Source organism: Rhinolophus hipposideros, assembly GCF_964194185.1.
Source record: "Rhinolophus hipposideros genome assembly, chromosome: 21".
In the NCBI taxonomy this organism is placed as follows: domain Eukaryota; kingdom Metazoa; phylum Chordata; class Mammalia; order Chiroptera; family Rhinolophidae; genus Rhinolophus; species Rhinolophus hipposideros.
Genome location: NC_138067.1, coordinates 45966770 through 46038858, shown reverse-complemented (window position 1 = coordinate 46038858; position 72089 = coordinate 45966770). Strand labels below are relative to the sequence as shown.

At 46.6% G+C, this 72089-nt stretch overlaps 1 protein-coding gene and 1 pseudogene across 2 annotated transcripts; both read right to left on the bottom strand.

Annotated features, from left to right (window-relative positions):
• Positions 1–23549: 23549 nt before the first annotated feature.
• PPP2R1A (protein phosphatase 2 scaffold subunit Aalpha) lies at positions 23550–56395 on the bottom strand. Its single transcript, XM_081033001.1, has 15 exons — positions 56160–56395; positions 46257–46347; positions 41153–41253; positions 36824–37056; positions 35669–35816; positions 35406–35561; positions 31926–32040; positions 31749–31819; positions 31169–31303; positions 28927–29100; positions 28571–28631; positions 27725–27879; positions 26586–26728; positions 24143–24234; positions 23550–23991 (listed from the first exon to the last, which is right to left on the bottom strand). The coding sequence occupies exons 1-15, from the start codon at positions 56235–56237 to the stop codon at positions 23975–23977; spliced, it is 1770 nt and encodes a 589-aa protein (XP_080889127.1). The 5' UTR covers positions 56238–56395; the 3' UTR covers positions 23550–23974.
• Positions 52319–52702, bottom strand: LOC308490568 (large ribosomal subunit protein eL31-like; annotated as a pseudogene). The gene has a single exon. The product of its transcript is annotated as a large ribosomal subunit protein eL31-like (transcript).
• Positions 56396–72089: the final 15694 nt, after the last annotated feature.

The following is a 72089-nucleotide window of genomic DNA, read 5'->3' as shown; positions in this document are numbered from 1 at the left end:
GCGACCCCGGAGCCAATCACCAGACGACACCTACCAACTCAAGGAAGTCCCCAACCCATAAAAACCTGCTCAAAACCTTGCTAGGGGCTCAGTCTTTTGGGAAGGATCCCACTGAGCCCACCGGTATAATAAAGCTGACTCTCCTAACTCTCTGAGTGCTGCTTGGGTTCTTTCCGGTTCTCGCATCCGTAACACAAGACATTTTAGAAGAAAACCACAAATCCTTGGGAGGACTTCTTTAACTCTTGCTGTTTTTCAGGATTACAAGGCTCAGATAAACTTCAGTATGGTCACTGCTGATTATGACACTAAGCAGTTCAAAAAGAGGTAATAAAAGGGGTGGCCAGATGGCTCAGTTGATTAGTGCACCAGCTCTTAACAAGATTTCGGGTTGGATTCCCACATGGGCCAGTGAGCTGCGCCCTCTACAGCTAAGATTGTGAACAACAGCTCTCCCTGGAGCTGGGCAGCAGTGAGCAGCCAGAGGTTGGCGTGGGCTGCCGTCGGCTGCTGTGTCGGCTGCTGTGTGCTGTGTGCTGCTGTGGGCTACTGTGTGCCTCCATGAGTGGCCGGCAGCCAGCGTGAGCAGCCGGCAGCCAGCGAGAGCTGCCGTGAGCTGCTGTGAGCGGCTGACCGACGACTGAGTGCCTCAGCCGGGGAGAGCGCAAGGCTCATAATACCAGCTAGACTGAGAAACAATGGCTTGAACTGGCGTGTGGGGGGATGCGGAAGAAAGGGGGAGGAAAAAAACAAAACAAATGTCATGCTAGAAAAAAAGGAATATTAACATCTTAGACTAATAATAGTCCACATGAACTTGCTCAGGGATTCTGGTTATACGCCTTTGAATGGCATTAAAGGGCATGTTCATTATGGCTATGCGGTGTCTGTTTCTGTCATGTACAAGAGCCACCATTAAATTTTGAAAGGTGTTCCTAAAAACTAATATTTCTTTTTTTAAAAAAAATTTTTATTGGGCAATATTGGGGAACAGTGTGTTTTTCCAGGACCCATCAGCTCCAAGTCAAGCCGTTGTTTTCACTCTAGTTGTGGAGGGCGCAGCTCACTGGCCCATGTGGGGAATCAAACTGGCGACATTGGTGTTACGAGCATTGCGCTCTAACCAACTGAGCCAACAAGCCCGCCCCAAAAAAACTATAATATTTCTGAAGGGGACCGAATGGGAGTTGGAGAACGTTGAATTTCGGTCGACAGATTAAATGGGTCTCGTGCATCGTATTCCCACACAGGATCCTCTGGACCTGCAGACAAGGGTCAGTTAGTGTACGCTGGCAGAATGGCCTCCAGGGATCTGGCCATAGGACTGATCTTATCAGACAACATTTGGAATCCTTGGAAATTTCTCTCTTCTTTACACTACCTCTTCCTTTATTTCACTGGGTGCAGATTAAAGTCCACTGATTTGATTCTCAAGCACTTGACTGTAGCCAATTCTTTTAGTCCTTCCTTGTAACGGAGTTCCCCAGACCATGGTAGCTTTTGGTTTGAAAAATTTCTTCAATGATATGGGATACAAACTTGTTTTCCATCTTTACAGAGTGAGGCTCCTATGGGTGCAGCTTGTCATATAATGGGTGTGGCCACATCCTTGAGAAGTGAGGAGGCGGAGCAAAGGTGGGAATCACATGGTGACAACAGAATTGTGTAAGGGACCTGCCCTCAACTTTTCCCCCAAACTACTTTGAGCTCCTAGGTCTCTGCACTCCCTCCCCTCCCATGGACCCAGTGGGGTAACAGGACAAACTGTGGTGTGACCACCTGTGCACATGTGAGGGAAGCTTCTGCTCCCAAGAGACCTGGAGCATGAAGGTATTTACATTACAGCTTTGTTTGCAAATGAACCAAGGGTAACAATGGAGGACAGATTAGCAATCTGCAGTGGAAATGAACAGAAGTCTTTGAAACTGATACCACAAATGCATAGTTGATGATATACATGGAAGTCATGATATATGTTCATTGATAAAACAGATTATAACTGAAAGCACATATCAGAATTTGACTCTTTGTTGTTTGCATGTGATTTTGTGTGACGACGAATGTGTGCGTTTGTATGAGTGTCTGCAGGGCGGTCGTGTCCAGCACGACAAGAGTTGTGGGAAGCGAGGAGGGCAGCACAAGGTTAAGAAAGATAGTAGACAAGAATAGAGTGCAAGCAGGGCTAAGGGACTGCAGCCTCAAGGACTGAGCCCCGAATCAGGCCAACGCATGGCTTTTACTAGTTAGGTGTGGAGGTAAAATGTTGCATCCAGCGCAACAAGGGCAATGAGGGTGCGAGAAGGGGCGGCTTGGGTTAAGTTTTTAAGAAAGAAACAAACAGAGACTTAATGCAGTTAAACTCTCCGAAGGCCAGGGGTCTCTCAGTCTCAGAGGACTGGAGCCCAGAATAAGGCCTGACTGAAGATTTTTATTGATAGGTCTACAACTACAAGAAAGTAACATTGTTTCTTACACGGTCTGTGAGACTCATACATCATAGCAGAAAAATGTTTATTCCAATCACCCTTTGTCTGTAAACAGCCGAAAAGCAAGGACCCATGATGTCTTACCTAAGGTATGTACCTTTTCAGGGTCAAGTCTCTCCTATTGTAACAGCTCCATTGAGATAAGTGGAAAGGACTGATCTTTGTTGTCCTCATGACTTCTCTCACAAACAGGTGACAGCGAAAAGCCAGAGCCGGCAACAGACTTTCCCAGGCAGGGGGAAAGAGAGGCAAGGCCCCTTCCCATATTTTTCTAAGGCAGCTCATTGGGGGTCCCCACTCGGTTCCGCCTGGCTTAGGTTGTATCTCCCGTGAGATATCTTACCCGTCTTTGGCTGCAAACCATCTTTTGGGGACCAGACAGAGAGACACAAGGATGGTACAGAGTCCCAGAAAGGCACAGTCTTACAGACTCTTCTTTCCCTAAGGAAAGACATGGAGGGACAGTTGGCTAGGCTGTTGTGTGAGTACAGTAAAAGAAGTAAAGCTTGTCAATCTCAAGATCTGTGAATCCCATATATTACAATAGGAAACTGATTTAAGCCAATCACCCTTGCCTGTAGGCAGCCAAACCATAAGTCTCAGGACAAGTACCTCCCCAAGGGACAAAACCTTTGTGCATATGAATAGATGGAGAGGACATCATTGAGTCACTTCCCCTGCAGGTTTGTGGGAAGGAATGCAGCCACAGAGGCAGAGGCTCTCCTTAGCAGGGGGAAGGTGGGAGGCCCACCTCTATCGACCCTGTGAATTCCTCTGATGGCTGTGTCTGGCTTGGGTTGCTCCCCACCATGGGGAGTTGTACCCATCTTTGACTAGCCAGCCATATTTTGGGGCCAAACAGGGAGACATAAGGTGTAAGCACAAAGGTGAAGCAAAGTCCCTGAAAGGATCCGTCTCACAGACTCTCCTTTCTTTAGGGGTAGGTACGAGGAGACAGAAGGGTAGGCTGCTGCGTGGCAACACCCGGGTTTTGTGAATTGTGGTGTCACAGATTGTTGTCCCCACCCCCACTTTAAATACTTGTATTTTCTCACATCTTGAAAGTGCACTGATTAAGGTACACTTTAAAAAAGCCTATCTATATTCAAATATTTTTTGAGGGCTTTGAATCTTTTACAATGCTATCTCAAATAAGTGTTTCATACTCCACATATCAATGTAGTTTACTTTTTAAAAGACTTTTTTAGAGCATTTTTAGGTTCACAGGAAAATTGAGAATAAAATATTTCCAAGTAAATGTTTTCAAAATAAAACATGGCAGAATCTTTTATAACAGAGTTTTTACATGTCCTAATTTACTAGAAGGACAGTTGGGAGGAGATCCATTCCTGGAGCACAGCAGCCAGGGCCATCATTTGAGCAAAGACACAGCCCTGATTTAGATGCCACCTGAGGCAAAGTAGGAGAGGGACAAAGTCCCTGGCCTCTTCTACTCTCTCCAGTCTCTGCCAGGAACTCCCAGTGACTGTACTTGCCCAATGTAGCATAAGCTGGGGAGTAGCCCTGTGTTCACTACAGAGCAGGTGACGTGGACAATGGGTCAGAGAAATTACAAGCAAAAAACAACTGCCAGCTGTACCTTCCAGGTGGACAACTTGGATAGAAGACCAACCCACAAGAGCTCTCTCCAATACCATAAACCTCTGTCCAACGGGAAAGAGTCACACATTCTCTGTCCTGGTCAATCCTGGGACTAAGTTACTTCACATTACTCTGAAGTCACGGTCTGCTTCAGGTGGCCTCTTGTCCTACAGATTTCTCAAGAAAGTGAAGAAACCACTGCCATATTCCTTTAATATATCCAGGGGTCCCTTTCTTCCTCCACCATGAAGTGAGAAGGACTCCTTGTTCATCACACAAGTACACCTGAGAGACCTGTACAGTGAATCACTTGAAAGTGGGCAAATCAGGTGAGCAGGGAGGAGGAAAGGGTGAAATATAAAGACTGCAAGACACAGAGCGGAGCTCCCTGCAGCCTTGGGAGAGGGGAGAATCCAGGATGCAGGGGCACTTCCTCTGGCCCACAGTCCTGCCTAAGGGATCAGCATATAAGAGGGCTGAATCCAGCATTGGGCAGAGACCTCAGGTGAGAACTGTGGTTTAAGCCCTCACTGCCAGGCAGAAAACAGAAAACAAAGACACGGAGCCTGGCCACCTTCCCCCTGCTCCCCCAGAACTTACCCAACCCCCACCTTCCCAGTGTTAGAAGCAGGCTCCAGAAGAAACGGTAGCTATGTTGGATTAAAGAACAAAATATCTACAACCCTGAGAACTTCACCAACAGTCCCATTCACTCCAGCAATAGGGAAAGAGCTGTGGGGGGCAGACAGCTCTCAGCTGGTCAGAACCACAAACACACCAGCCACGTCTCACAGGCCACACTGCCCTCACCTTTCTGGGCGGACCCCTGCAGGGCAACCAGAGCAGCTGAGACACACAGGCTGAGGAGTGCAGGGACAGCATTGGGATTTCAGAAGCTCTAGCTGTGGTGTTCTCAGCGAATTTTTGCAGGCCAGAGCAGAAACTGCACTGACTTTGTAGACCACACCCCATAGCACCCTGGAAGGCTGCCTGGCCCACCTAGAACTGCATTGCCAGGGGCACTCTGGTCGCCTGGTGGCTGGCCCGGCCTCTGCAAGCCACAGAGGAGGTTTTTTATTTCACAGCAGAAGACAACCCACAACACCCTAGGGAAAGTGCTAGAGGGCGTTAAGTCAAGACCTGCGCTGCAACACAGACAAGTAGTACTGTGTTTCTCCAAAAATAAGACCTAGACAGACCATCAGCTCCAATATGTTGTTTAGAGCAAAAATTAATGTAAGACCCGGCCTTATTTTAATATAATGTAAGACTGGGTCTTACATAATATAATATAAGGCCGGGTCTTATATTAATTTTTGCTTCAAAAGATGCATTAGACCTGATGGTCTAGCTAGGTCTTATTTTCGGGGAAACACGGTATCTGGACTTAGGGTATTATTTTTTTCATTTTGTTTTCTTTGTTTTTTTCTTCTCTTTTACTTCTTTTTGATTTTTGTTTTGTTTTTCTTATGTTTGTTTTCTTTTTGTTTTTTGGTGTTTTTGTTTTTTTCTGGGTTTTGTTTGTTTTGTCTTATTGTATTTTTGTTTCGATTCTTTGCTGTTTGTGGGGGTGTTTTGTGCATATTTTTCATTTTGTTGTTGTTGGTCGTTTATTTTGTTTTGTTTTGTGGGGTGGTCACAAGCCTAGCACTGGTCCAGGAGCCAAGACTACACTGAATTTTTAGAAACCACTGACCACACCTGGTTGTCCCCTGTAAACCACCCCCCCACCTACCTAGAGCTGCATTGCCAGGGGTACCGTGGAGGAGATTTTATACAGCAGCAGACAATCTGCAATGGCCTGGGGAGATTTTGATGGTGAACCGTGACCCAAAAACTGCACTGCAGCCACTTCGGAGCAGGTCTCGAGAATTTGTGAGCCTGAGATGGAGGCTGGATGCAATATCCATGGGGCACTGTACAAGAAGGGGTCACAGTCCAGGTACAGGTGTAAGATATGAATCTGCATTAATGTTGTAAAAACCACTGGTCACATCTCTTGACTCACTTGAACACCACCCCACCCAGTTAGTGCTACATCGCCGAGGGCACCCTCAACACTGGGTCAACCAGTCAGACACACACCCCTACGGAGCCTCTTTCAACAGCTGGGCCTTACAGGGAGCTGACAGGTGGCAACAGGCATAGGGAGCTCTGGTCTTTTGTTAAACTTCCTCAGGCCCAATGTTGGTGGTAGACAGCCTCAGTTCACAGAGAGGCCACCCCACATTCCTCCAGGCAGAAGCTGCACAGGCAGAAGCCAAACACATACAGCTTGGAGGCACCTACCAGCTGGTAACAGGCAGGGCTGAAATGGCCCTGCATGAGGGCCACACCCAAGAGGCACCAGAAACAAAACACCCAGCAGCCAGCTTCAGACCACACCAGAGCACTACCTGATTAGCCCCCCAAGCAGCACAGCCAAAAGCGATTTCCACCAGGCACAAGCGCCCACAGGGGTGAAGCCTCCTCTGAGGCGTCAGCCCCCACGCAGCAGCTCATTTGCTGTGGGTGTAGCCAATCCTCACAGTCAGTCAGCCTGGGAGCCAATCCCACCCACTGACAAGCCAAAAGTAATCAAAGCTCAACCACAACAGGAGAACACACACAACACAAGGGATGCCTCTAGAACACATGCACAAGAGATTAGGGAGACTGAGCAATTTGACTACAAAGGACATATACGACATAAGTTCACCCAGCAAAGACGGAGACAGATAGGTGATTTACCTAATAGATAGAAGCAAGCAAAGAGTGGCAGCTAGAATGAGGAAACAAAAAAAAATGTTCCAAAGAAAAGAATAGAAGAAATCTCCAGAAATGGAACTAAATGAAACGGAGGTAACCAACATACCAGAGACAAAATTTAAAACACTGATTATAAGAATGCTTAAGAAACTTAGTGAGAATTTCAACAAAGAGATAGCAAGCATACAGAAGGATATAGAAACCATGAAAAATAACCAGTCAGAAAACAAAGAATACAAAACTGAAATTAAGAATACACTAGAAGGAATCACCAGCAGATTAGATGAAGCAGAGGATCGAATCAGCAATTTGGAAGACAAGGTAGCAGAAAACACCGTCAGAATAATAACAATAAAAAAGAATAAAAAAAACAATGAAAATAGTTTAAGAGACCTATGGGACAACATTAAGAGCAATAACATTTGCATCTTAGGAATACCAGAAGGAGAAGAGAAGGAGCAAGGGATCAAGAACCTATTTGAAGAAATAATGACCAAAAACTTACCTAACCTAGTGAAAAATAGACATGGAAGCCCAGGAAGTGCAGAGAGTCCCAAACAAGATGAACCCAAACAGGCCCACACCAAGACACATCATAGTTAAAATGGCAAACATTAAAGACAAAGAGAGAATCTTAAAAGCAGAAAGGGAAAGACAGCTAGTTACTTACAAGGGAGCTACCATAAGACTATCAGCTGACTTTTCTACAGAAACTTTGCAGGCCAGAAGAGCGTGGCAGAAAATAGTCAAAGTGATGAGAAACAATGGCCTACAACCAAGATTTCTCTACCCAGTAAGGCTATCATCTAAAATTAAAGGAGAGATAGTTTTCCAGAAAAGAATAAGCTAAAGGAATTCATTAACACCAAGCCAGTCTTGCAGGAAACGTTGAAAGGGCTTCTTTAATTGTGGGGAGCCATGATTTATTGTTGTTCTGAAGCCTAGTGAACTGGCTCAGGCATTATCTCTGCAAAGAACCTTGAGAGTATTTGCAAGTTGCTGAGGAATGAGGTGGGAGTGGCCAGTTTCCCGGACACAGATAACTGGTGACTATCAGGATAATTGGTAGTCTCTTTCATGTGATAATTACTTTGGAGAGTTTTGTAGTGATTTGTAGTTTCTTTGTAGAAGTTAGAAAATTTACTCTCTGTAAGATAACACAAGCCAGTGAATGTTAAACTGCACGTACCTAAAGGATATAAATTGGTGAAGGAAAATAAACGAGGCGCTTCAGGGATCACTGAAGACCGGCCACATCATCATTTGTGTGAGTGTCTCTTTTTCATTCCCACTCCCCCCTTCGGGAACTGTTCGACTCGTGGCGGCTGGCCCGCCACATTTAATCAAAAGAAAGATGAAAACAAACTAACTAACGAAGACCAGAAATACAAATAATAAAATGGTGATAACTATGTACCTATCAAGAATCACTTTAAATGTAAATAGATTAAATACTCCAATTAAAAGACATAGGGTAGTAGGGCTGGCCTGGTGGCTCAGGCGGTTGGAGCTCCGTGCTCCTAACTCTGAAGGTTGTCGGTTCGATTCCCACATGGGCCAGTGGGCTCTCAACCACAGGGTTGCCGGTTCAATTCCTGGAGTCCTGCAGGGGATGGTGGGCAGTGCCCCCTGCAACTAAGATTGAACACGGCACCTTGAGCTGAGCTGCTGCTGAGCTCCTGGATGGCTCAGTTGGTTGGAGCGGGTCCCCTCAACCACAAGTTGCCAGTTCAATTCCTTGAGTCCCGCAAGGGATGGTGGGCAGCACCCCCTGCAACTAAGATTGAAAACAGCACCTTGAGCTGAGCTGCCACTGAGCTCCCGGATGGCTCAGTTGGTTGGAGCGCGTCCTCTCAACCACAAGATTGCCAGTTCGACTCCGGTAGGGGATGGTGGGCAGCACCACCTGCAACTAGCAACAGCAACTGGACCTGGAGCTGAGCTGCGCCCTCCACAATTAAGACTGAGAGGACAACAACTTGAAGCTGAACAGCACCATCCACGACTAGGATTGAAAGGACAACAACTTGACTTGGAAAAAAGTCCTGGAAGTACACACTGTTCCCCAATAAAGTCCTGTTCCCATCCCCCAATAAAAAAATCTTTAAAAAAACAAACAAACAAGAAAAAAGACATAGGGTAGCTGAGTAGTTAAGAAAACAAGACCCATGCATATGCTATTTGGAAGAGACCCACCTCAGATCAAAAGACACACACAGATTGAAAGTAAAGAGATGGAATAAGATATTACACGCAAATGGAAACAAGAAAAAATCTGGAGTAGCAATACTTATATCAGATAAAATAGACTTAAAAACGAAGACTATAGTAAAAGACAAAGAAGGGCACTACATAATAATAAAGGGATCAATCCAACAAGAGGACACACAGTGGTAAACATCTATGCACCCAACATAGGAGCACCTAAATATGTAAAACAGATATTAACAACATAAAGACAGAGCTCAACAGTAACATAATCATAGTAGGGGACTTCAACACCCCACTGACACCTCGGATAGATCCTCCAAATAGAAAATCAATACAGGGGGCTCGCCTGGTGGCCCAGGTGGTTGGAGTGCCGAGCTCCTAACACCAACATCGTCGGTTTGATTTCCACATGGGCCAGTGAGCTGCGTCCTCTACAGCTAATATCGTGAATAACAGCTCTCCCTGGAGCTGGCTGCTGTGAGCAGCAGGAGGTTGGTGTGAGGTGCCCTGGGCTGCTGTGTGCTGCCATGGGCTACCATGTGCTGCCATGAGTGGCTGATGGCCAGCGTGTGAGTGGCCAGCAGCCAGCATGAGTAGTTGGCAGCCATTGTGAGTGGCCAGCAGCTGGCGAGAGCTGCTGTGAGCTGCTGTGAACAGCAGACCGATGACTGGCAACTGAGTGCCTCAGCTGGGGGAGCACAAGGTTCATAATACCAGCATGGGCCAGGGAGGTGTGTCCTACACAGCTAGACTGAGAAACAATGGCTTGAACCGGAGTGGGGTGGGGGGAGGCGGAAGAAAAAGGGGGGGAAGTCAATACAGAAACAATGGCCTTAAATGACACATTAGACGAGTTGGATTTAATTGATACTTTTAGAGCATTTCACCTCAAAGCAGGAGACTACACATTTTTTTCAGGTGCACATGAAATATTTTCCAAGGTAGGCCACAAAACAAATCTCAATAAATTTAAAAAGACTGAAATCATATCAAGTGTCTTCTCTAACCAGAGTGCTACGAAACTAGAAATCAATTACAAGAAGAAAACTGGAAAACTCACAAACACATGGAGACTGAAAAACATACTACTAAATAATGAATGGGTCAACAATGACATAAAGGAAGAAATCAAAAGATATCTTGAGACAAATGGAAACAAAAACACAACGACCCAAAATCTGTGGGATGCAGTGAAAGCAGTCTTAAAAGGTAAATTCATAGCGATGAAAGTCTACCTAAAGAAACAAGAAAAATCTCAAATCAACAGTCTGTCTTTATACCTAAGGGAAATGGAAAAAGAAGAGCAAAATAAGCCCAGAGTGAGTACAAGGAAGGCAATAATCACGTTCAGAGTGGAAATAAATGAAATAGAGACCTAAAAAACAATACAAAAGATCAGTGAAACCAAGAGCTGGTTTTGTGAGAGATAAACAAAATTGACAAACCTCTAGCCAGACTCATCAAGCAAAAGAGAGAACCCAAATTAGTAAAATCAGAAATGAAAGAGAAGTGACAGCAGACACCACAGAAATACAAAAAGTTAAATAAAATAAGTACGAACAACTATATGACAACAAATTAGACAATCTGGAAGAAATGGATAAATTTCTGGAAGCATACAATCTTCCAAGGCTGAATCAAGAAGAAACAGAAAATCTGGACAGACTGATTACTACCAACAATATTGAATCAGTAATCAACAAGCACCAAACAAAAGTCCTGGACCAGATGGCTTCACAGGTGAATTTTACCAACCATTCAAAAAAGAATGATCACTTATTCTCCTCAAACTATCCCAAAAAATTCAGGAGGGAAGTCTCCTAAGCTCAATTCATGAGGCCACTATTACCCTGATCCCAAAACCAGACAAAAACATTACAAAAAAAAAAGGAAACTATAGGCCAATATCCCTAATAAACATAGATGCAAAATTCCTCAATAAAATATTAGCAAACAGGATTCAGCAATACATTAAAAAGATATACACCATGATCAAGTGAGACTCATTCCTGGTAAGCAAGGTTGGTTCAATATCCATAAATCAATTAATATGATACACCATATTAACAAAATGAAAAATAAAAATCATATGATCGAGGCCGGCCCGGTGGCTCAGGCGCTTAGAGCTCCATGCTCCTAACTCCAAAGGCTGCTGGTTTGATTCCCACATGGGCCAGTGGGCTCTCAACCACAAGGTTGCCAGTTCAACTCCTCGAGTCCCACAAGGGATGGTGGGCTCCGCCCCTTGCAACTAAGATTGAACACAGCATCTTGAGCTGAGCTGTTGCTGAGCTCCCAGATGGCTCAGTTGGTTGGAGCGCATCCTCTCAACCATAAGGTTGCTGGTTTGACTCCCACAGGAGATGGTGGGCTGTACCCCCTGCAACTAGAAACGGCAACTGGACCTGGAGCTGAGCTGCGTCTTCCACAATTAAGACTGAAAGGACAACAACTTGAAGCTGAACGGCACCCTCCACAACTCCACAACTAAGATTGAAAGGACAACAACTTGATCTGGAAAAAAAAGGCCTGGAAATACACACTGTTCCCCAATAAAGTCCTGTTCCCCTTCCCCAATTTAAAAAAAAAAAATCTTAAAAAAAAAAGGGTGGTGGCAGTTGCCCTCCTACTGCTCTGTCCATGATTTAAAAAAAGAAAAAATCATATGATCATAGCAATAGATGCGGAATAAGCATCTGACAAAATCCAGCTTTTATGATAAGAATTCTGAGCACAGTGGGAATAGAGAGATCATATCTCAACATAATAAAGGCCATATATGATAAACCCACAGCTAACATCATACTCAATAGGGAAAGCTAAAAGCATCCCCCTTAAGATCAGGAAAAAGACAAGGTTGCCCACTTTCACCACTTTTATTCAACATACTTCTGGAAGCTGTAGCCACAGTAATCAGGTAAGAAAAATAAATAAAAGGAATCCAAATTGGAAAGGAGGAAGTAAAATTGTCATTATTTGAAGATGACATGATACTATACAGGGTCTGACACTAAAGTTTACAAACTTTTTTTTTGCGCCAGCTCTCTCTCTGGCACTTGAAACTCACTTGCCCGCGCTCTCTCCTCCTTTCTCTATCCCCCTTTCTCTTTCTCTCTCCCCATCCCCCACCTCAGCCAGGACCATTCTCTTCCCTGAGCATTTATCACTAACACTGGAGTCTCAGGCCTCTCTCTCCAACCTTGACTAGGCCAGTTCTCTTCTCCGAGAATGTATCACTAATAAACCCTGCTTGCACATTAATCAGCTTGCTGACCTTTGATTTTTCAAAGCATCAGCAAGAAGAACCGAAACTCCCCTAATATTTGGACAAGAGTCCACCATCTTCTCAGAATGCTGGCAATCTGAATAAACCTGCTTTTCTTTCCATGAAAATAATAATAAATAAAGTTCACAAATTTGCCACTTTGTACTTACATTGGCAGCACTGTAAAAATAGCTCAGTACGGTTTCATAAGCTTGGTATATCTGTGTCTCACAGCTGTGTTCGTATTGATGTGTGGCAGTGTCTTGCTGAGTGGTGTTCATTATTGTTGCGTGTTTTTGTGTGCCATCGTGAGAAAATCTGAGCTTGAATTAGAGCAATGAACAAACATTAAATTTCTTGTTACACTTGGCAAGAGTGGAAGTGAAATCATGGACATGCTAGTCCAAGTTTATGAGGATAATGCCATGGAGAAAATAGCGGTGTACACATGGATTAAATGTTTTTCTGATGGGAGAGAATATGTCACTGATGAAGAGAGGTCAGGGCAGCCAGTAAGAAGCAGAATTGACTAAAACATTGGAAAAATTCATCGAATTGTATGTCAAAATCGTAGGCTGACTGATTTTTCAGAATGCTCGTAATATAAAATAAGCCCTAATGCGTCTTTTGGAGCAAAAATTAATATAAGACCCAGACTTATTTTTGGGGAAATAAAGTAGGACTTATTTTATATTACGTGCATCCTTAAAAGTCATGCCAGAGCTTATTTTCTGGTTAGGTCTTATTTTCTGGGAAACATGGTATCTATAAATAATCACTTTACAGGTAAATGGAGTAAGTGCTCCAATTAGAAGAAATAGGGTGGCTAAATGGACAAAAAAACAAGACCCACATTTGCTGCCTACAAGAGATCCACATCAGATTGAAAGACACAAAGACTAAAAGGAAAGGGATGGAAAAAAAATATTTCATGCAAATTGAAACAAACAAAAAGTTGGGGTAGCAATACTTACATCAGATATAATAGAATTTAAAACAAAGGCTAGAACAAGATACAAGAAAGGACATTTTATGATAATAAAAGGATCAATGCAACAAGAGAATATAACCCTTGTAACATTTATGCACCCAATGTAGGAGCAACTAAATATATAAAGCAACTATGTATGAACATAAACGGAGAGATCAACAGTAATATGGTCATAGTAGGGGACTTTAACACCCCATTGACATCAATGAATAGATCATCTAGACAGAAAATCAACAAGCAAATAGCAGCCTTAAATGATACATTACACCAAATGGATTTAATTGATACTTTTAGAACATTTCACAACAAAACAGCAGAATACACATTTTTTTTCAAGCTCACAAGAAACATTTTCCAGGATAGACCACATGTTAGGTCACAAAACAAGTCTCAATAAATTTAAGAAGTCTGAAATCATATCAAGCATGTTCTCTGATTACATGGTATGAAACTAGAAATTGATTACAAGAATAAAAGTGAAAAACACACAAACACATGGAGGCTAAATAACATGCGATTACTATAAACAATGAATGGGTTAACAAGGATAATAAAGAATAAATCAAAAGATACCTTGAGACAAATGAGAATACAACCATCCCCAAAATATATGGGAAACAGCCAAAGCAGTTCTGAGAGAGAAATTCATAGCAATTCAGGCCTACCTCAAGAAACCAGAAAAATCTCAAATAAACAATCTAGTATTACATCTAAAGTAACTAGAAAAATAAGAACAAGCAAAGCCCAAAGTGAGTAGAAGGAGGAAAATAATAAAGATCAGAGCAGAAAAAACAAAATAGAGACTAAAAAAATAAAAACAGATCAGTGAAATGAAGAGCTGGCTCTTTAAAATGATTAAACAAAATTGATAAAACTTTAACCAGACACATCAAGAAAAAAAAGACAAAGGATTCAAATAAATAAAATCAGGAATGAAAGAGAAGTGACAACAGACACCATTGAAATACAAAGGATTATAAAAAAAATACTACAAACAATTATATACTAACAAATTTGACAACCTGAAAGAAATGGATAAATTCCTAGAAACATACAATCTTCCAAGACTGAATCAAGAAGAAACAGAAAATCTGTAGAGACTAATAACTACTAACAAAATGGAATCAGTAATCAAAAAACTCCCAACAAACAAAAAATCCTGGACCAGATGGCTTCAAAGGTGAATTTTACCAAACATTCAAGGAATTAACACCAATCCTTCTCAAAATATTCCAAAAAAATTAAGAGGAGGAAAGGCTCCAACTCATTTTACAAAGCCAGCTTTATCCTGATTCCAAAACCAGACAAAGGAAGGAAAAAAGGGAGAGAGGGAGGAAAGAAGAAAGAAGGAAAGAAGGAAGGCAGGACGGACACAGATGCAAAAATCCTTAAGAAAATATTAGCAAACCGAATTCAGCAATACATTAAAAAGATCATACATCATGATCAAGTGGGATATATTTCTGGGATGCAAGGTTGGTTCAATATCTGCAGTCAATTAATGTGATACACCACATAATAAATGAAGGGAAAAAAATGGTATCAACAGATGTAGAAAAAGGATTTGACAAAAATCCAGCATCCATTTATGATAAAGTCTCTCAGCAAAGTGAGAACAGAGGGAACATATCTCAACATAATAAAGGGCATATATGACAAACCCACAGCTAACATCATACTCAACAGTGAAAAGCTAAAAGCATTTTTCTTAAGATCAGGAACAAAACAAGGATGCCCACTTTCACCATTTTTGTTCAACATAGTGTTGGAAATCCTAGCCACAGCAAACAGACAAGAAAAAGAAATGAAACACATCCATACTGGAAAGGAAGTGAAACTCATTATTGGCAGATGACATGACACTATATATAGAGGACCCTAAAAAGTCCACCAAAGATCTATAAATTAATTCAGCAATGTTGCAGGACACAAAATTAATATTCAGAAATTGGTTACATTTTTATACGCCATAACAATCAGAAAGAGAAATTAAGAAAATAATACCATTTACACATACATCAAAAAATAAAATACTTAGGAAGAAATTTTACTGAGGTAAAAGACCTATACTTGGAAAAGTATAAGAAATTGAAAATACAAATAAATGGATGGATATACCGTCCTCCTGGATAGAATTAACATCATTAAAATGTCCATACTACTCAAAGCAATCAATAGATTTAATGCAATCCCTATCAAAATACCAATGGCATTTTTCACAGAACTGGAACAAAGAATTCTAAAATTTATATGGACAAAAGAACCAATAGCCACAGCAATCTTGAGAAAGAAGAACAAAATTGGAGGGATCAGGCTACCTGATATCAAACTCTACTATCAGGCCATAGTAATTAAAAGCACGGTACTGGAAAAAAACAGACACGGGTAAATGGAACAGAATAGAACCCAGAAATAAGCCCACACCCATATGATCAATTAATCTATGACAAAGGAGGCAAGAATATACAATGGGGTAAAGATAGTCTCCAACAAATGGTGTGGGAAAACTGGAGAGACATATGTAAAAGAATGAAACTGGATCATTTTCTTACACCATCTACAATAAACTACCCACTCCCTCCCTTTACAAGGCAGCACCGTTCCAGAGGGGTTCAGGAACAGGGATAGGAAGATTTTCCTGGAAACTGGGTTTTTGTTGTTGTTGCAGTTTAGAAAATATAATCAATGTCCAGAAGTAGAACTGAATCAATAAGTATTATCGATTGCTGTGCACAGGCTTAATTTCAAGGCTCGATACACAAGACACACCACCACAAGCTGGGATGAAGGAGTTAAATAAAGAGTTTTATTACAAAGCGAAAGTCAGTAAGACAAGACAGAGATTAGGAGAATATATCATCATACCATTGACAAGCAAGGAGGCAAATCATCATACCACCGGGGCCCAGTCAATTAGAGAAACAGAAGCAGCACCGGCCCTTCATCAGCAGGGCGAAATATCTTGCAGCAGCAGAGGCGGTGCGGGGAACAACCATGCCTGCCTTTGTTCTCCTGGGGTTTTAAGGACTTCACTAACAACAGTAACAAGGAGCCAATAAGCATACCTGTCAACAACACAAGGAACTGGTCCCGGATCTGGCTAGGAGCCCGGGCCAGTCCTTGGTATGAGATTAGATGATTGGAGCTCGGCCCAGCTGCTAAGGTGAAAGCCAGGCTCCTCATTCTGTTGTTTTCTTGATCCTTCAGAGGGTAGCCAATCCTTCCAAGGCCAAGCACGTATCCAAGTCACTGTGAAAGTTTACATCCTTAAATATCCCCAAGCAGACCTTCATATATTCTATCCTTTACAAACTGGAAGGGTATTGGGTGGAGGGACAAAGAAAAAAGGAGTGCCAAAAAAAAAAAAAAGAAAAAATATACACACATTTTTAAGAAAGGAAAGCTATTAAAATTGTAATACTTCATACCGGTAACAAAAGATGAATACAAGTCACATTGGACTTCCACAATTACAAGAGGTGCTCAGAGTGGTTACTATCAGCGTCCAGACACTTCTGATTACAGCAAACTACTGCTTGAGCAATGAGGATGAAAGTGTCTACTTGTATACATTTTTTTGGCACCCACCGTATTTATAATTTTTTAAAATGTGGATTCTAGGAAGAAGGCAAGGTAGAAATGTCAGGATCTGTCCTATGTTACTCTGTCAGGAAATAAAATGAACTTGACACTGCTATCTCCTCCCAGATGGACACCATGGGAAAGAGGAGATCCCCTCCTCTGGAGCCTCTACATGGTGCCCAGCTCGATGACTTCATTGCAGTACAAAAGAATCTTCTAGCAACAATGGGGATGCTCATGATTGGAAGGTTCGTATGGCCTCAGGAAAAATGAGGCAGAGAAGGAGGTTGGGGTGGAATGAGTGGGCAATGAGGGGAAAACAATAGCCAATCTGGTAGGAATGAATGCAGGTACCATCACCTTCACGTTGACCACTGCCCACAATCAGCCCCCTCCTTTATCCCCCCCCCCCAAAAAAAAATAAAAACGAATCCAGGTCCCACATCCATGTAGCTAGGCAGCAAACTGTAGATCACACACTGGAGCATCCCTGCCGAAGTGTGCACGGAACTTGCCTTTGAGCAAAGACAACATCAAAGTGGTTTTCAGGCCTGTCATCACTTGTTTGGGGAGATGAAGCTGGTGCTTTCCTCCCATCCATGCCTGATGACAACATGCAGGACCTTGTCGTCAATGTGAACTCATCAGGGATGAGGCGCCACCTTGTAACCCTCAGCTGCTTGGGAGCCATGGTAACTCTCCTCCTTGTGTTGAGGGCACAGTGATCCCAGGGCTCTGTTTGTACCTCTGCTTAGATCATTGATGTTAAAGCAGCCAAAGGCAGGCCATGGCTGCTCAAACTCATCTGCATCCAGGTCGTCTGGGTCAAAGCAGCTCAAGGGCTGAGTGGAGACGCTGGTGGTAAAAACCAGAGCCAAAACCAAACCTCAGCTAAAGTGGGTGATCAAAAGGAAGACAGTATTAGTGTGGGGTTCTCGTGAATTGTGCTGTGAAAGAAGCCTCTGGAGACAACCAACAGCCACTAGAGGCACTGCTGCTGGTTGAGGCCTGCAGGGGAAGAGAAATGGCAGCACAGCTCATCCTGGCCCCACCCATCGCTGCACCCGGACAGAGCTCCAGGATCCAGGGAACTCGACTGCCTAGAGCAGTACACCTCAGCTCTTAGAGAAGGGGTGAGGCTTGTAGAACGATGAACCTGCAGTCCAGAGTGACTAGTAACTGCTCCTAACAATATACTTTAATGAAGCACGGTCATCACTTTATTTCATTTGCCATTTACAATTGATATATCTAAAACCTGAGGATGCTGAAAGTTTGAAAGTAAAAGGGTGGGAAAAACACACTGTAAATACTGAAAAAAGAAAGCTGGTGTAGCTATATTGGTATGAGAACCGACTTCAAAGAAAAAAGGTACTTCTCTGTCTAAAGAGGGTAATTTGTTTCATAAGGATAAAAGATCGAATTCACCAAGATACCAAGTCTTCATTTTATGCCTCTATGAGCATGACTTCAAAATATACAAAGTAATTTACAGAATTGAAAGAGAAAGCAGGAAATTCTACAATTAAAGTGCCAGTTTAGCACAATTTCCTTAGTATTAATTTTTAAAAAGCAGAATTAATTTTGAGACAAATAGCAGGTCTGCCTACCAACAAATAATACACTTGATCTTTGGAATGAATATAGATAGAATGTTGCTTCCAACATCTGCAGACTACACATTCTATTCAATGACACAAAAAGATTTACAAAATTTGACCCAATACCGGGCCCGTAAGCCTCAGTAGGTATCAAAAACATTTATTTCTCACTGTCTGGAGAGAGGGAAGTCTAAGATCAAGATGTAGGCCGATTCAGGTCTAGAAAATACTCTTCTAAACAACACTTGAAAGAAATAGTACATGTAACTAACTTTGTGGAGAGAAAATTCCATTTTATTCTTACAAACCTCCTTACCTGGACCAGGGGTTGGAAACTAGTCTGTGGGCCACATCGGATCTGCTGCCTGTTTTGGAGGTAGGATGGGGCTTGGTGGTAGTGGTTTTTCATTGAGATGTAATTCACATACCATACATTTTATAGTGTAAAATTAAGTGGCTTTTAGTGTTTTTACAGAGTGGTGCAGTATATTGACTCCCCAAAGAAACCCCATATCCATAAAGCAGTCACTTACCATTGCTCCCCCCGTCCCACCCAGCCATGTAATCTACTTTGTCTCTGTTGACTGTTCTGGACATTTCACATAAATGGAATCCTACAATGTGTCCTTTTATGTCTGGCTTCTTTCACTTAAATACAATGTTCCCCAGGTTCATCCATGTTATAGCATGTATCAATACTTCACTAATTTTTATTAATATCCATTCTATGAGTAATATCCATTCTATGGATAGATCACATTTTATTTGTCCATTCATCAGTTGATGGACATTTGGGTGGTTTCCAGATTTCAGCTATTATGAATAATGCTGATACAAATATTTGTGTACAAGTTCTTGTGTTGCCATGTTTTTAATTATCTTTGGATATATACCTAGAGTTGCTGGGCAAAATGATAACTCAGTGGGACTGCCAGAATGTATTCCAAAGTGGGTACACCATTTTACATTCCCACCAGCAGTGTAAGAGGGGTCTAGTTTCTCCACATTCTCCCTGAACACTTATCTGCAATACAAATGATTTTTGTGTATTGTTTTGTATCCTCCAAACTTATTAGCTCAGAAACCTTTTTGGGCCCATTTCCTATATACAAGATCATGTCATGTGAAAATAGTTTTATTTCTTCCTTTCCAATCTGCATACTTTTTGTTTTTCTTGTTTAATTACTCTGGTTAGAATTCCAGTGCAATGTTGGGTACAAGTGGCAAGAGTGAACATCCTTGTCTTGTTCCTGATACAAAGTGGAAAGCACCCAGTATTTCACCATTGAGTATGTTAGCTGTGGGTTTTTTTTTTAGGTATCTTTTATCAGGTTATAGAACTTGCCTTCTATTCCTAGTTTGTTTCTTATCACAAAAGGGTATTGGATTTTGTCAAATGCTTTTTCTGCATGTTAAGATGATCAAGCAGGTTTTGTTTTTTATTGTATGGATATGGTATATTACATTGATTTTTCTCATGTTAAACTAAACTCGAATTCTTGGGATAAATTTCACTTGGTCATAGTGTATAATTATTTTTGTGTTGCTGGATTTGGATTGCTATTATTTTGCTGAGGACTTTTGCATCTATGTAAGAGATAATAATCTGCATATTTCTTTCATTTGGTGTCTGTCTGGTTTGGGTATCAGGGTAATGCTGGCCTCAGAGTGAGTTGAAAAGTGTTTCCTCTCCTACTTCTTGGAAGAGTTTGTAAAGAACTGGTATTAACTCTTTCAATGTTTTGGCAGAATTCAGAGAAGCCATCTGGGCTTGGGACTTTCTCTGTGGAGTTTTGTGATTACTAATTCAATATACTCTATATATTCCATATAAGAAGATAAAAACTCTAAATAGCAGTCTAAGTCAGGTTTTGTCACTACAGCAGCTCAGGTCAGATCCGGTTTTGCCCCTAATAATTCACCAAAAAGCATAACAGTGATTTCTACATTTTGCACCATGACTAAGAGATCAGGATCGGTATTCCCTACAGTGCTACTAGCCAGTCCTGCTTTTCCTCATGGAGCCTGTAGGACCAGCTTAGGTCCTCCTTGCCCTCCTTGGCTGGGCCACAGGAGGATTTTAGGCTACGAGTGTTAGGTATTTTTCTTCTGGGAGAGATTTGTGAAATTCTGACCTGGTCAGTCTGTAAGAGCCCACACCACACACCCAAAACATCCTGGGTCTGTTCCCCCATTTGGAAAACAGCTGCTGCACAGGGAAGGACTAAAGGGAGTGGGTGGAGTGGGGATTTCCTCCAGACAGGAGGGCCAGTGACAAAGCATGTATAGAAGCTTCAGATGTTTTGATTAGATATGAGGACAGGGCCTTCCTTCCAGCGCTCCTTGCGTAACTTCTTGGGGGTTTGAAAAGGAGAAATGGCATCAAGTCCACTTCCTCAATCTTTCTGTCCTCTTTCCCTGGCTTCACCCTTCAGGACCTTCCAGCCACCTCCCTGGTCTCCTGGCCCTATTTGACCCCAGAAGAATCTTCCCAAGTCTTATTGGACCCTGTCCCCTAGGACCAAGTTCAAGCTCTTCACGCTGACATTTGGAGGCTCTTCAGGCTCTGGCCGCTAAATACTTCTCCGTGCGCACCTGCACTCCTCCATGTTTCACTTTCCCACTCTCCATTCTGAATTACTTCTGTTTACCTGAGGAGTGAGGAGGGAAAGCTTTGCAGGCAGAGGTTCATGTTACAATCAAAAGGTTGGAGATGTTGAAGCATGTGTGGGCTTACAGGAACCAAGAATGTTTCCCAGGGAGAAGTGGCGAGGCCAGGAAGACTTGAATCCTGGTTGCCAAGGTGACTGTATCCTTCCTTTCACTCCTCTTATCCAGGTGTCATCAAGTCCCAATCTGTCTCCTTGAAAATATTCCTCTTCTGTTTTTCTTTTTACTCACCACCTCCCTCACCCCATGGTACGTGCTCCAGCTCAGAACTCCTCTCATTTAGACCAGAATCCTCCCAGGTCTCCTGTCCTCACGTCTCCCCGTTTAATACTGACGCTGTCACATCTTTGCCAAAAAACCCAGTGACTGCCTCTGCCTTTCAGGATAAAGTATAAATCTTCAGCTTGCTCCAAAATGCTTTAAATACTCTGGAACCAGCCTCATCTCCTTGTGCAGTTGATGCGTTTGCATGTCAGTAGCAAAGCTAAGACAGAACTCAAAGTCTGTCTCTGGAACACATGTAGCAGACTCTTACACTGGCAGCTCCACTGAACCACGCCTGCAGGTTTTCACATCTTGCTGGGGCCCCTCCACTGACTCAGCTTGACCACGTGGCTCATTTTGGCTTGTGGTGCAAGCAGTGGCATGAAAAGCACTTGTCAATTGGGACTTGTTCTCTTGGAAACTGCTTTGGAGCCATATGCTATCAGATAAAGAAGTCCAGCCATACTGGAGAGGCCACACGGGGAGAGAGCCTGTACCAGGCCTCAGTTTAGGCCTGAGAGTGAATGTCATTTTGAACATTTTAGACCCAGTAGACACCACAAACTGAATCTTCCAACTGAGCCAAGCCCAGCCTGCAGAATTATGAGAAACCATGTTTTTACTGTTTTAAATCACTATGTTTTGGGGGTGGGTTGTTACACAGGTAAATGTAACCGAAACATCATGGATCATTCATTTGAATGTTCCTTCCACAATTATTGGTAGGTTGCCTGCTAAGCTAGCATATTCAACATCATGCTGAAAGTGATTGTATTGTCCCCCATCTCCCTATCTCATGAATTCTTCATTCATTCAAGTCTTTCAAATATTTGTATCCTAGGAAAGGTACAATCGTGTCAGGGATAGTGTGTGGCTACAACAAGTTTAAACCACAGGGCCTACCCTATGAAACTAACATTAAATAAGTTAATAAAGGGAGGAACAGCGTCTCCTTCACCCTCATTTCCCCAGGGTCCAACTGGTCTAGTAAACAGTGGGGACTCAGTAATATGAGGACTGAGCTGGTGAAATCACCTTGCTACCCAATATCAATTTCCCCACCACCCTGCTGAGCCAAATTCCACTCAAGTATCACGTCATCTGTGAAATCTTACACTTCCCACCTTCCATTAAGTCTCCACTCCTCTCTCCAGGGCTCTTTGGCCCCTGCATCAGTTAGAACTCAAGGTGACCTGCAAGTGATGAAACCCCAAGCGAAGAGTCATTCAAAGTTTAACTCTCCCAGGTAACGATACCAGTGTGAGTCTTCACAGCATGAGGACTACGCTCCTCCTATCCTGTTCTGCTGCCTTGCTTGGCCTACGCTGCTAACTAAGATCAGTCCCTGGTCCCAGATGGCTGTTCCCACTCCGGCCATCTGCTCACTACAGAGTGTGGGAAGGAGAAGGTGCGAATCTCCTTTCTTAAGAACACTTCCTAGAAGGAACACTTACTTCTGTTCACGTTATTGGCCAGAATTTAGTCATCACGCCACAGCGAATTTCAAGGGAACTGAGAAAATGCCTCAAATTCAGACAGTCATCTCTATTAGTAAAGAAATGGGAGAACAGATATTGAGGGACTAGTTCTTGCCTCTGTCTTGCCAGTTCCCTTCCTGCTCCGTTATAGCCCTGATTACCCTGAGACCTCCTCAGGGGCAGGGCCCAGCGCACTGGAGTTCTCTGGCAAGTTATAGCTAACCCTGACTGCTGCTTCTCGTGTGCTATGCACTGTTACCCACTTGACAGGTACCAATAGTTTTCACAAGAGGCCCTGTGGTCTAGATTCTATTGTGACCCCATTTTACAAAGTATAAAATCGAGTTCAGAGATGGTGGGTAACCTACTCATGGTTACACAGCTATTAACTGAAAGAACTGGGATTTGGACCCAAGCAGTCTGGTTCCAAGGCACCTGCTCTTAACCACCATATACTTAGCCAATGTCTGTGGAAGTGAAGCACACCACAGGACTCTGCTGGCCAGAGACACTTGTGGACCCTCTACCCTGGAGGCCAGCTGTACTTCCCAGGGAAATCCCACACCCAGTAATCAGGGCTTCCCCAGGGAGAAGGGCAGAGACCCTGATGTGGAGCCCGTCCTCCATGCTAGTGACTAAGACCAGAAAACCAGCTATTTCTAGACCTTTATTTCTCTGTGAAAAGGGAAAAAAGGGGAACAAAATAAAAACAGCACAGTTGACACAAAAAAACCACTGGGGGGGGGAAGGGCGGAAGAAAGGGAAGTGGGGAAGTAGATGGGGCAGGGGTCCCCATGACAGCAGCAGAAGCTGGTGACCTGGGATGCTCACATCTGTCTCCTTTCCTCCCAAGGCCACCACCCTGTCCCACCCTGTGCCCCTCCAGCCACTTGGGAGGTGGACAGTGAGGAGTTGGGCTCCCAGTCTGGGGGAGAGGAAGAACCGTGCCAAGGGAAGGGGCCTGGGGTCAGACCATGCACAGCAAGTGACAGCCAAAGGGCCCCCACTATCTCCCAAGGGAAGGGATTTGAGGGAAGGGTGGACACCAGAGGTCGGCGTTGGCTCCTCTTTCAGCATCAGGCAAGAGACAGAACTAGGGGAACAGAAACAGGTGGGAGTCAGAACCACTGCTAGCCCCGCCCACAACCACTCTTACATCTCCCCTGCCAGGACCCGCTGCTCCCAGGTCTCTCAGCTGAGCCATCCTTCCTCCCGCTGGGGTCTCCAAGTTCTCAAAGCCTTACCACTCAGGGCCTCCTGGGCAAAGTATTTGACATCGACATCCTGGTCCTGGGTCAGCTTCTCTAGGATGGGCTTGACTTCACTCTGCAGCGTGCTGGGAGGGGAAGGTGAGGGAAAGGGTGAGCTGGGCAGGGCTGGGGGTATAAGGCAAGCAGAGGGCTCCCGGGCAAGAGGTGTACACAGACACAGGCATGCACACACACCATGGCTCTGAGGCCCAGAACAGGCCCAGGGAGGTCTGGGAGTCACAGGGCCCACAGTCTCTGAGGGGCGACAGAGGATGTATTTCATGGATTTTGCATTTTTACTGAGGCCTACTGGGATGAGCTGTGAACAGAGGTAAACCCAACACTCCTGGTTCTTGCCCATGAGGAGCTTGGGCCAGGAGACACAGACCCAAATGATGATCAGGAGCACAGGAGTGCCAAGTGCCAGAGAAGGACTTGGCCCTACAGGAGCCCAGGGGAACCTGTGTGCACTATAGCCAATAGTTTTGGGAAATGAAAGGGGACTTCACAGAGGCACTAAAGGTGTGAAGTTCTGTTCTGGAACAGACGCCAAGGAAGACATCAGACACCCTTCCAGATGACAGCTCCTACCCCCATATAACCACTATTCTCATTGCTATCATACAGATCTGTGGTCTGTTTTTTAATTTAATATAAATGAAGTATGTTCCCTTGGGCCGTGCTTCTCACCTATGTTGTTGAGTCAGGAGTGTTTGTTCATTACGGAATGGTCTTCCATTGTAAGAATAAACCACAACTTACCCACTGTACTGCTGACAGGCACCTGGGTTGTTTCCATTTCAGGGATAATATGAATTAGGCTACCACAAACATTCTTCTGTTAAAAATAAACACTCATTTCTCCTGGATACATAGCCAGGAGTGGTCATGCCAGCTCACAGCGGGTAAGTACAACTAGCTTCACTAGATTCTACCAGCTTCCAAAGTGATTTTTAACCATTTACCATTTACAGCCCTGCCTGCAATGTACGAGAGCTCCAGCCCATCTACCAAAACTAAATGACTGTGAGCTTTTTCAAGTTTAGCCATTCTGGGGTGTTTTTATTTGCACTTTCCCGATGGCCACTGATGTTGAGCACCTTGGCATATGCTTATTGTCTAGTACGTGGAGATCTTATCTACGTGCCTGCTCGAGTCTTTTTTTCCCTATCTCTTTCTTGGGGTTTCTTTGTCTTACTGATTTGCAGACAGTCTTCTGAATAAGTCGGTCCTGTCAGAAATAAGTATTCAAAAAAGTCCTCCCACTCAGCGGGCTTGCTATTTCACTCTCACAACGTTCTCTGGATGAAGTTCTTCACTTTACTGAGGGCAAACTTTTCAACCTTTTCCTGGGGTGAGCTATTCAACAAATCTGTGCCTACCATAAGTCTTGAATATATTAAAATATTTTCTGACATTTTCTTCTAGGATCGTGTTTTTTCAATATTCTTGATTCTAGTCTGTTATCTCTAATTTGTTACACACTGAGGTGGAAAATTTTTTTCCCCACATGCCTATCAAACTGACCCATCTATGGAAAATACCCGCATTTCCTTTCCAGAATGCAGTGGCTTCAGCTGTTACACACTTGCGGGTCTGTTGTGCTAACACCTCACTTTTTAATTACTGCACTGTCATAGTAACTCTTGGTATCTCGTAGGATAAATCTTTCAACTTTGTTCTTCTTTAGGATCACCTTGGCTATTTCAGACCTTTGCATTTCCATGTTAATTCTAGAATCGACCTGTCAATTTTCCACTAAAGAACCCGTTGACCTTGACTGAGATTATACTAAATCTACACATGAATTTGAAAACTGTCCCATCCATAAATATTATATAGGTCTTCTTTAAGTTCTCCAAAGCAATGTTTCATAGTTTTCACTGAGGTGTTACACATTTTTAACTTTATTCCTGGGTATTTAATGGTTTTGATGCAATTATAAATCTCTCTCTCACACACACACACACACACACACAGACGGTGCCAAAAACCTGCATACAAATTTTAAGAAAGGAAAGAACTGTATTAAAATTACACTGATGGTAACGACTTTGAGCAACCTCTTGTAATTGTAGAAGTCAAATGTAACTCGTATTCATCTTTTGTTACCAGTGTATACTGAGTATTACAATTTTAATAGTTTTTTTCCTTTCCTAAAATGTGTATACTTTTTTTGGCAGCCTTTATACATATATTTGTATTTGTTAATTTTCTAATGATTTGTCGCTAGTATATAGAACTGTCACCCTCTCTCCCTCACCCACTATGTGAGGTAGGCCGTGTCAATTCTCATTCTACATCTGAATACACTAAGACCTTGGGAATGGGAGGAGACAAGCATGTGAAGAGTGGTGCTGGGCCTCAAACCCCAGGCTCTGCCTTCAAAGGTCAAAGATCAGGATGCCAAGAACCAAGAGGGCTGGCCCGGCCTCACCTGTTGTCCAGGATGGGCCCTATCTTCTGCAGGGACTTGGCCACGTTGAAGCGGACGTTGGCAACAGGGTCCCCAGCCATACGCAGCACCGTGGGCAGCATGTGCTTGGTGGTGATGTCCTGCCCACAGACCTCAGACAGCACCTGGGAGTCAGTGAGTGGCACAGGGGTGACCATCCAAAGGTCCTGGCTAACTCCCATTTCCCACTTCCTGTGACTGGCCACCTCGGTGATGACCAGGCCTGAGGGTGAAGCTGAGCAATATGGGGACTCAGCCCAGGGTAACCCACCCTGGGGACAGTTTATTCCCCTGAAGTTCCCATCTCCCTTAACACCCTGCACACATCACTATCTCCCTGCCCAGGAAACGCCCAGCTCAGGTGGTTTCGGTCCCATCTCCCCGTCCTCAGACGTCCCTTCCTTCTCTGCGGGTGGGTCTTAATCCCTAACCCCCAGGGTCCCTTCCTTAGTGCAGTGGTCTCCAAGGTGAGGAAGGGGAAGAAAAGATCAGAACACTTAGTTATATTTGTTTTTAAATGCCATCCTTTCATTTCTAGTTCTCTGTGTGGTTTACTGAGGTGACCAGAAAGGAGCACTTGCTTTGTATAACGTCCTGTCCTAAGCCCTGTCCACGTACAGCCGGATGAATCGTCACAACCTGATGACTAGGGTACTGTGCTTGCCAGTACAGATCCCTTACAGGTGAGAAAACTGAAGCACTTAGCACTCAGGTCATTTTTTCCCCAGGTCCAGAGCTGACATATGGCAATTAAAAACCAGGTCGGATTCTAGAGCCTGTACAGTTAACCATTCCATCGTAAGTAAATATACCCACAAATGTGTGGGGATGGAGAGGGACCTCAGCAAGGTTTGGCAGTCATTGCTTCAACAGGCCAAGTCTCTCTTACCCTGGGTTTCCCACCATGCAGGTCCCCAGCCCCCAAAGGCCCTATGACTCTGAAAGGGGGAGCCCCAACCTCTGGCCCGTAGCTCCCTGGGGCCTCATCCCTGCAACCCCAGGTCCCCACCACATCCCTACTCCTAAGCCAGGTGTCTCCCTTGAGGACCCTGTGCCATTCCTCCTCTCCCAGGCATGCCCAGTTCCCAAGGACAAGCTGGTGGGCAGGCGGGAGTACTCACATTGATGCAGAAGAGTGTAGTCATGCGGTGCAGGTAGTTGGGGTCTCCAGACATGGCCAAAACCTTGGGGATGATAGTGGCATGGGCCCACTCCTTTCCAAACTTCTCCACCAGCTTCTTCAAGTTGCTGGTGGCTGCCTCGCGGATAGCATAGACTGCAGAAGGGCAAGGGGGAGGCAGGAATTCAGGAGGTGAAGGACTGATGCAGGGGTGGGGAGGATGGAGACAGTCACGCTCACTACTGCCTCTGAGCCCCCAGGTCCCAGGCCACAGGTGAACCAGGAACTCCAGAGGATGAAAGCGCTCTCTACGCGCGAGCTGTAAGCTTTACTTTTCATGCAATATCCTCTCAACAGCTCCAAGACACAGGTTCTAGTATTGGTCTCACTTTACAGATAGGCAAATGGGCTCCAAGAAGTGATGTACCCAAGCAAATGATTTAGTACCACCTGGAACAATGCCTGAGACAGATGAACGTTAACTTTTATTTTTATCTCTCTAGTGAAAGCAATGAGCATTTCTCACAGTGGCCCTGAAACACTGGGATAAGAAGTCCCATATTTCACAGGAGTGTGACCAGGAGGTGGGATTCAAACCTAGGACTGGGTGCTCAGCAGTCCCCGGACTCTCCACTCTCCCAGGCATTCCCTGGGTGATCTGTTTTGTCTCCCTCCTACCGTATACTTCTCTGGGATTCTAAAAAGCAAGGGAATTGGTCCACATGCGCATCTGGTGCCACGGGAGATGACTCCAACCTCCACCACTCTCTGCACCAGCCCCAGGCAATCTGCCACCCATCCTTCCTGAAGACCCGATCTCCTCCCCCAGCCAGCTGGGGGTACTCACCGTGATCCACAAGCCAGGCCATGCACAAGGAGTTGAGTTTTTCATCAAAGAACTCCACCCCCTACAGGAGAAAAGGACGTTAGGGATTAGGAAGATGGGGTAGTTTTCAGCAAAGCCCCACGCCCAGACAGACACAGACACAAACAGCCACTTCTCAACTTCACCCGAGTGGCTCCTTTCCTCTTCTCTTTCTAATCGAGTTCCATTCATCTCTTAGGACCCCATGTCCTGTGTCACTCCCCAGACAGTCCTCCCAGCCTGCAGTTACCCGGCACAGCTAGTCACAGTGCACTATGACTAGACCCAGGCAGTACCTCCCTGGGGCAGCGTGCCTGGCCCCTGGCCTCCTCACTCACCAGCTGTCCAGCCAGCAGGGGCATGTACTCAATGATGGCCAACCGCACCCGCCACTTGGCATCTTCAGCCAGCTCCACGATGGCGGGAAGCAGGGACTGGGACAGCTGCCGGATGCCGATCACCTCATTGACGCAGTCGAGGTTGGAGATGATGTTCAGCCGCACCTCCGGGCACTGAGGAGAGGACGGGAGGGTTCTGTGAGAACGCACTGCACACGGCAACCGAGCCAGCACCGACTCTGTAACAAACACCTCCTGAGGACCTACTACTGCCCACGCCCAGCTCCCGGGCCTGGGCGCCCATCAGAGGCACATGCAAAACAAGCAACATGGATTATCAAGTGAAGTAGCTTTTCCAATCTTGTAACAGAGCACAAGAAATGTTTAGCCACTGTGAAGAACTTGCAGGAATCAGTGCGAAAATACGGAGCGCTGGAAAAAAGAGACGTAATAATCCCAGTCTGCTTGCTAGCTGAGCCCTGTGGCATGCGACTTAACCTGCCTGGATATCAATCTGTGACATGGAGCCACCCATCTAACCTCAGAAGGTGGTTGAAGCTATTCAAGTGCCTGTCCCGGGTCTGATCTACAACGGCTTAACACGTGCGAGCTTATCATTCTCATTTCTATGACCTGTATTCTCTCTGCTAGTCTCCGAGCACGTCTCATTCATCCTTCTGTCTCCAGTACCCAGCAGTCTTAGGTGCTCAGTACATTTCTGAAAGAATGAACAATGGAATAACTAACTTCCTGTTGACTACCATTATGAGTACTGACTTACAATGCATACACGCACACCTCACCTACTTCCAGAAAGCATGTGAAGCCACTTCTAAGAAAAGGTCCATCATCAATACAATTACTTCTTGTTAATTAAAACAGGAGCCCTACTAGATGCTTGTCCTATGTCACGTATTCCTGGATGGCACATACCACTGGCTAGTCCTTTCTACCTTGAACCAAGTAAGAAATGAATCATGAACCAAGTAGCCAGAGTGCAGTGCAGTTAAGGGACACTCAGCAGGCTTGGTTTGTTCACTCCACACATCCCAAACGACTGACCCTTGCCCGGCTCCTGGGAGATGACCTCGAAGCCCCTGGAATATCCTGTGTGGTAAGAGCGCTGTTTACTTGGGGCCTCGGGCCCTGCCAGGTAGACAATGCCAACAACGTGATTATGATGGGGGCCCAGGGCCAGCAGTCTCAGTTGAAGGGGCTAGGGACAGAGAACTTATGGTCAGCCATGTGGGTGGCTCCATTCCAGGTCTATGCGACCAATCCCCAATAAATTCCTGGAAACCCAGGTTCGGTGAGCTTCCCTGGTTGGCAGTACTTCGTGGGTGGTGTCACACGCCATTAGTGGTAGATTTAAGTGCTGTCCGTGTGACCCCACTGGGAGAGGACAACTGGTGACCCTGCACCTCCCTGGCTGCTGCACTTCCATCTTTCTTTGACACTAGCCACAGGGCTCCTTCCTGACACCCACATCTACTCCAACTCCTCCCTCCATGCAGATTCAAACCCATACTCTTTCCTTGGCTGTCACCTGTTATGTGACCTCTCTAGCCATCGCCCAGCGCTCTCTCGTCTTTTGTACTCCAAGCCCACTAAGCAGCTAGGGGTGCTCATGGAACTGGCTCTGGCCAATGGTTCTAGGGGGTTTGAGCAGGCTGATGGGTGCCCTCTTTTGGCCCTTGCTCAGAGGACCAGGCCTGCTACTGTCTGTGCCTTCCCTTCATGCTGGCCGGGAGGTGGTGAAAATCAGCAGCACCTCAGAACTGGAGGACACTCAGGCAAGCAGGGCTAACCCTTGTCGAAGGGCCTGCCCAACTCTGGACTACTGTGAGAAATCATTCTTTCTTATTTAGGCCAGTGTATTTTGGGGTCTCTATTAAAGCCTCTTGGCCTTACTGTAATAAACATAAAGATATCACACTGTCTGTATGATCATGGAATCATGGTATCACCTTCTGTCTCTTTCCACTTCCAGTATGTAAAGGTCTCTGATTTTTTGGGGTATCCCTGATGCCCAAGAAAAGGACCAGCACGTAAGGGCACACAAGACAACTGCCTAACCAACGAGTGAGTGACTGTACAGTCCATCATGCCCATAAACACTCAACTTACTGGAGAGCTAGGTGTCTGTGGAGATTCTAGGAGATTCCTGGCCTGTATGGGAAAGCAGCTGACCCAGCAGGTACCTCTGCAAAGCCAGGGCTCAGAGCCTACCCGGAGCTCTTACCTCATCCTTCAGCTGAGCCAGGAAGAGGGGCAGGAGGTGCTCGATGGTGTTGTCTTTGCCCAGGATGGGAGAGAGGCCCATGATGACCGAGGCCAGGGCTGACTTGACATGTTGGTTGGCGTCTGACACCAGCTCCTGGGAGGGAGAAGGAAGGGGGAGCCACAGTTAGCAGCGGCTAGGTATGCTTCAACTCCTACAAAGCCTCAGACACAGCCTGCTTTTGCCCTTGTCATTCATGGAGCAGGGGATGGCTTACACTACAGAGAGAACTATAGTTCCTTATATGTCCCACCTGCTTTGAGTTCAGTGACCCCCGCACCGGCAGCCTCTACCACAATCCCAAAGCTTTCTGGATGAGAGGACTCAGGGACCTTTGAGGGGGAAGCACTCCCACCTCCAAGCTCAGCCCCTAGCCTCAGACTTTGCCTATACTCAGAACCCCCACTGCTTCAAGCACAAGGCTGCCAGGTCCTAGAAGTCCGGGAACGCAGTTTACACCTGGCTGTCCCTAGAGCCCCATCTACCCCTTCTTTTTGGCAGGCTCAAGTCTGCCCCATTCCTCCCGCCAGGTCCCCGTCACCTTGATGCAGGGCAAGATCTGGGTCATGATCACGTTCTCCCGGCAGTCAGCTGAGAGATTCTCACAGAACTCTGTAGATGGGGGAAGGGAGGCAGCGGGAGGTGAGACCTGATGTCTTGGTTCCACCTCAGCCCCTTGGACACCCACCCACTTGCTGTTCTGGTCGCCAGCACCAACCTTTGACCTTGTGGGAGGCTGCGGCCCTCACCTCGGCCTCACAGTCTTTCATTAGGTTCTGGAAGGCGGGGACCAGATCCGTCTTGGTGATCTCAGGCCCCACAGCTTTCTGGAGCTGTAGAAAAGGTGGCAGGGGAGTGAGAGGGCTTGGCAGGTACTCTAGGCGAATGAGACCAAATTCAAAGTTAAAGACATCAGAATTAGGGGAAAGAGTATGGCCTTTGGAATCATGGCTGAGATCTAATGCCAGCATCATGGGGTGACCCCAGGAAAGTGTCTGAGCCTCAGTTTCCTCACTGTGTGGTGCTGAGTTGGGCTGGGTAGGGCTATAATCACAGGTGTGACTGCAGTCCAACTGCCTGGCTCAAATTCTTACTCTTACTTATTGACTGACCTTGGACGAGTCACTTTACATCTCTGATCTCATTTCCAGAAAAGCAAAATGAGGATTGCCAAGGTACCTACCACGTGGTGGTGGTACCTGCGTTAAAAACGACTACAGACTTCCATACTGCTCAGCCTGTTTGGGCCAGGTTTTCTTTTACCTGATCAAAAAACATTCTGATGATACAGTGGTTCTCACTTTGATTTATGTAGGGCCTAATGCTATCCTGGCCAAATGTTGCCTTGTCTTCACATAACACATATTTACTGAGTGTCTACTGTGTGCCAAGCAATGTTTTAATAGCCTAATGTCCCTGCCCACATGGAGCTTTTATCTAAACCCCAGTATAATCCAGGTCATGCTGTCCATGAGCCAAGGATGAGAAGAATCCTCCGTCACCATGGCACTGAGGATCCCGGACACAGCCATGCCCTGCTAACACTTTCACAGTGAAAACGGATGGGCCTCAGAAATGCCATCCAGAGGCTCCGAGTGCTTCCAAACACCAGAGGAAAAATGCATCATCACAGGAAAAGGGAGCCACAGGGCAGAATGGTACCAAGGCCTCTCTGATCAGACCCTACCCATCTCTCCTGCTTTTTCTCTCATGGGCTCCCCAAGAGCCAGCCCTGAATGTTCCCATTTGCACTGGCTCTCTCCTCCCTGGGTCCTTTGCACATGCTGCCGTTTTGCTAGATCACAGTTCCTACCCCAGCTCTCACCCACTCATCTAGAACCAGCTGCAGCACCACCTCCTCTCCTCACATACACCTCTACCCCACATTCGCCTGCTGGCCCCAGCACGTGACACCTGGCTATTAAGTTTATTTCACTGGACCGTCTCAGGCCACCCGCGCCTTGAAGGTTGGGAATGTGCTGAATTCACGGCACGCCCAGCACCTAGCGAAGAGCTGATGCTCCACAAACATGCTGAGGGCATGAGCAAATCGGGGTTCTCATGGGAAGAGCACTGTCCTAGGAGTTAGAGATGTGGGGTCTTGGCCCCATTCGGAATGCCTGGTGCTGTCACTCCGGCCAGTCAAACTTTTGGGCGGGGTGATGGGCTAAACTGTGTGCCACCCCAAGATTCATGTTGAAGTCCTGACCACATCAGTATGTGACTGTATTTGAAGACAGGGGCTTTAAAGAGTTGATTCAAGTGCAACGAGGTCATTGGGGTAGGCCCTAATCCAAAAGGACTGGGGTCCTTATAAGGGGAGCTTAGGACACAGACATGCAGAGAAAAGACCATGTGAAGACATGGGGAGAAGACAGCCGAGGAGAGCGGCTGCAGAAAATCCACCCAGGGGACTTGTAGCCTCCAGAACTGTAAGGAAGTAAAGTACACCCAGTGTGTGCTACTTTGTTACTACAGCCCCAGCCAACTCACAGGCTACATCAACCCTTCTGTCAAAGGGGAAAACGTTAGATTAGATCAGGAACACACACGTGCTACCCTTCTCTGCTCCTGTGGCTTCTCTCCCACAGAACTTGACCCTTAGAACTCAGAATCCTTCTCAACACAGCACTTCAATTTGCCACTATTAACCAACCAGGGTTGGCACGTGAAGTAAGGTCCACCTGGATATCAAAGATCCCGCAGTCATCCCCTCGCGCGAGGGAAATAAGAGAAAAAATAAACATGTAGGATTACATCAAACTAAAAAGTTTTTCACAGCAAAGGAAACCATCAATAAAACAAAAAGGGATCCTACTGAATGGGAAAAGATATTTGCCAATGATATATCTGATAAGGGATTAATATCACAAATCTATAAAAAACTTACTCAACTCAACTCCAAAGAAACAAACAACCCAATTAAAAAATGGGCAGAGGACTTGAGGAGACATTTTTCTAAAAAGGACATACAGAAGGCAAGAAGACATATGAAGAAATGCTCAACCTCACTAACCATCAGAGAAATGCAAATAAAAACCACAATGAGATACCGCCTCACTCCAGTCAAAATGGCTATCATCAATAAATCAACAAACAACAAATGCTGGAGCGGATGTGGAGAAAAGGGAACGCTAGTGCACTGTTGGTGGGATTGCAGATTAGTGCAGCCACTATGGAAAACAGTATGGAGGTATCTCAGGAATCTGAAATTGGAACTACCCTATGATCCAGTAATTCTACTCCTAGGCATCTACCCGGAGAAATCCAAAACTCCAATTCAAAAATCTGTATGCACTCCTATGTTTATTGCAGCACTTTACACAATAGCCAAGATATGGAAACAACCGAAATGCCCATCGGTAGACGACTGGATTAAGAAGCTGTGGTACATTTATACAATGGAGTATTACGCAGCCATAAAGAAGAAAGAAATCTTATCATTTGCAGCAACATGGATGGATCTAGAGAACATTATGTTAAGTGAAATAAGTCAGAAAGAGAAAGACAAGTACCATATGATCTCACTTATATATGGAATCTAAAGAAAAGACTATGTGAATGAACTAATCAGAAACAGTTTTGGGGACACAAAGAAAAAACCGAGAGTTGTTAGATGGGGGTGGGGGGTTGGGGATAAGGGGAAAGGTGAAGGGATTAGGAAGCAGCTGGTAACCACAAGATAGCCTCAGGGTTTTTTGAAAATTAATTTGGGGAACTTATTCAATAATGTTGTAAAGATTTTGTTGGGTATCTGATGGACATGCGTCCTATTTGGGAGACTACCTCAGAGATAATGTGGATGCCTGATCATGGCATTGTACACCAGAAGCTAAACATTAATGAATGCCAACTATAATTTTATATATATAATGTGATGGCTCAGTGTGAGGTCGGAGGGATAGTGGATGGGGGGAGGGGGGTTCACAGTGTGAGGGATATAAATGATGAACGTCTAAGTATTACCTTGTCTTGTACACCTGAAACTAATAAATAAATAAATAAAAAGAAAAGAAAAAAAAAAAGATCCCGCAGTCCACTGGATGGCACCAGCCCCCACCCCACAGTGCCCCGCCCCTCCCCCAGCTCCTACACACGCCCTGCCCACCCCTTCCCCAGCTCCTATATGGGCCCACCCCTCCCACTGAGGGCCTCAGTTTCCCTATCTGTGAGACACTATCAATGTTCCCTCACCTACCTCTGTGAACTTGTCGGCCACCATATAACGGACACGCCAGGACTTATCCTCAGCAGCCTGGCGCAGGGTGGGCATGACCAGGGCCTCCAGGTCCTCCTGGGGCAGGAGCTGGGCGATATTCACGCACGCCTCCACTGCCAGCAGCCGCACCGAGTCCTGGGGAGAGGGTCAGAGCAGGGAGAGGGCAGCAGATGCTTGGTTAGTGCTGAGAGTCCCTTTCAGACGCCAGGTCTGGCAGTGGGAGGGCGGGGAACAGAACCCACCTGCTCATCAGAGGCCAGGTTGGAGAACATGGGGATGATCTCACTCTTGACGTTGTCCAGCTCCAGCACCTTGGCGAATTCCCCCAGCTTGGAGGCTGCGGCCCGCCGCACCATGGGGGTGTCATCTGAGCACAGGTTCCGGAAGTACCTAGGGGTCGGGATGGGCTCAGAAGGAATCGCTGGGAAGCCAGGGCAGCAGGCAGTGTGGCAGAGAGGAACACGCACAGACTCTGGGGGTACTGACTTTGCCTGGCGGCCTTGGGCAAATGATGACACCACTCTGCGTCTTCCCAGGCCTGTATAATGGAGCTGATAGTGATAGCACCTTATTCCACAGGGTCATCGTGAGGTTTCAATGAGGCGACGTGTGTGAGCACGGAACAGCCTGCCTACACATAATAAGTCTGTAGAGAACAGTAGGTGCTGATTATATTATGACCACATAAAACTGCTTAGCTGAGACGGTGGTCTGGGGCCAAAGATTTTACTTTTCAGCAGCAACTGCTCCAGATGGAGATGCAGGGGCTGAACACAGATCTCTAATCACATGTGGGCCGTGTAGACCAGTGCTCTGGATGAGCAAGGGCTCAGGGCCTGGGCTGGCTGCTCAATAATCGAAGTTGGTGGATGGACAGAAGTCCAGAGTGAGGGGAAGAAACACATGTTAACGGGACACTAATCCCATCAAAAACATTTTTATTCATTCTTCCGGAGGCAAGTTTTGCATACAAGGAATTCCCTGGGGTACCATGCCAACGGGGAGGAAGGTGGAGGAGGCCGAACCAAGACAGTGTATCTGCTGAAGGTTCTGGACCTGGGGCAGGCCTAAGATAGCACCCCAGAGGACTTGTCGAGAGCTTTTATGTGCCAGGTACTGTTCTAAGCACTTTATGTGTGGTAATTCTTTTAAATCCTCACAACCAATGGGAAGAAGGAACTATCATTATCTCCATATCCTAAATGAGCAAAAGAGCACCTAGACTGGAGACTAGGCCCTTAGTGACACAGCCTCTCCAAGGAGTGTGAAAGGGGTAGGGGGCTTGGAGAGCTCCAGGGTGTCTGGGACCTGGGGAGCCCTAAAAGGGCTGAGGCTTGAGAGAAGGGGACCAAGCTGAAGGGAGGCTGAGCTTCTCAGGGCCAGGGGCTGGGACTTACTGTCGAAGTTCTGCCTTAACGGCACTGGACACGCGGGGGTAGCAGACGGAGAAGAGGCCGCAGGCCGAGGTGCGGGAGGTGAACCAGTCGCCACCCGCCAGCCGCTTCACCAGTGGCACGAAGTGGGCCTCCAGGTCAGAGGGCGAGTGCTCGTGCGAGATGGCCCGCAAGGACTCCACCGCCTTGTCTCGCACCACTGTCTCCTCCACCGTAGCCAGCGATTCCAGGGGTGGCTGTGGCACAGAGTGCGAGGTCACTGGACAGCTCTCTTCCCACCACCCCCAGCCCCAGAACACTACCGAGAGCCCCTTCATGGATTCATTTCCTCTGAGACATCTTGTCTGATCACCCCATTCCAGCCTTCACCCAGCGTGCCTTCCCTGAAGAGCCACAATGAACCTCAATTAGAGGTCCTTGAAAGAGCTTCAGTGGGGTGGGTCCATGAACCTCAAAATTATACATGTCACTTTCTGAACAGAGGACCGCAGCTGTCACAAGCTTTTCAAAGTGCAAAAATCATCACTGACATTGATTGGAGCATGGTCACTGTGTCACACAGCTCTGGGGGTGCTGGTTTTAACTGACTCCTATGAAGTATGCCCTGTTCCAGTCCTCACTTTAAAGAGGGAACTGAGGCACTGAGAGGCTAAGCCACCTGCCCAGGCTAGGAAGAGCTACATGCCAGGACCTAAACCCAATCACCTGGCTCCAGGGCCTCCAAGGGTCAAAAAGCACAGCCGTGGTTTCTGACAGGCGACTGCACCAGGGGCTCACATTAGTGAGGGGCCCTGGCGCTCGGGGCTGCTTACTGGGTTGTCAGTATGAAGCCTGGAGGGACACCTGATTGGCTCTCCGTTATTTCTCCAGAGCCCAACAGAGCTCCTAGCATAGGGCAGACCTCAGTAATCACTGACCTAATGAAAGGAGACTTCATCTATCCTAATCTGTTCAAATAAAAGTATGGCGGTTTGTAGCCTGAAGTCCAGCTTGGCCTGAGAGGTAGAAGGCAGAAAGAAATCACAAAGGGAAATGCTGCCAGGGCCCAGACAGGTAACAGAATGAAGCACTGAGCAAAGGTGACAGGCGGGGACAGCAGAAAGAAGCATGTCGCCTAGGGAGGACAGCTGCTTCCCAGCTCATCACCGTCACCATAGGGGAACGCAACTGGTGAAAGCAAATCCGGTTTTCCAAAAGTTGCCAAAAGGGCCAGATTTTTATATGTGAAAAATCTCATTGAACACGTTATTCCAACCTGGATGGACCTTGACAATATCATGCTAAATGAAATAAGCCAGTCACAAAAGACCACGTCGTATGACTCCTGTATATGCGATACCGAGAGTAACCAGATTCATAGAAGGTAGAATGGTGCTTGCTGAGTGCAGGGCTAGGGGGCAGGCGGAGTTAGTGGTTAATGGGGACAGAGTTTCAGTTTGAGAAAATGAAAAAGATCTGGAGATGGATGGTGGTGATGACTACAACAAAATGTACTTACGCCACAAAACTGCACATTTAAAACATGGTGAAAAATGGTTAATGTTCTGTTTATTTTACCATAATGAGAAAATTAAAAAAAAAAAAGAATTTTAAAAAATTCCTTTTTACAAAAGGTTGGCAATGACTCGAAGGTAACACTATGCTGCCCTGGGGACCCCCAGTGTGAGGCCTCCGTCGTAGGGTCATGCTATGTATCATGGGGTTTTGGGTTCAGGATCGGCTCACAGGAGTACCGTGGAAGGTGTGGTGTCACTGGGCTCTGCGAGGACTAGCACACAGACGCACTCCATCAGTATTTACCACGTCACTGTAAGTGGAACTTAACGGTAATCTGTCGTAACAGGCCTGGGGACCGAGGCGGAACTGTAGTTATGTCACCCAAGGGTCTGGGCCCCAGGGGGTCACTGCAGGGACAGGTTCCCGTAGGCCAGTGCCCAGACAGCCCATAGCAGGCTCACCTGGGAGGCCTCTCCCAGCACACACCTGAAGAAGCGGGATCTGGGGCTGGGTCCATGAAGGTGTGTGTTCAGGACACGCCAAGTGGTGTTTTGGCACAGTGAAGACAGAGGGGCCTTCTGTGAAGGATGGAGGGCAGGGTTCTCAAACGTGAGACTATGCTGAAGAGGGGGAGAGGTGTGAACCTCCTAAAATCATCTGTTCTCTCATGAGGAGAGGATCCCGCTGGAGTTCTTGTTACTCTCAAAGGGATCCACCATTCCAAAAGGGTGAAGAGCTGTTGATACAGAAATAGTCCTGTCGCTGAAGCCACAGGGGTCCCTGCAAAATCAACCCTATTTCACCATAGCAGAGGCCAAAGGCCTGGTCAGCCCAGACGCACCTCTGGGTTCCCACAGCCCACAGTCCTGGCTCATGTGTGTGGAATGGACAAACTGCACAACAGCCGTTTTCCATTTCCTAACTTGTCAAAATCCAGCTTAACTGCCTCATCTTCCAGGAGGCCTTTCTTGACAGCTCCCCATCCCACCTAAACTGGGTTAGGTGTGTCCTCTGGCTTCTAAGGGCCCCGGCTTCCCACTTTCCCAGCTCTGATCAGCTTGTGGAGCAACTGGAGGAGCGGTAGTGGTTGAGGCAGGAACCTGGATTCAAATCCTGGCCCTGGTTCTGCCTCTTCCTCGCTCAGGCAATTCACTTAAATCAGCCTGTGCCTCAGTTCCTCACGTGTGTACTGGAGCTAAACTAATATCAGTGTGTGTCTCACACAGTTGCTGTGGGATGCGATGGATTACTGTGCCTCGGGCACCTGGAACATGCCCTGCGAGAGCTTTTACTATTCTGAACTGACTCATCTCCAGGTTCCCAGCCTACCCAGCCCAGAGGGCCCAGGATATGTCCGCTGGCTGACATGAAAGCCACCGACACCAGTCCCAGTGGGGGTGGGATGACTGGGGTTCCCCTCGCTGAGAATGCTCTGTCGGAAGACACTGCGCTGGTGGGGGAAGGACCCCTGGGTTCTAGTGCCAGCTCCCCAGTGAGCCAGAGTCCCCACCCTGTTTGCGAGCCCTGAGATTCTTAGCAGTGTTTTCTGCATGAGTCCTCTGACAAGCTGCTGAAAGCTAGGAACTCTCTCCTCAGAAAAACTGACAAATGGCCAGGGCTGCAGATTGTTCATGAAGTTCGAGGGACCCGTTTCAGGCTAGTCCCCAGATCGCACGGTCCCCATGCTAAGCAGCCAAGTTCTGTGTAAAATGTAAACGATCTCATCTACAACTTTCTGTGTGTATGCACACACAAATTATACATATACGCACAGATGAAAGCTCAGATAACAGCAATGAATGGCAATTCTCAAAGTTCCTTAGATTTAAAGCTGTTTGGGAGAAACCAAACTACCATATTTGCTGAAATCCAAGATCCCAATGATTATAAGCAGCACATTATTTTATATACCACAAAAGAAAGGCTGCTGACGAAACTTGTAAGACACCATTAAATGTGAAAGCCAAAGTATGAAGTGTGTCTTCAGAAGCAATGAAACACAGGATTATTGGGAAAAAAGGCAGGCGCAGTGCCCCAGGTGTCTGAGGACCACAGAAAACCAAGGGCCGGGGCCACCTCTAAGGCTCTTTCTTCCCAGATCACAGGACTAGAGTCCTCCCTTCTCTTCTCCCCATCAGCAGTTACTGTTAGTATCTGACCCACCTCTGTCCCGGCCATCACCCAGCATAGGCTCAGACAGGCAGGCAGTGGGGTAGGGGCCTTGGGAGAGTCAAATGGACACACCTGGAATCCCAGCTCTGCCACTTACTAGCCATGTGACCTTGGACAAGATGCTCAACCTCTCAGCGCTCCAGGTGGCTCATCTGTAAAAAGGGAACCCTCCCTACCTCAAAGGATGGGCATGACTACGTAACATACAGTACCATGACAATCGCAGCTAATCCCTGTTAGTAGTTACTATGTGCTAAGTACTATGCTAAGAGCTTCTCAAGTTGATTATAAAGATGGGTTTTAATGACTCCCAGTTGAGGAAAGTATAGCACGGAGAGAGGTTAAGTAACTCTTCTAAGTCACACAGCAAATACTAAGTAGAAGCCAGCCTGACTTCCAGCACAAAGCCCTATAGGTAGAGTGCCCGGTAGGGACTGGCACCGGTCAGGCAGGTGCCCAGTGATGGTAAGACAACTGCATTTTCAGTATCGCTGCATTGAACACAACTACTGACTTGCTGGATTAAAGTGGATGTCTAAGGCCAATCTGTTCTTAGGTGACCCCCAGCCTTTCCTACTTTCCCCTCCCTGCCCCTGGCTGGCAGAACCATGGGTCTGACCCCTAAGGGACGAGCAAGGGGACCTCCCCACCTTTCAGACTCACCAGCAGGCAGTGCACGTACTCGGGGCCTCCCACCAGAGTGGTGAAGGTTCCCAGCTGTTCCGCCAGGGCCAACAGGACCTCATCCTCATCGTAGATGGTGTCTGTGGGACCAAGATAGACTCTGTTGCAGTCCCATCCGAAGACTGACCCCAGTCCTTCAGTAACCCAAGCTGGGAACAAGCAGCCTCGCTCCACTTCCTCAAATTGTCAATGCTCATAGCTCCCCGACCCTGCACCTGGGCTGACACAGAGCTCAAGGCACAGGCCCAGGTCGGATGACAGAGCACCTAAGTCCCACTTTTGCCCTTTACGTGGTGTAGGACGCTGGTGAATGAGACCACCCTGCTGACACAATGCTGCTCATCTTCTCTCCACTTCTCAGCGAGGTTAAGCGAGGAGCAAACAGAGCATGTGTCTGAGCGCCGAGCCCAGTAAACCAGAGCTTTTCCTGTGGTCCAGCGCCCACCCTCAGGACCGTTCTCTCTGCCAGGAACTTTCCTTTCGGCCTGAGAAATTCTTCTCCATCTTTCAGGACTCAGTTCAGCTACTGCTTCTTGCAAGAGTTCCTGATTCCACCAGGGCAGGCCCTGTCTCGGGGCTCCTCGGGGCTCCTTCCCCCAACGCCACCTGTATCAGAGTCCTTGTCATGAGAGTCCAGGACTGGCTCTTCTCTGTGTACCGGTTCCCACCAGTGAGCACAGAGGGAGCCCAATCCCGGTTTGCTGAACGAATGCCAGGGTGAGGCGAGATGCTGTCCTGATGCTAAATCTGAAGGCCTTTCTTTCTCCTCCAGCTCCACCCTCTTCCCCGAGGTTGTGGGAAGTGCCGACCTCCACGTCAGAAGATGCTGACACTCCGAGCGTCTATGCTAGCATTGAAACTGCCCGAGTTTAAGTCAGGCCTATGGCAATGCAGCCAAACGACACTTTCTAGGCTCCCCTGCAGCCAGTGTGGCCACATGACCATGCTCTGGCCAATGGCGTGAGTGGAAGTGAATTCAAGCTTTGGGTCACCTCCTTACCAGAACCTCTCATGGTGTCATCACCATCACCCCCATCTTGTGGTGGGTTCAAATCCTGCTCTACCAGTGGCTGGCTGTGGGCAACTCGGCCTCTCTGAGCCTGTTTTCTCACCCCCACAATCACAACAATAGGGTTGTTCTTCAACTGAAGGGAATAACGCTTTCTGTGAGGAGCTGGGCACGGGGCCAGGCACGAGTTAGTGCTCCTGCCTCTTCCTGCAGTAAAGCTGCGGAGGAGCCCCAGAGCCACACTCTCCAGCTCAGGTCAGTCTCCCTGGCTCTCTCTGTACACAGTCAGCATCACCCTCCCTGTTTTCCTGCCTATCTCCTAAAGACCTTATGAATCCCCAACCTGTACCCAACCCAATCTCCACTCCAGACTCCTTGGGCCAATCCGTGTTCCCAGGAATTGCCAGCACCTCGTATTTCTACCATTCCCACTTCCACAGAACCAACTTCCCAGCCTCCTGTCCCTTGGCCTCAAAGGCCTGGGCCTTCTCCATCCCCACGTCTCTGACCCAGACCTCTCACCTCCATCCTAATATCCTCTGATCACTACCACCTCTTGCTGGGTGACTACAATAGCTTCCTAACTGGCTTTTCTGCTTCCGCCCTTGCCCCTAAACCGCTCCTCTTGAATCCAGAGTGACCCTTTCAAAGCGTAAAGGAAATCACGACACTCCCCTACCTCAATTTTCACATGGTTTTGGATATCAAGATCCCACGCAGTGTGGCCATTGCACTCCTCCAAACTCATGTCCTACTTTCATTCTCACTCAAACACTGTGCCCACCCAACCCACAGCTGCCACACCAAGCACATGCCTGCCTCTCCCCCTGCCTGGAACATTCCCCTCTGATTCGCATGTGGCTCCATGTCATTCAAGTCCCACCCCCAGGAAGACCTACCCAAATGCCCACTGTCACCCCCCTTAGCATTCCTCCCACTTCACCTCTCTCTCTGCCTTCGTCACTGACTACCTAGTCCTGCGACTGGAATAGAGCTCTGTGAAGACACAAACTTTGATTTATTCTTTATCTTCTCCAGACCTACACACAGCACGTAGGGGCTGTGCATTAGATACTAATGGAATAAATATGCCTTTAAATAGCCTAGTAAAAAGACTGTTTTTAACGATACTATGAATTAGCTTAACCAAACCCAAACCTTTCAAACTGGAAATACTCTTTTCTGAACTTGAAGAGATATCAGGGCCTAAGAGCAGATATCAAGCATTCAGATAACAAACCACGAGGTGTGTTCAGGGCAAACCTGGGATTTCTGAGCAGTTTTCATTAGTGTTTACCTGAGTCCGAATCTTTAAATGGAAGGTTACTTTGCAGCCCAGCGATAGACAGATGATTTGACTCACCTTGGAACCCACCCAGTATGTCTCACAAATTATGGCCCTAAATCACCAACACTGGTCTCTTTGACAAAGTGGGGACATTACGTGGTAATTTCCTGTCATAACACCGATTCTGAATGTTATGTAGGTGTGAACTCAGAAAAGGCTTTGAGCTTGTTCTTTCTGAAACAATATCAGCTTTTTGGAAAGACACCGCCTATCTGCCATGTGCTATTCTGAACATTTTGCAATTTCTTGAAGCCCAAAGCAAAGAAAATCTGGTCACTTGGGACTACAATAGCTCAAAAAATCTTTCTCTTGAATTATTGGCTCTTCTCCAATCTTGTGGCTCCCACATACTCTGTCCCCCCAGTTCTTCACAGCTGAATATTGGTATACATGGACTACAATGGAATAAAGATAACACACATTAAACTCACTGAATCTTCACAATGGCCCTAATTTGTATTATTCCCATTTTACAGAAGAGGTAATGAAACATGCCCAGCCTGGGACTGAACCTAGACCGTCTAACCCCAGGGTCCCTGCTCTTAGCCACTGTCTCCTAAGTCCACGTCCTGCCTTTGGCCTTCTTTCGCCCACCCTACCCCTCAACACAATTCTGCAAGCATGTTAGGTTGATTTTTCTACACCTCACACCCCAACCTCCACCAGCTACCGTGTTTCCCTGAAAATAACACTTACCCTGAAAATAAGCCCCAGTTAAGATCTCAGCCAGACGGATGCATTTAGTATGTTATGATGATGTTCCAGAAGATGACATGACTGTATTTGAACAAATGTGGACTGTTGTACGTGAAAAAAATAAGACATCCTCTGAAAATAAGCCCTAATGGAGCAAAAATTAATATAAGACATGGTCTTATTTTCGGGGAAACACGGTATCCACAATGGCTGCCCTGCCTTCATCTACTGGATTAAACCCAAACTGTCACCTGGCACTTAACACCAGCAAAATACAACCCGCCACCACCCACCCCTGTGCCTCTCCTTGGTGAGCCACCATGTTCAATCCTGCTTCCATTTGCTGTTTCCTTCTGCTGCCTTCCCTACCCAGGCTGCCTTCCCCACTACCTTGTTATAGAATTGCCAGCAGCACGTACCGAGTGTTTTCTATGGACAGGTTCTGTGTGGAGCCCTTAGACCTCCCAACAGCCCTATGAGTTAGGTCCTATTCTTATACCCCGTTACAGACAAGGGGACTGAGACAGGCAGGTGGGGTGGCTCACACAGGTTTGTCTAGCAGGATGGTGGCACGGCTGGGTTTCAGACCCATGTCCCTCCAACTTCTTTTCTCTATACAAATTTTTATCCACTTAGTTTCACTGCCGTGCCACCCCTTGGCCCCCTGGCCTCCGAAGTTACCCATCTCAGTATTTGGAAGCTTTCAAGTCTCTCCAACAGTTCACCAGTAGAATCTACCTGCTCAGTGTCACCTGTCTGCTCAGTGTCACCTGTGCAGATGCCAACTCCTCACGTGGCGCTCAGATGCAGATATGCAGGTGCTCCTCAGTCACAGCTGTGTCACTGTGGCCAAGTCCCTGAACCTCTTTAGGCCTTAATTTCTCCATGTGTCTAATGAGGAAGAGGCGACAAGCTCCGCTTCTTCCTCCCCAGGACTGTCACTAGGTCCAGGCGAGACGATTAGATATGAAAGAGTTCATTAGTGACAAAGCACTGTGTGACTGAGGCTTTCCTTGCAATTACAATTAGTATAAAGTACGAAGTCCTAATAAGAATCACGGGAAGAGAGAATTTACTAGTAACTGGTGTCATGCATTGTGCTAAGTGCTGTGCATACATTTTCAGACAGGACTGCTTAGACAGAGGACAGGAGACTCGCTATCACTTATGCAGCACGTGCCACATGCTGGGCATCCTTACAGCACTTTCCATCTTAGCTCATTTAGTCTTCCTTTCAGATTACGCTATTATGTTCATTTCACACATGTAGAATGGGAGGCAGGCACATGTGAAATACCTTGCCCGAGGTGACACAGCTAGAAAGTGGCAGCATTTGGAGTTCAACCCAGGTAGTTGGGACCCCAAGACATTAACCAATGCTGTGAGTTTGGAACCAGAATGACTAGATAAACATCCCCTCTGGGTTACCTCCTCACTGTATGACCTCACGCAAGTTAAGTTACTTCAGCTCTTCATGCTGCAGTATCCTCATCAGTAGTCTTACCTACCCTAGGAACTGCTGTGGGAGTAACTCAGGTAACAATGGTGACTTTTACTTACTGAGCACAGGCACTGGTCTGAGGAACCTGTGCATGAACTCAGTCCTCAGAGGAAGGGCTTAGGACACTGCCTGGCACATGGCAGGCATACAGAAGTATTAGTGGTTATTATTTAATGCTCACATTAATACTACAGTGCCTGGATAATTACCCCCATTTTATACATAATACACGGGCAGAGCAGCAAGCAACACTTAAAGTCACCAGCTTTTCACGGTTGGAGCTGCAGCTCCACCTGGCTCTATCTGCCTCCGGAATCCTTACCCAAGCCAGGCCCCTAACACTCCAGAGCATTCCCTCCGAGTAGGACTGCACCTCTCCTTCTCCGAACCCCTGCCCCAGACACAGTGCCCAGCATAGGGCGGACACTTACAACAAATGATCCGTAAAACCCACAGCAAGGCCCGTCACCTAGCAGGAATAACCAGAGAGTCCCCAGTCCACCTGGGCCCCAGGAGTCCAGCTCGTTACCTGTAAGGAAGGGCAGAAGCTCACTGCGGGTCCTCTCCACCCCAAGGGCCAAGGCGATGGTAGACAGCTTCTTGATGCTGTTGAGACGAAGCTAATGAGAACAAGAAAAGGAGAGGAGAATGTCAGCAAGCCCAGACTTCAGGGAGTCTGTCGGCACCCGGAACTAAGTATGCATGAGGGTGCCAAATAGCAACTTGGCAAACAGCTCCCAAGTGACTCTGTGAGCCTGAGTCATTAAATTACGACAGGAGCAACAGCTTCAGCAATGCATCCTTGGCCTTCCGGGCCCACACCCACTCGATGGCACTTCCCAATACCACTGTGTGTAACACCACTCCCTGCCGTCCTCCTCTGCCTTCACCCCTCTTGCACTCAGCATCATCAGACCTGCCATGCATCATGACAGCCACGTCACAGCACACTTTGGGCCTGCTCCTAGGCTGGGCACACACGCATGCTGTCACTTAAGCACTGTTCCACAGAGGAGGAAACGGGCCCAGGGAGCAAGAGTCTCTTCTAAGGGTCACACAGCGCAGATGGCATGGAGTGGGGAGTGAGACTCAGGACTGGCTAACAGTGACAATAATGGAACAGTGTTATAGTATCATTGCTATAAAAACAGCAGTGGCAGGACTGTCCCAGTCCTGACCGCTAGGGCTTGTGAATGTGAAAATAGGGTCTTTGCAGATGCAATTAATTATCTCAAACTGAAATGATCCTCAATTTGGAGGCAGGGGAGGGGGAAGGGGGAAGGCACTCATGAAATAATAGAAAACATATATACTGGTCTCTGCCCCTAGTTCCTGACACAGAATTCCCAAAGCCCTTGGGATTTCCTGAGTGATAGGAATGTCTTTTGTTCTAATGAGGTGACTCTGGGTGGGCTCCTGGATGGGGCCTGGTCACCAGAAAGACCACCATTAGAAGCCTGGAACTTTCAGCCCCGCCCCCATTCTCCCAACAGGGGCTGGAGATTGAGTTAATGATCAAACAGGGCTACACAATGAAGCCTCCATAAAAACCCACAATAGTAGGGAGTTCGGGGAGCGTCCGAATGGGTGAACACATCTAAGCACTGGAACGATGATGCACCCCAACTCCACAGGGACAGAAGCCCCTATCCTCTGGACCCTGCCAGGTCTCGGCCTATGTACCTTTTCATCTGGGGTTCATCTGTGTCCCTTGTCATACAATAAACTGGTAAATGTGTTTCCCCGAGTTCTGTGAGCTGCTCTAGCAAACAGTCAAATCCTAGGAGGGCTGCCATGGAACCTGTCATCTGTAGCCAAGTCACAGAGAAGTTGTGGGAACCTGGGGACCTACTACTCGTGATTGGCGCCTGAAATGGGCAGTTTTGTGGGACTTGAACCCTTAGCCTGTGTGGTCTAACTCTGGTTAGTGTCAGAGCTGAACTGACTTGTAGGACACCCAGCTGGTGTCTCAGAAAACTGCTGGGTATGGGGAAAACCCCCACACGCCTGGAATCAGAAGTGCTGAGTGTGGCAATAGTGTGAGAGCAAAGGAGATCCACAGAAAGTGAGTTTTCTCCTCACATCTCTAAATCCAATGACAGTGTCCTTCTAAGAGACAGAAAAGAAGACAGAGACACAGGGGAAGGCCATGTGAAGTCGAAGGGAGCGATCTGGTGGGGCTCCACAAGCACCCAAAGTACAAGGACAAGCCAAGGTACATCCAGAAGTACCGGCAGCCACCAGAAGCTAGGCAGGGGGCATGACATGGATTTCCTTAGAGCCTCCAGAAGGAACCAACATGGCTGACACCTTGATTACAAACTTCTGGCCTCCAAGACCTTGAGAAAATAAATTTCCGCTGCTTTAAACAACATTTGTGGTGCTGTGTTGTGGCAGTCACAGGAAACAAATATATTTGGCTCACACACAGAACAGGCCTGCTGCTGAGCATTTGCAAGTGAGAACCTCATTACAGCCTCTCACTCTTTGGGAGGGAAGCACAAGTGACACCATCTTTCAGCACTGTAGACAGAGGCTGAGGGGTATTCACCTGCCCAAATGGGCACTGAGAGCAGGACCCCAACCCAGCTGTGACTGCACAGATGACTGTGAACCCCCCACCTTGTTTCTCCATCTCAACAATGGGGCCTCCCCTCCCTAGCTCACTGGGCCAGGTGCCAGAATGCAATGGAATCATGTGTGACAACGAAAGGAAACACCCTTGTGAGTAAGCCCCTGCTGGGCCCCTCTTACTGGAAGGAGAAGCAAGACAAGAAGGGGCTGGGGGATCCCTCAGCCTGTCTTTTGCCCGGGGTCCCACGAAACTGTGAAGAGGTGTGGGAGTTACTGAGGCCGACTACATCAATTCAGTTCCCTTGTCTAGGGGTTTAAGAGTCTCTTCGGGATACAAGAGGAGAATCTGATGACATGCTATGGGGGCCTCTTAGAAAACACATGCCAAAATTTTCATTCAGTATCACTGGGCTTTTGGACTACTTGGGCTTGAGGTGGTCCAAAAACTCACCTCCCTGACGGTAAAAGGGCCTTGATGAGACTAAGGATTACAAGGCCTGCAATTTATTTTCAGCCAAAAAATAAAATGAGATAGAGCCACAGAAAGAGATAATCTAAATATGGTGAACACCAACAGCGAATCTGAATGGTAAGTACACAGGTGCTCACTCAGAGGTCAGCAGACTCTTTCTGTAAATTGCCAGAAAGTTAGTATTTTCAGCTTTGCAGGCCAGTCTCTGTCCCAACTACTCAACTGTGCCCTTGCAGCACAAAAGCAGCCCTAGAACCAGACAATATGTAAACAAATGGGCATGACTGTGGTCCAGTAAAACTTTATTTGCAAAAGTAGAGAGTGGGCTGAATTTGGCCCAAGGGCTGAGGTTTGCTGGCCCCTATACTAGTTTTTCAATGTTCTGTATGTTTGAAATCTTCCTTAATAAAATATCAGCGCAGCAGTGACTTAGCTGCCTATTTCTTTCCTCTTTGCCATCGAGTTGGGTCTTTGAGTTCTTCTCTCAGCTGGGCTACGGGGAAATGCACACATGGGCCAGGGCCACGACAGGCAGCTGCAGTTCTGAGGACAATGAGATGTTGGCAGGGAATAAGCATAATGCAGGTAACTATAGCAGCTAACATGTATTGGTTGCTTACTACGTGCTTGGCAGCCTTCAAGCACTTGACATGGATAGTTTACATATTTGATCCTTACAACTCTGCTCTAAAGGAGGTATAGTTACTAGGATCCTTTTAAAGGTGCGGACGCTGATTCCCAGAGAAACTGTCACTTGCTGGAAAGCAGCAGAGCCAGGACCAGAAGCCAGGTGCCCTGACTCTGAATCTCAACATCACACTGTCATTTAGGGAAGATGCCCAAGGGGGCACGCTAATGAGAATCAGGCTGTCTCTGCCATGGTGGAAAGACACCTTCCTTCCTCTGCCATTCTTAGAGAATCTGGTTTCAGTTTTGTTAAGAATGTCTGCTGGTTTCTTCAGTGTTGATGGCACTATAATGCGTAAGAAAGGCAGCACAAGATGGTACTTTGCAGCCACTGCCTGGGTTCAAGGCGAAGCTGCTTTACATATTAGCTGTGGGATTCTGGGCCCCGCTTTGCTCCTTTCTGAGTCTCAATTTTCTCAACTGTGAAATGGGGTTATAATAATACCTACCCTCAGAAAGTTCTTGTGACTACCAATTAACAATACTGGGAACACCTAGCACCAGGCGAAGACCAACAACGGTAGTCTGGCAATCTCACCCTGTTGACAGTGTCCTGGTTTTGTTTGGCTATCAAGAAGGGCACGCATGGCAGCTGTCTAGCTGTTCACTGAGGTCTCTCTTCCCTTTTCTCACAGTGACAGAATAATGACAGCAAATGTTTCCATGATATTATGTGCCGGGCACTGTTCTTGGTGCATTAATATTTTTTTTTTTTTTTTTTGAGAGCCCGAGCCCAATGGCCCATGTGGGAATCGAACCGGCAGCCTTTGGAGTTAGGAGCACGGAGCTCTAACCGCCTGAGCGACCGGGCCGGCCCCGGTGCATTAATATTTTAACCCATTTGATCCTTGTGAGGTAAATACCTGGATCACCCATTTTATGGCAGAAAAAACAAAGGCACAGGGAGAAGGAATCTCATACAGCTCGTAGGTGGCAGAACCAGGATCTGAACCCCAGCCAGCTGGCTCCTAACCAGTAACCAGTACCAATCGTATTTCTAGGCTTTTTTTTATTGCGGGGGTGTGCCATAGACCTTAGCAGGTCTAAAAACGACTACCATTTTGAAACAGAGGTGAGCATGAACAACACTACAAGTACGTGCAATGGCTAAAATGAGACAGGAACATCATCATGATTTCCGCTGCTGATAGTCACAGGTTTTGCTAATGCTACTTCTGACATGCTCTTGCAATACTATACTACATAATAGAAGGAAAGTTAAATTTGAGTTAGAGGTTAGTGAAAATAAAGATGTTATTTTTCCCATTTAAATTCATGGAACTGACCTGGAATTTTAGATAGGCCCCAGGCTCACAGCTTCTGCACTGAGCTATACAGCTGCTTGTTAACCCCTGGCGTTTAGCTGTGCACATGATCCCCCCACCCCTAACGGAAAGACATTTCAAAATCACCTTTGCATCTGGATGTGACCACGAGACTAACATCTGGCCAGTGAAATCCAAGTAGGAATGGTGTGTTTGACTTCTAGGAAGTATACGTATCCTTATGGGGAGGTGCGATCAGTCTTCTTCCCTCCTTCCTGTCTGGAACAGGGCCATGATAGCTGGGGCTTTAGCAGTCATCTTGGGGCTCTGAGGTAACTTAGGGATGGGGAGGGCAGGATGGAGGACATGCAAGCCTGGGACCCTAACACCACAGAGTGCCACACCAGCTTGGATTGCCACCAGACTTTTTGATCATGAGTCAGAAATAAATGTCAAGTTCACTTAAGCCTCATTAATTTAGTTTTCCTATTACTTCCAGTGAAACCTAGTCCCAGCTAACTCAGCACATGACCTAGTTCTGGACAGAGACACAAGAGCAATCAGCTAAAGAGCTTCTAGAAAAGATATTCCTCCTTGATAAAAGGAGGACAAGGAGAACCTCTCTGCCCTGAGTCGACCCCTGCTTTCTTTCAGTGTGGTTCTGCAGGGACTTATTAACAGCAGATGCTGCAGCAATCTTGTGATCGCACAAAGTGGGTGAAAAGGGCGCACTCTGACCCAATTCTGTGATATGCTTGCTAGTAATAAAGGGAAAATGAACCCTCACTTGTTTAAACGACTGTTGGTTGGGTTCTCTGTAACATTCCTGATTCACAGAGCTTACCACCCTGGGCTGGGACTGCCTATGCCCCAGTGGTCCTCAGCACACAGCCTAGTACTTTCCCCTGTAGAAACGCTACCCACTTTTTAAGACCTGCTTTGCATTCAATCCATGGAACTTCCATGAGATGAACATGTATAGTACGGCCCACATGGAACACGCCTTCCCTTCACAATTGGAGTAAAATCCAAAGGCCTGACTACAGGCTGCAAGGCCCAACATGAGCTGGCCTGTCTCCCCATCCACTCTCACTCTCCACCCCTCACCCCCTTGCATAATGGTTTCCTTGACAGTAACCAAAAAGCCTACGTATATTCTCAGCCCAGGCCTTCGTGCTTGCTGCCTTGCTGTTTCCTCAGCCTGAGAAGGCCTTCCTCCAGACACCCTAGGGGTCCTCCTCACTTCCTTCAGGCCTCTGCTCAATCTTTACCCTATGACTACCCCAGGTGAAACAGCATGCCCCCATCACCGCATACACTTAACTCCTATCACCCCGACACGCATGTCTTTGTTCAAGGTTCTCCTTCCCCCACTAGAGCGTGAGCTTCCCAAGGGCAGGGCTGTTTTCTTCACTCTGTGCTCCAAGAAGCTAGGACAGCGCCTGGCAAAGAGTAAAAATCCCCATAAATATTGGCTGGATTTTTTTTGAAATGAATATATTAGGTTGGTACAAAAGTAATTGTGGTTTTTGCAATTATTTTTAACCTTTTTTTTTTTTTTGCAGTTTTGTAACTTTATTTGACGATCAGCAGTTAGTTCTCATCCACATTAACTGTCTGTAGATTTTTGAAAGTGGTGACAGGTACGTAGGTAACCAATGTATAGAGCTTATTTGGTGAATCTTCATCCTCATTACGCTTCCTGGACAACCGTACCCGTATGCGGTATGGGACATTCCTTATTCCTGTGGCCCAGACAGCTTTATTGAGTCTAGTGTCAATGCGCACATCTGGTGTTCCCATCTAGTTCATGGCAAATTTCCGGATCTCTTTGAGTGCCCGTGGAGCACACTTCTTGAAACCTACTCCATGGATGCGCTTGTGAATGTTGATGGTATACTCTCTGGTCACTACCTCGTTGATGGCAGAACGGCCCTTCTTTTTCTCGCCACCCTTCTTTGCAGGAGCCATCCTGCCGGGCCCAAGTTGAAAAGCTATTTTTAACCTTTTAAATCGCAATTATTTTTGCACCAACCTAATAGATGTTAGGCAGAGAACAAAGTATCTGGGGAAATACGCTCCAAACTTACTGTGGCTGAAAATGGAATGGCAGGGTCTGTACATGTGTGCTAGAACAAGGAGCTTCAGTCTGGTGAAATGCTCAGTGAGTGACAGACGCGTCTCCCACCTCCTATAACATCCTAAAGTCTATATATCCTCCCTCCTTATTCCATGAAGTATCATGTTTTTAAATGACCCTAATGTGTCCGGGTGGATGGGCTCAAAAGCAAAAATGAGCACCATGATCTCTAGCATTTAAGGAAAAAAGTAATATCCCCTCCTCCTTGGAACTACAGCACCAACGAATACTTCTCATAGCAGTTTGCCTGGCATTATAATTATTTATGGGCATGCCTGTTCCCCCACTTGGAAGGTGCCTTGTCTCTGGGATGAAGGGACAGTACTGTTACCAACTGGTGATTCCTGAACCTAGTACAGGGCTGGGAATGTAAAAAAAAAACACTTTTTAAGTTTTTAAAAACCCAACTACCATTTAAAGAGTACTTATTATGTACAAAGCTCAGTACTTTACACATGTTCTCTATTGTATTCTTGCAACAAACCCACGAGGCAGATACCACCTTTGTGTTCATTTACAGATGGGGAAACAAAAGCAGAGAAGGAAATTAAGGTCACCTAGTGAATTCGTGACAGAGCCTAGAACTTGAACTCATGTTCTTCACCACCATCCTATCAACTTTTTTTTTGTTAAACTCTCAGAGAGCAACCTTATTTGTAAGTTTTGCTTCAGCAAGTCCCCAACTACTTTATGAAAAGGAGTTGGAGACTGTGACATCCTGTTTCTAAGCTGTAGACGGGGGCATGAAGTTGAAAGGTCTTAGGCAGTGGCTAGTAACTGTGTGTCTTTACGTAGTTTATGTCTCACTTAGTCCTCACAACAACCTGAACAGGTTTGTATTCCGTCCTTATTTTTATTTAACAAGAAAATCAAGGCTAAGAGGGTTGAGTAACTCTTACAAGTGGTCAGGCCAGGATTTGAAACCCTGGTTTGCCTCCACTCACCGCACTGCTTCTCATATCACCTCTAGGCCTAGACTTTCCTTTGAGGACGGAGGAAGAAGCCACAAGCCAAGAAATACTGGTAGCCTTTGGAAGCTGGGAAAAGCAGGGAAGCAGGTTCTCCCCTGGAGCCTCCAGAAAGGAACATAGGTAGCCCTGCAGACACCTTAATTTTAGCCCATTGAGTCCCATGTCAGACTTCTGACTCTCAGAACTGTAAGATAATAAATCAGTATTCTTTTAAGCCACTAAATTTGCCTCAAGAGTTCCCCACAAGGGTTTCTCTCAATCTCATGGACATTTTGAGCAGATAAATCTTTGTTATGAGGGCTGTTCTGGGCATTGTATGAGGTTTAACAGCTTTCCTAGCTTCCATCCACTAGATGCCAGTGACACTTCCCCAGTTGTGACAAGCAAAGACGTCTCCAGACATTACCAAATGTCTCCTGATGGGCAAAATCACCATAGGTTGCGAACTGCCATTACCTGTCTGTTCTCTCTTCCTGGAAGGCTCTTCACCACCTTCCTGGAGCTGGCTCCTTCTTCTGGTCTCACCTTAAACTCTGTGTCCTTAGAGGGAGCCTTCTCTGATTGGCCCACTTAAAATGATCTTCCTCACCCCACTTCCTGCCTGCTGTGTACTCTGCCCAGACAGCCTGGTGGCTTCCCTTGTGGCCTTCAGATCTTTGCTCAAACATCACCGTGTCAGCAACGCCTTCCTGGACCATTCTTTAAAATTGCATCCCCCACCCCCCTTCATTTTTCTCCTTAGCACTTATCCTCATGGAACATACAACACATTTTACTCATTGTCTTGTTTATCATGTTTCCCCTCATTACAGCATAAGCTTCACAAGGCCAGGAGTTTTGTGTCTTGCTCCATTGTGTAACTGTGCCTAGAGCAGGGCCCTGCACAGAGCAAAAGCTCCAAAAATAGTTATTGACTCACTATCACAATATCCTGCCATTTCCTTCCCATCACATCTAATACGTGTTAATGTAGTCACCTGTTTTCACATCTGTCTCTTGTAGGAGACATCTGTCCAGTATAAAAACTGGTGTCAGCATCATATCCACAGCACCATACCTGATATGTGGCGGGTATTCACCGAACAGATGAGTCCATACAACAGCCCTATGAACTAGATAATAACCTCCGTTTAAAAGAAAAAGAAAACGAAGGCTTAGTGACCTTAACTAAGTGGCTCATGTCAGTCAGCAGCAAGTGGAAGAGCCAGCTGCACAACCGCAGCCTGTCCGATTCCAGAACCAGAGTGATATACCCAGACCCTCAGAGGCTGGGCCCAGGGCAACCGGCTCAACTTTATAAATAAGGAAATTGAGGCCCAAAGGGAGATGGGACCTCTCCAGTCACCACTCCCAAAAATTACAGCTAAGATTTATTGGGCTCTTACAACACGCCAGACATGGTTCTATTTCACTTGTATTATTAACTCGTTCAGTTCCTCCAACCCCCGGCAGAGAGGCCGGGACTATCATTAGCCCACGTTTTATGGAAAACAGAGGCCCAGAGCAGTGAAGTAATTTGCACAAGGTTCCGCGGCGGGTGGGGGGTGGAGCTGGGGTGGGCAAACCGTAGAGTCCTAACTCTTCTCACTCCCTTGCCAGCCGGGCTCAGGGCCCTGAGCCTCCCTATCCCACTCACCAGGAAGGTGTCAGCCCCTTTAGCAAACTGCCCACCCCCAGACAACGAGAGGATCCCAGAAGCGGGGCGGGTTTCCACCTCTTAATTCACTCCTAAATGTAACGAATTCCCTCCTGGGGTGGGGTGTTTTCGCCCTCGATCCCGTTTGTGGGGGCTACACCAAATGTGGAGGGGGACGGAGGGCAGGAATTGGAAAGGAAGCCTTCGCCTCTCAGTCCCCATTTGGGGTTTACCCCACAGCGCTGAGGCCCAGCCGCCGAAACCCAAAAAGGAAGAATCCTACCTGGGTCCCTATAAACGAGGTGGCCCCTCCCCCACTCGGAGCTACTCACGCGCCCTCCCCATCCCAAAGGGGCCCTTCAGGGGTCACCGCCAATCACCGAATCCCCGGTCTCCCTAACCCAGCCCGCTGGCCCTCTCGCGGACCGCGGCCTCCCAGGCCCTGGGCCGCCGCGCGCACTTGGCAGGCCCGGGATCCTCGGCCTCGCTCCCGCCCTCTGGAGGGCCGACACCCAATCCCGGGCGCCGTATCATCGAGTCTGGGGACCCAGGGAGATGAGAGGTGGACGCTGATTGGCCGCCGCCTTCTTCCGCCACTCCCAGCGAACGGCGACTTTTCTCCGCGAGGGCCGCTCGTGCCCCCAGGTCCCCCTTCCCGTTTCCCCAAGTCCCCCGTGGCCTCCGAACCTGAACATCCTCGTTGCGAAGCTCGTCTATGAGCACAGCGATGGGGTAAAGCGAATCGTCGCCGTCGGCCGCCGCCATCTTGGCTGCGTCCCGTTCCTGTCAGACTGCGGTTAGCACGGTGCTGACTCGGGGCTAGGGAGGGGCAGGTCGGAGAGGAGGAGGGAAGGCGAGCGTGGGGGCGACCGAGCCACTCTACAGGGGTTGCCCCACCGTCATTGGCCGCCCTACGCCGGGCCAAGCCGGTGTTTCTTTGGTCCGAACAAATGAAGTCCCGCCTATTGCCCATTTGCCATTGGTGGAAGGGCCTGTCGGAGCCAAGGAGGACGGGGGAAGGTAACGGAAGTACGTGGTATCTTAGCGACCAAGATTGTACCCGCCTACGTCGCCACTAACAACGGCCGAGACGAACAGTTGTTTGTAGCCAATGAGGGACAGGACTGGACGAGGTGAAGCCTGCCCTTTTGAGAGCCCTGGAGAAAGTTTCTGCGCGTGCGTCGTAAGGAATGCATAACGTCTTGGGACCGAGGCAGTCTGCAGGTTTTCGCTTGTGAGACACCGTCCAGGTTGGCTGGAAGGCAGAATCCGTGCCATTGTGCTGGAGAAGGAGGATGTGAGTCTTTGATTTATGCCTTATTATGCCGACGCCCCTGAGAAGAGTGGCGACTTGCCTTAATGTCTGGATTAAAAACCAAGCCCCAGAGGCTGGTCCTCAAGACCCTTGCGCATCTCATTTTTGAGCCCTCCATCTCCCACCTCCCCTTGTTACATTTGCACGGTCCTGGAAAATTAGAGCCGTCTGAGCACATCATACTTTTTCATTCCAACAAGACTTCGCCGAAACTGTACCTCCTACTTGGAGAGCTTTTCCTATTCAATTGTCAGATCTTTACATAAATGTCTCTCCTTCCCTGCCTCTTCAGTCTGGGCCCTCAAGCCCCCAGATAGCCCCTGCACAGAAACAGGCTTAATCAGGAGCTTGATTCTGGCCAGACTTTCAAGAACAGGGCCTTACCATGGACATCGAAATGATAACTCAGACAATTAGTTCAGCACTGCAATTAGTTTCCACACTTCACAGCCATCAAAGAGGGTCCTCTTTAATCTGCTAGTCTATAGTTTTCCTAGTGGCACACTAAACAGCTAGACCACTGGCAGGAGTCCAGGTATCTGAGATCTGGCCAGTGAAGGGAACAACCACATCTGATTTCACTTCTGCACACCTGACACTGAAACTAAACAGCCACGGTGGCCCCAGGAGGCACCATTAGGTGTCAGTTTAAACCACCAGTGAACCCAAGTCCTGCATTTAGGAGAATTGCAAAGGATTAGGGTTCCTGCTACTAGTGGCTTTGGCTGTAGTGTGGAGATTAAATGTTCCTCCAAGGGGACAGGTACCACCTATTCTTACAAAAAAAACATACATGTCACTGGGGCCAGCCTTGCTTCATTTTTGAATTTTCACTTTACATGACACGCAGGACTTTTTAGATCCTTCTTCCCTTGTGAGTAGTGAAGTCCAAGTTAACTCATTCCAAAATTGGAATATCAAGCCTGTTAAAAAGGAGAGAGCAGGGCCAAAATGGAGTCACCTGCATTAAACTCCACGTCACCAAACCAAGACTTAATATCTAATAGCAGCTTCAGCCTCTCGGAATGTAACCTTTGACCAATCAACCTGGAATTACCTGGTCAGCACTAGTGAGGTAAAATTCGTCACCTTCCATTCCACTTAGAAGGGTGGCCTTGCCTGAAACAACGCATTTTTTGCTAATTCCTTTTTCCGCCGGCTCTCTCCTTTTGAAAATCTTTGCTTTTCTCTAGAACTTTGGAGCGCTTTTCTACTTGCTAGATGGGATGCTGCCCAACTCATGGACCGTTGAATAATGCCAGTTTGATCTTTAAATTTACTCAGTTGAAATTTTGTTAATGAAAAACCAAGAGAGTTGCAAGATTTCTAAGAGTCACACTTCAGTTTTACAGAGAGCTCACTAATTACCACTTTCAAATGAATGTACATGTTAGTTGTCAAGATGGCCCACAACTCATACAATAAGATGGGCTTCTAGGTGGAGGCTCCCTCTTTTTCACAGAGGCACTAAATGACAAAGTCATCCATCACAGACACCTGTGCCATGTTACATATTCTACAAATCTTGTGAGAGCTAGGCTTCCTTTAGATGTTGGGGAACCAGAGTGACAGTAGTTGATTCTTCACTGCTGGAAGGACTGAGCATGGTGCATCTGCACACAGAATCCCAACAAACTGTCACCGGAAATCAGGACACTGAATTAGGTTCCGTCAGCCACCTCACTGGCAGAGAGCTGATGGCACCTCAGACAGGGCTATGGAGACAGGACACTAACTAAGAGAAAATCATTCATATAATGAAAACTATAACACAAGTGAGTGGACTTGGTCTAAAACCTCACCTACCCTCTGGGGACAAATAAAATTAGAGTTAGATCCACTAACTCTTCTCCACCTGACCTTACCTGACTAGGAAAGTCCCCTCTGGCACTGGGATGAGGAAGCAGAGTATATCACACATAGTACCTACTATATTCTTATGTAGACACAACAAGGGGATGTTGAGTTTCTCCAAGGGGCACTGCTACAGTCTGTGTGTGTCCCCTGAAAATTCTTATGTGGAAACCTAATTCCTAAGGTAGTGGTATTAGGAGATGGAGCCTTTGGGAGGTGATAAGGTCATAGGCCAGATCTTTCATGGATGGGATTTGTGCCCTTGAAAAAGAACTCTCTTAGCCCCTCGGCCTTGTTAAGATACAAGGAGGGCCAGCCTGGTGGCTCAAGTGGTTGGAGTGCTGTACTCCTAATGCCAAAGTCACCAGTTCGATTTCCACATGGGCCAGTGAGCTGCGCCCTCTACAGCTAAGATTGTGAACAACGGCTCTCTCTGGAGCTGGGCCGACTGATGACCGGTGACTGAGGACCAGTGACCAACTGCGTCAGCCGGTGGGGAGCGCAAGGCTCATAATATCAGCATGGGCCAGGGAGCTGTGTCCTACACAACTAGACTGAGAAACAATGGCTTGACCTGGAGTTGGGGGGCGGGGAGGAGGGTGGAAGAAGGGGGGAAAAGAAAGATACAAGGAGAAGTCTGCCACCCAGGAGAGGGCCCTCACCAGAAAATGCTGCCCACCAACCTCAGATTCTAGCCTCCAGAAGTGAGAGATAGAAACTGTTGTTTATCAGCCACTCAGTCTGTGGAATTGTTTTACAGTAGCCCAAGCACACTGAGATAGGCCCCAGCTACCTCACCATCTGAGCTTCCCTCTGCTAAAGGGAGACGTACAATGGCTATTCACGTAGGCTTCTCACCATCTATCATCATCACTGAGACTATCAGAAATGTAAAGAGGGTTAAGATTTTAGGCCTTTTGCAAACCACCGAGTTAGCCTGCCAATTTCAGGGATGCTAGATAAAACACAAGATGCCTGGAATTGAGACAAAAGACGTTATTATTCACGACAGAACAGGCAGTATGAGCTTCGTGTTCCCATGTGTTCTCACTGCCCCCACAAACCCCCTGGGGCCATGCAAAGTGGTCCAGGTGGATGCTGTACACTTGCTAGGTTTGTGTCACAGCTGGAGAACATTAAGCCTAAGAAGCCCCAATCTTTTAACTTGTGTTATACATGAATCTGCCCAACATTTGCCTCAAAAACATGCATTATCTTTATTACACTGGCCAGGAAATTCATCAGCCCTTTATCCAAGACAGATACTATTACATCTTCCAAGTCTGTTATACAAAAATCCATGCTAATCCAAAACAGAAGTTGACACAAGAGGTGAAAGAATTAGAGATGCTCACTAAGAAGTATTTTCCAATAGTGTGAACCTTTACCCTAAAAATTCGGGAATAATTGATTGAAAAATGCAGTTAATATTTTTGATATGAACAGTGACCTCAATTTTGTGGTGCTTGAGCGTTGTTACATAATGAAGGAGACAGGAAGGACACATATTCACTGGGAGATTTCACAGGAAGGACAGATTACAGGGGAGGTGATTGTAATCTGCATGAGCCATGAGAAGTGAGAACAAATGAAAAGAGAGAAAATACGTCGGTTCTGAATCCATTGAAATTTGTTAGCTTATCAGAAAAAAAAAGAATTCTCTATTCACACATACAACCAATCAATTCTGAATGGATTACCAATCTGAGTTTTAAACCTATATATTTTTAAAATAATAGAAGAGAACATCTCTATAGTCTTACAATAGTACAATAATTCTTAAACAGAATTATAAGTATTGTGTATAAAGGAGGAAATACCAAGTTATATTAAACTGAAATCTTTCTTCTCCAGAAAAGACACACACACACACACACACACACACACACAATGTGGGTGAATGAATCATATGAGCAGATATAGAGAACTGGTTGGGAATTGGGAGGGTTATCTTAACCATGGAGCTTCCGTCTGGAGCCCCACACAAGGCTCCCCAGCCAGAGTACTGGTGCTAGAAAGAGGTAACTGCACACCATCTGGCTGTGAAAAACAGTCGCTATGCCAACCATCCGTGTGGGATGGAAGGCTGCGGGAATTCCAGAAGTACTGTTAAAGGGCCTGCACACAGACTCACTTGGTCGCAGGCACTCACCCCAAGTTCCAGTGACTCGAAGGGCACTGGAGACATATGAGGAGAGACTGAGTTGTGTGGGTTCAGGGGAAGGACTAGAAGGAGACTCAACATTTTCCCTGTGTGGGGTCCTTCTCCCATGTACCTGGCAGCTGGGCACCGTCTTTCCTGTGTTGAGCTCTCTGCCCACACCCATGGCCAAATCTGATTCTGAATTGGCCTGGTGAGCTCTGCTCACTCCACCTTGGTGACTACCTGGGACCCACCCCATAAAACTCATCCAAATTGCTCACCAGAAACTTTCTTGGCAAGCAGCCAGCCAAGCCCACATTTCACTCTTTTTTGGAGAACTATCCAGGGTCTATGGACCTCAACTGGCTTTGGGGTGCTCTGAGACTTTTGCTAAGTAGTTCCATGCTCAGCACTAGCACCAAACCAGAATCTGCATTAGCCTGGTGAACACAATTTGTCCCACTATGTTGACTCCCTGAGACCCTGCCTCACCCAACACACATACCACACAAAGCTTGATCAGGAGCTGGCAGGCAGCAGGCCTAGGGGTGTCCTCGTTTCTTGCGAAGCTATCCAGTCCCAGTTCTGGTGGCAGCCATCCTTGATTCTCAGTGTCACGTCTCCCATGCACCTCCAGGTTTAAGATAGGCAGCAACCAACCATGAATCATTTTGCAGCTCCTACCAGGTAGTTGCCAGCCAGTCACAGGCAATGGATGACCTGGGCCTGCACGGTAGACCCTTGGTCCCAGAACCAAGAAACTTGAAGGGTGACTTCAGACCAAAGCAGAGAACCATGCAATTAGCTCCACAAGCAGCACACCCAAAGGGCAGTGTGAGCAGGATCCACAGACCAATGGAACACATCCCACTCAGTGGAGTAAGTGCCTCGCACATTATTCTGTAAGCTGTGTATGTGGAAAAGCCCCATAGCCAGTCAGCCTGAGGGTCAATCTCACCCACTGATGTGCTAATAGCAATCAAGGCTCAACTATAACAGGTACACATACAACCCACACAAGGGACACTCCTGGAGCACATAGCACAGGTGACTGGGGAGATTGTACCACTGGGCCCCACAGGGCACCTACTACATAAGGCCACCTGGCCAAGGTGGAGAGATGTAGCAGATCTACTTAATACACAGAAACAAACACAGAGAGGCAGCAAAAAAGAGAAAACAAACATCCCAAATGACTGAACATGAGAAATCTACAGATATACTACAAAAGAAGTAAACAAAATAGAGGCAAGCAACCTACCAGATAGAGTTCAAAACAATGGTTATAGGGTGCTCAAGGAACTTAATGAGACCTTCAACAAAGTGATAACAAGCAAAAAAAAAAAAAAAGCACACAGAAACCATAGAAAAGAACCAGTCATCTGAGGGTCACATTGAGCTGGGAGCTGCTTCGTGGACATGTTAGGAGTCAGCAACATGGCAACAGATATCAAGACCAAAATCAACAACTGCCCGACTTCCCTTATTATCAGCTGTTTCCACAACCAGAACTAGACGGGGAACTTTTGGCAGAACTACCTGGACTTCCAATGCTGAGAGGAGGCAATGACTACCAAAGGGGGTGATGTCTTTGTGTGTAAATGGTACTGGTATGTGTACAAGTCCCTCTGCCCCACATCCTGGGTGTCAGCCTGTAATGACTGTCAGACAGAAGGCACATTTCCTGGGAAGATCTAAATGCTCCAACCCACCTTTCCTCTGTACTTCATCCTTCTCCTTGGGAGGTGAAAGGAGACCTGGGTATATCCCAACCTGGGATGCTGAATCATGGCTTAACTAATAGTACATACTTGTTTGCAAGATTGAAAGAAAAAAAAAAAAGACCAGTCAGAAGTTAAGAATACAATAACTGAAATGAAGAATGCAATAGAAGGAATCACTAGCAGACTAGATGATGCAGAGAATCAAATCAATGATTTTGAAGACAATGTAACAGCAAACACCCAATTGAAATAGCAGAAAAGACTATAAAAAATGAAGATATTTTAACACCTATCTGGGACAACATCAAGCATAACAACATTTGCATCATAGGAGTACCCGAAGGAGAAGAGAGAAAGCAAATGATTGAGAACCTATGTGAAGAAATAATGATGGAAAACTTCCCTAACCTGGCAAAGGAAAGAGACATATGAGCCCAGAAAGCACAGAGAAACCCAAACAAGTTGAATCCAAACAGGCCCATACCAAGATACATCAAGATGAAAATGGCAAAAGTTAAAGAAAAAGAGAAAATCCCAATAGAAACAAGACAAAGGCAACTAGCTCTTTATGAGAAAGCTTCCATCCAATTGTCAGCTTCTATCTCAAACATTGCAGGCCAGAAGTGATTGGCAGGAAATATTCAAAGTGATGAAAAGCAAGGACTTACAACCAAGAGTAGTCTACTAAGCAAAGTTATCATTCAGAATCGAAGGACAGCTAAAGAGCTTCCCAGATGAGAAAAACCTAAAGCTAAAGGAGTTCATCATCAAACCAGTAGTACAAGGAATGTTAGAGGGACTTCTTTAAAATGGAAAAAAATAGATAAAAATAGAATAACAAAATGGCAATAACACATATCTATCAACAATTACTTCAAATGTAATTTAAAAGCTCCAGTCAAAAGACATTGGGTGTCTGAATGGATAAGAAAACAAGACCATTACATGTACTGCCTACAAGAGACTCACTTCAGATTAAACGACACACACAGACTGAAAGTAAGGGATGCAAAAAGATATTTCATGAAAATGGAAACAAACAAAACTGCTGGGGTAGCAATACTTCTACTAGACAAAATAGACTTTAAAACAAAGGCTGTAACAAGAGACAAAGAAAAACCCAGTCATCGCACTTCTGAGTATTTATCTGAAGAATCCCAAATGTTACTTTGAGGGTACATGTGCATCTATATGTTCATTGCAGAATTATTTACAATGGCCAAAATGTGGAGGCAGACTGAGTGTCCATCAATGCATGAATGGATAAAGAGGAGGTGGTACATATATACAGTGCAATATTGCTCGTCTATGGAAGGGAATGGATTCATGCCATCTGCGGCAGCTTGGATGGACCTGGACGTTATTGTGCTGAGTACAGTGTCAGTGAGAGAAAGACAGATGCAATCATATGCAGGGTGATTTTACTGATATATCTAAAGAACAAAATTAATTTAAAAAACCCAGAAACACACTGAGAGATACACAGTACATTTTGATTGTTGCCAGAAGGGAGTGGCGTTGGGGGAATGGGTGAGCAATTAAGAACAAAATTAATCTAAAGAACAAAATTAATTTAAAAAACCCAGAAACACACTGAGAGATACACAGTACATTTTGATTGTTGCCAGAAGGGAGTGGCGTTGGGGGAATGGGTGAGCAATTAAGATACACAAATTGGTAGTTATGAAGTTGTCATGGGGATGTAGGGTATAGCGTAAGAAATATAGTGAATGATACTGTAATATCTATGTGTGGTTTTACATGGTACCAGATTTATTGGAGTCATAGAGAGTTTGGGGTTCAGGGCAAATAAAGGATTAAGAAGTACAAATTGGTATCCACAAAAGAATCATGGAGATGCCAAGTGTATCATAGGGAATATAGTCAATTATACAGTAATAACTATGTATAGTGCCAGGTCGCTACTAGATTAGTCAAGAGGATCACTTTTTAAATTATGTAAGTGTCTAAGTACTATGCTGTAAACCTGAAATTAACATGAAATGATATCGACAGTCAAATGTAATGGAAAAAATAAAAAAGGTGGGAAAGATGAAGGGGAATAAGAGGTCCAAATTTCCCAGGTATGAAACAAATAAAGCATGGGGATGTAACATACAGCACAGGGTATACAGTCAATAATATTGTAACAGCATGGTATGGAATCAGATGGATGCTCGAGTAATCATGGTGATCACTTCCTTAGGTAAATAGATGTTGAGTAACTATGGGGTACACCTAAAACTAATATAGTAAGCTAGCTCTACTTTTAATACAAATATAAAGAAAAAATAACTTATAGTCAGACAATAGAATCCAGTACAGCAACACAACTGAATAACCAACAAAAACAACCAGCAACAAATTCACAAACAACATAAGGACTGATAAACACAAAACACAAGAAGTTAATGCTGGATGATTTCCTTTTTATAATACGCAAAACAAGCAACAGTAACATGTGCTGTTAGAGGTCACAGGCCGTGTTAACCCTGAGGAAGAGTGACACGGGAGGGAGCACAGAGGGTGCTGAGGGTCTGACGATATTCTATGTATTGATCTGCGTGCTGAGTACAGAAACGTGTTCACGCTGTGAACTTTCATTCAGCTCTGCACTTTTGCCCTGAGCGAGCATCTCCAAATTCTTAAAGAATATATTACCAATCTAGATGATAAAATACAGTTAACAGATTAATGTTTGAGTGTCCTTATATTGTTAAGGTAGTGTTTAACTGCATTAAAGAAAATGATGCTGTATAATTAGTTTTAAATATATGTTGAAATTTCTATGTGAAACAAACCAGTAATGATTATGCAACTTTCAAAGAAAACATGTTAATTACAATGTGGAATGATAATGTAGAAATACAATATATAATTATATTTTAAAGTTAATAAAATAAAATTAACATAGATAATATAAGAAAACAATCTGTGCTGATACCAAAATATAACAAATATTATGTTAAGTTTAAAAATACTCATTCTTTAAAAATCAAACATCTCACATTGTATGTTCACCACCCAGAGTACACCTGAAATCTATGTAACTTTACTAACAATTGTCACCTCAATAAACTTTAATTAATTAATATACATTTGTATATATATACATATAAACTCAAACATCTTTAATTATATTAGTTGAATATTTTTCAAGGCATATGGCCAGAAATGAGAATTAAATATATTTTATGTAATTTTAACAATTATATGACTAGAATGGCAATATACACATCAGGTAACATACACTTTAAGATTTCTCATTATTGTAGTTAGTACAATTTAACATTTTCTCAATGTAGAATGTTCCAATATATCAACTGACTTTATACGTATAGGTATATATACATATATTGTGGGGACAGAGTCCCAGAGAATAGTTTCCAGGCTCTCGACCTCATGTGGAAAGGTGCTGGCTTGGGTAGTAGATGGCCAGCAGCTGTGACTACTTGGCCATCAGCTGTAACCAGTTAGCCACTATATAATTGTGGTGGCTGCGCTAGGGGGTTAGTTGGTTGGCAGAGAAACAGAGGATAGATTACGGATCGTGTGGAGCCTGCTTCCTGTGTCTCTAACCCAGCTGCCAGCGAGACTATAGTGGCTCCAGGGCTCTGTTAGTGTTTCTTTTTGGCCTCACCATATCCTGCGTTCTTGTGCGGGGAGCAGGACCAGAGACCCCGCATGACGTATAGCACAGCGAGCAGGCTACGGTGCCGGCCAAAACTCTCTGAAGGATGGTGGAGCAGTTTGTGTGTATGAATACTCAGTCTTGGGAAGCCTGTGAGGAGCTGCACCAGGAGCAGGAAATGCAATCTGCCTGGGAGAAACATGACTCCTCGGAGAATTGGTGGTCCTCTTTGGCCTCCGGATGGCACATCACCCTCTTGGCCATAGAAGATGTTGCCTTCCTTTTAGTAATCTGCTGCTGCCATAGGCTCCGAGGGTTGCAGACATCTTACACTGAGGCCTCCACCCAATCGGACGCCTGGTGCAGTGAACAGGATTCCGGCCAGGTAGAAATGGTGTCTGACTCTGGGCAGGAGGACGGGTGGCCCCCAAACAGTGAGTGGTACCCAGTAGCCAGTGTTCTCAGGAGTTAGATCCCCAAGGAGGGGTGGGAGGACATGGATGGCTCTCCGGCCCATGTGGAGAGGGCCCTGCAGGTTCTAGCTGAGCGGTTGCCAGAGGAGGCTGGTACAGCCAGCCCTGTGGGCTGGATGTTCCTCCAGCATTGAGTCGTAACACAGAAGACACGCTTAATGAAATAGCCCAAGTGAGGGACCAGCAGCCCCCGTGAGAGTCACTGGAAGTTCAGGTGCACCTGTTAGAGGAGGAGCCCCAAAGTGGAGACTCTGAGGCAGAGGCAGACAACGCGAGTGGAAGCGATGTAGCTCCCCACCCCACACCTCGCCCACTGAGCAACAAAAGGTGAGGCATGAGCAAACTATGGACCGTGGGGGTGTTGCTGCCAGTAACCCAGCTGTGACTGAGTTCACAAGCTACACCCCTTACACTCTCATGAGTTGTAGGATCTGGAGAAGTGGTGCCAACAGTGTCTTGGAGAGCCACTCCAAGCTTGGCAGCTGGGTTTACGGGATGAGGGGGCAGACAGCATTCTCTGATCACCAGGCAAAATGGAAAAGCTAGCCTCTGTGGCAGTGCATCCATCCCTGCAACAAAGGTTACAGAACTGCCATAAATTGGCCCAAGACCAGGGCAACCACACTCTAATGGAGTGGCTCACTGCTACGGTATGCACAGTATGGGGAGAGGCTGGAGAGCTGCCAGATGTGAGTAAATGGCAGTCATATATGGAACTTACTCAAATCATCCTTAATGTTCAACCCTAATATATGGGGGCCGGATGACGAGCATTTTACAAAGCAGCATGAGAGATCTGGTTTTGGATACTGCCCCTGCAAGTGCGTTAGGATCCTTGGGTGCCATTCTTATGCCCTATGTGGGGCAGCGGATAAATGAAGTTACCATTGCCATCGCCACCGTGGGGGATGTTGAAAGCTGGAGGCAAAGGAAGTTAATAAAGGAGGTCTGAGCAGTCGAGACCTGGAAGGCCAGATCAAAAGTAAGGAGGCGAGGTCATGGGCCTCAGAGAGTAACACGCACACAGATGTGGCATGATATCGTGGCAGTGGGGGTCGATCAGGGAAAAAGTAGACTGACAACCCAATGCACTCTTGTTGGAACTTTGGAAACAGTTGAGTTTGGAACAGCAATTCTGGCGAAGCCCAAAGGAGAAGTCCAGGAAAGTGCAACTTTTGTCCCTCCAGGACTTCAGGTGGCCGCTTGAGGCTGACTCCTTTCAGCTTGATTGGTGGGGGCAAGGTACCCGGTCAGAGGGGACAAACGGGGACCAGAGGCCCCAAGTGGAACTGTCCATACATTGGTCCCCTTCTAATGTGCAGAGGGTTTTGGCCCTAGTTGACACTGGTGCAGACTGCAGTCTTGTTTATGGGAACCCAGAACTGTTCCCTGGACCAGCAATCTGCATTGATGGCTACGGGGGAAAAACTGTGACTGTGAAAGCTGTTTCCTTACCACTGGGTATAGGAAGGCTTCCCCCTCGTACCTACAAGGTGTATGCCTACCCCATTCCGGAGTATATTCTAGGGGTGACGTGCTACATGGCCTCAGCTTACAGACGTCGGGTGGAGAGTTCTGTCTCCGGATCCGGGTGGTGAAAGTGGTGACACGTGGGCATGCTCACCATCTTCCTCAAGTGTTGCCGCAGCCCTGGCGCGTGGTTACAGTGCAACAGTACCGCCTACCAGGAGGACAGGAAGAGATTGGTCGTACAATTTTGGAATTGGAGAAGGCACATATTGTGAGGCCGATGTACAGTCCCTTTAACTCCCCAGTATGGCCTGTCAAGAAGCCAGATGGGATCTGGCGAATGACTGTGGATTATAGGGAGTTAAATAAGGTGGCATCACCTTTGCACACCTCAGTGCCTTCAATTCACGATTTGATGGATCTTCCAACTGTCCGCCTAGGAACGTATCACTATGTAGTGGACTTGGCCAATGCTTTTTTCTCCTTTTGACATTGCACCTGAGTGTCAAGAGCAGTTTGCTTTTACTTGGGAGGGCGGGAATGGACTTTTCAAGTCCTTCCACAGGGATACTTGCACAGCCCCACTATCTGCCATGGGCTCATAGCCCAGGACTTGGCACAGTGGGATCACCCGTCCTCTGTGGCCTTGTTTTATTATGTTGATGATATATTACTAACATCTGATTCACTTTCAGATTTAGATCAAGCAGCTCCCTCTCTTCCCCAGCACCTGAAGTCATGTGGCTGGGCACTGAACGAGGCAAAGGTACAAAGCCCTGGCTTATCTGTCAAGTTTTTGGGTGTCGTGTGGTTAGGAAAGACAAAGGTCAAACCTGAAGCGATTACTGATAAGACACAAGCCTTTCCCCAGCTGACCAAGTTCTCCCAACTGCAGACATATTTGGGTCTCCTGGGGTATTGGCAGGCGTTTGTACCCCATTTAGCACAAATGGCAAGGCCCTTGTATAACATGATAAAAAAAAGGGAGGAGCCTCATGGGATTGGACAGAGGCTATAGAGCAAGGCTTTGTTGCCACAAAACATGCAGTGCAGCAGGCACAGGCTCTACCAGTAGTAGACCCTGGTCGCTCGTTTGCACTTGATGTTCACGTAACCCAAGAAGAGTATGGTTGAGGCCTCTGGCAACAGGAAGAGAGTCTCCGGTTGCCAGTGGGATTCTGGTCCCCATTGTGGAAAGGAGCAAAAGTCCGCTACTCTCTAATAGAGAAACAGCTGGCTCCTGTGTATACAGCCCTAGTGGCCACAGAAGCCATCACAGGGACAGCACAGGAGTTGGTTCAAACAACATATCCCGTCCAGGGGTGGGTCCGTATATGGACCCAGGGACCCAAAACAGGGGTGGCACAGACAACCACCCTCGCCAACTGGGATGCCTACTCGGAGCAACATAGCACCCTTATTTCAAGCCCTTTGAGCACAGAGCTACAGCAAGTCTTGGGGCCTGTGGATCTTGTAGCCCAGGCTGAACCAAGTGCTCTGCCTAGTGGGAAGGACTTGGAGCCCTCTCCCTACAGAGAAGGACAGCCCCCAGTACCTGAAGATGCCTGTTTACTGATGGTTCTAGCTGGGGAACTGCAGCCATTTGGACGGCTATTGATGTACAGCCCAAAACAGACACCATTTGGTTTGCAACCGGGACGGGCCAGAGTAGCCAGTGGGCTGAGCTACGGGCTGTGTGGATGGTAATCAGCCACGAGCCTGGGCCCCTAGTTATTTGTACTGACAGCTGGGCAGTTCTGGGGCCTAACGTTGTAGCTCCCTACGTGGAAACACCAAAACTGGTTGGTAGGACACTATCCACTGTGGGGTCTAACCATGTGGCAGGACCTCTGGGACCTACAGTAGAGAAAGGAGGTGACCCTAATGCATGTCACAGGTCACTCCACCTTAGTGTCCCCAGGTAATGATGAAGCAGATACCTTAGCACGGGTCCAGTGGTCAGAACGGCCCCGGCCACTGATGTGGCCCATTGGCTGTATAGGAAATTGCAGCATGCTGGAAGCCGAACCATGTGGCAGGTGAGCAGACACTGGGGTCTGCCTTTGAAATGGCAAGAGATAGCAGATGGCTGCTATGACTGTGCCATCTGTGCCCAGGACAGCCCCCAATGGCGGAGGCTCCCCTGGGAGACACAGCAGATTACGCGAGGGAGGGTGCCCCTCACTCGCTGGCAAGTGGATTGCATTGCACCCCTGCCTAAGGCCCGCAATGCGATGTATGCGTTCACAGCAGGGGGCACTGCTATGGGGTTGAAGTTTGCTTGGCTGTGTCCAGCTGCAGATCAGCGGCATACAGTGGTCGCTTTTACACGACTGTGCGCCCTCTATGGGCACCCCCAAGTCATTGAAAGTGACAGGGGTACCCGTTTTACAGGGCAAGAAGTGCAGTGCTGGGCTGCCAGGATGGACGTGCAATGGTTGTTTCATACCCCATACAATCTATAAGCGGCTGGCACGATTGAACACTACAACAGACTTTTGAAGCGAGGCCTCTGGGTGTCAAAACACCCTCCCACAATGTGCAACTAGGCCTCATGTCTGTGGAACATCTTGAGAATCCTGAATGAGAGACCACGGAAATGAGGGCCTGCACCAGTTAGAAGCTCTGCTACATCGAACAGCCATTCCCATTCAGTTACAGGTTACCACAGGTGAGACTGTTAAAGCCAGGCTACAGCAGAAATGGAGACATTTTGCTGCCAGCACCCACATGCTTGAAAGCAGGGGAACGGCAGCAATGGACTTGGTCCTGGTGGGTCAAAAGCCCCCACTGTCGATGGTTGGGCCTGATAGCCCCATGGGGAGCTGGTCTGACCTATGATTTGCAAGTGATTCCAGGCTTTGCAAGTGATCACATTTGCAAGTGATTTGCAAGGCTATGGCCTATTATGTGGTCCCCTGTTCTGCTACATTTTGAAACTGTGCAATGGACCCCAAGTACTGCCATAAAGGTCTGGTACCACAAACCGGGAAAAGTGACAGTGGCAGCGACCCTCTTTTCCCAGAACTAAAAGCTGGCATGTATCCTACCAGATGGAAGGGATTTGCCATTGTTGGTTCCTGTGACTACTATTTCTTTCTGCCCGTAGGTGCCTATAGGCTAATATGGCACAGGGCCCCTTTTGGAAGACACTTGTCATGTAGATTGTGAGGCGAGACCCTGAAGGGATGGAGTGTGGGAACAGAGTCCCAGAGAGCAGTTTCCAGGCTCTCGACCTCACGTGGAAAGGTGCTGACTCAGGTAGTAGATGGCCATCAACTGTGACTAGTTGGCCATCAGCTGTTACCAGTTAGCCATTAGCCACTAATACAACTGCCCTGGCTATGCTAAGGATTGGTTGGTTGGTTGGCAGAGAAGCGGACAGCAGATTGTGGCTCCTGCTTCCTGTGTCTCCAACCCAGCTGCCAGCGAGAAATAGTGGTATGAAACCCCTATTCGTGGCTCTGTTGGTGTTCCTTTTTGGCCTCACCGTATCTTGTGTTCTTGTGCGGGGAGCGGGAGCTGAGTCCCTGCATAACAAGGACCACATAGGCACACTAGTTTAAGGGTTTTGTGTAAATTCACTCAGTGGCTAGGGGCAGAGTGGAGATTTGAATCTGGCTGGTCAGATAACACAGACAACACTTAGTTCATAATAGTCTAAAAGACTCTTTAGCTGTGCCCTTCAAATGAAATAGATCTCAGCTTAGCACTGTTTTTTTAAATTGGTATATCTTTTTTGAAGGGAATCGTGGATAACAGGGTTTATAGTAATTCCCACGTTTTCCTTATTAGTTTCTGGTGTACAAAACAATGTAATAGTTAGACATTTACACCCCTCACAAAGTGATAACACCTCTTTCCCAATCTATTACTTCTCTGATATCCTATATATCGGTTACAATTCCATTGACTCTGTTTCCTATGTTGTACTCCACATTCCATGTATATATATATATATACATATATATATATATATACACACACATACATACATATACATATAT

Bases quoted from the DNA above. Each gene is read 5' to 3' on its own strand.
- PPP2R1A (XM_081033001.1), bottom strand. From the start codon at position 56,237: ATGGCGGCGGCCGACGGCGACGATTCGCTTTACCCCATCGCTGTGCTC. The intron at 37,057-41,152 runs GTGAGTCTGAAA...TCTGTGCCACAG, and splicing joins AGTACGTGCACTGCCTGCTG to CCACCCCTGGAATCGCTGGC. The intron at 27,880-28,570 runs GTGAGTACCCCC...GCCCTTCTGCAG, and splicing joins GGCCTGGCTTGTGGATCACG to TCTATGCTATCCGCGAGGCA.